The following is a 72,089-nucleotide window of genomic DNA, read 5'->3' on the forward strand; positions in this document are numbered from 1 at the left end:
GGAAATAAATAAATATCACGGCCGGGAGATGACACCGGAGATGTGTGCGTTTGTGAGAGCATGTGTGTGAATGTGGCTTTTGAAAAGGGAGTTTGCTCATGTCCTGTTCCTGCTCATGTGCCTGAGTATTTAAGCCATGTGGGTCAATATGTGTGTGTGTGTGTGTGTGTGTGTGTGTGTGTGTGTGTGTGTGTGTGCGCAGACCAGATGTTTGCTCATGATGGCGCTGCTCATTACTCGGCTGTTACGGCTATTCTGGACTCTGCAGGGTCGAAGACTTCAGAGGATTGCACAGTTGGCGAGGTACCTGTAAGACACCTGCTGTGTGTGTGCATGCATGTGTGTGTGTGTGTGTGTGTGCATGTGTGTGACAGGGCCAATACAAAAAGAGAGAGAGGCCTTATGTGGCAGCAAATCAAAGCACTCCCACACAGAAATCCCTCGTTTCATGTCGTGTGTAAAATAAATCTATGATTGAGCCTCCGTGTTTTTTGTTTTTTTTTAGGACGAGACACAAATCTGTTGAAAAGGTTTTGATTCGTCGAGTAATAATACGTCATTGTCATCCAAACAATCAGATATCCTATTCATTTTCTGACAGAGTAATTAGCAGCTGTGATCCAACGTGAATGTTCAGATTATAAAGCCCCCTGAACCTCGTAATTCTCAAAGTTCCTCATTGTTGGGGCGGAGGCATCGTTCTCTTCAAAAGTTCAAATCCAGAGAAGTACACTAAACACAGAAAGGCATTCTCTGTTTCTTTCCCTCCGCTCTTTTCTATTGAACGCCGCTCTGCTTCTCGTGTGGACTCCCCGTATCAACTTCGCTCGGTCTAATCTATTGATGCAGGGTGGCTTTTTTTTTTTTTTACATTCATCTGGCATTGACATTATGCTGGTGAAAAGCAGGGAGAGCTTTGTGGATTTATCTTCGACTCCCACGCAGTTCTTGGCTTCTAATTTTCTGATAACGGCAGAACACGAGTTCTCGGCCCCTAAAAAGACACAACTTGAAACTGGAATGTGCAATTACAGCAGAAAGAAAGTCTGCGGCTCTCCCCGTAACACAAGGACCACAATGGAAGAAGAAAAAAAGAAAAACAGAAATCACTGTTGCTGGTTTTTGTCCAACTGCATTTCTCGTGACAGGATTGTGTTCCGAGCCAATAGATGTGGAGTTGATTCTGCGAATTATTTTCCAACCCGCTGTTGATGTGTGGGACCCGTTCCCTGAACCCCGCAGTGGCTCAACGCCCAAATCCTCCGAAAGCGAGCTGCTGGAGTCACTTCCTGCCCCTGACTGGCCCCCTTATCTTGGGATACAGGCTGTTCCAACGTCTGACAAAATCCAGACAGATTAGCCCCGACTAGGAGTTAAACGAGTCACCTTCAAAGCCTCGCAGATTGGAATCTGTTACCACTGAGCGAAAGGTCCTTGAGAGCACATGATGTGCAGTCCACATTGTTGGAGGGGGAGATCACAATTTAGATGCAATATTTGTGTTTGCAATGAAAATGTGGGATAGGTTACTGATAAAGTGCAACCGACCGGGGGATTCGGAGAATGACAATGTTTAAGACGTGCAGGTGAAAAGCTGGCGGGTTTTTTATATTCCGGTCAGAATATCACTCTTCATTCTTGTTTTATATGCGCTTATCTTCACTGCAATGACAAAAGAGATTTCACGAATACCAGCAGGAGCCGGGAATCTCAGTGTGGCTGTGTCAGTGTTGTGTGCTTTTTTGCCATATGATTTGAAAACAGCATTATTTCACCTATGCATAATAATAATAATGTGTTCACAGACTACTAAACATTATTAAAATCATGTTTTAAAGGAAAAGCATTGCAGGACAGAACAAAAAATCAAATCAAATTAAATCAAACAGCCAGTCCTCTTAATATTCCTGGTGTTTTTCATCCAGATCCTACCTCCGCTTAGGCCCAACCCTCTAAATTGAATCAATATACCTGATTTGATCATTAATACCTGGGAAATTTGTTGAAAACATCAAAAAGCAACTCTCAATGCTAAAGATGCAATCAATGCTTGATCCGCCCGTGTCCCATCCTTCAACCAGATCTTATCAGACTTCCCTCCAGTAGTTTCTGTTTGTCCTCCTGCTGAGAAATGAACAAACAAATAGGGACAGACATATAACCCTCTTGGTTAAAATATTCATGTCTATTGAACTTCTGACCACATCTTTGACCTGCTTCCACGCCTGAGGCTACACCAGGCCGTACTTTCCATGATAGCAGTCTATATTATGAAGTGTATGAAAGAAGGAAAATCTATATAGCAGTGGCCCCTCGTCTTTAAAATGTTTGATTTAGACTTGTAACTTGGCTTGTGTCAGTTTTGCCTGATCCACCACCTCCATGTTTAAGATCTGAGAAGATCGTCTTAATTGGTAAAAGACACGTCGACTCCGAGTGGGAGAAACAACAGTAGGAGACTGGATGAACTGTTGAGGTCACACATTGTATATTCAACTATGTACCCAGCCAGAGGCATTGTGAGGATGTTGGAACGTCGGGGGCTCAGCTCAGCCCTGAAATCTTTAGATTTTCACCAAATGTATTTGAGTATGAGATGCGAGGCGCTGCTCTACTTAAAGGTTGTGGTCACGTGCGTAGGCTGGATTTCACAACATGGAATCAAAAGTACATCGAGAGACGTTATTCAGCAGCAGAAGTTGAACCCGAAGAACAGAGAAGAGCTCGGATGCTGATTAAACCGTCATATGCTCGACTGTTTGTTGCTAATCAACTTTTAAAACTGACTCGTTGAGCTGTGACAAATATCAGACTTTCACACAGATTGTGTGTTATCTCACTCTCGTGCTCCTCACCTCTCCAGTGGCACTTTTGGAGTGTCGTCAAACTTCCTATCTCCTCTCTCCTCTCCTGGTCACAAGAAGCCAAATCAAACTCTGACTGATTTGGGATGTTACGATAAGATCATAAACTTTTTTTATTAATATCTATTGCGCTAATCCAGCCCATGGAGGGATAATGATCACTGGAAGTCACACAACACAGCAACACTTGTCGATGTAGCAACAGGCCAATAATCAATGCAACAGCAGTTCTCTGTTGCTGTTCCTGACTTAATGCAAAGTAATCAGTAGATTCTGTACTCGGAAAACATCTCTCTTTTGAACAATATCATACGTTGAAGTAACTCTTGTGAAATACTCGTTTTCATAAATGTTGGAGATGCAATGAGCGAGAGAAGCTAGATGAGGAGACGTCTTTTTCACCAACCTGAGCTTGTTCCCATGTCCTGACTCATCTTCTGCAGCAACATCAGATAACTCTTCCTCGTCCTCCACCCGTTGCTTTCACGATTCACTAAGGATCCAAAACCTTGTGTCTTTCAATCAACACTTTAATATATGCAGGGGAGTTTATTGCGCGGCCAGAGGGAGGGATTAAATGTGTTCAGGGCTACTCGTAAACCATCGGGACGCCCCGGTCTAATGTATGCTGCCACCCTGCTCAACAGAGAGGACCTGCTGAGAGTGGGTTCAACACTATAAAATGCCAGTAGGACTATAAAGATATAGTTATAATGCAGCGTGTTGGGTCTGTGTAGGGTTCTACATAGTGTCCTAAGACATTAAAAGAAAGCCTATGTGATAATTGTCAAAATATTTTATTATGCATTGTTTTACAACATTAAATCTTCATTAGTGACCCTCCAATCCCTGAAGAGCTTCTGTTTTCATCCAAACAAAACATCGTACATCTTCTTCATGTATTTTTAAACGCAAGATGCTTAACTACATCAATTCAGATAATCTCTGTAGCTGCTTTAAGACATGCACTAATGTCTGCACATGTTTCCTGCCATCACTCTTGTAAAATGTCCAGAAAAATGTGATCCGAGTGATCTCAGGACGAGGAGGAGATCCCACACACACAACGAAGACGTCAACTTGGAACGACAATGAGATTTGAGAACTTTTGGTGACTTATTTTCAATCCCAGATTCTTCCTCAGCAGCGTTTACAGGCCTCTACACAGACATCACCCCTCCCATCGATGTTCTGGACATTTTCCTGTTGTTGTGAAAGCTTCTGACTCAAGACAATTTCCTGCTGCGTTCTTCAAAATGTGAAAGACAAACGTTCTGAGCATTTATCTAAGCGACCACGCTGTTCCATCTAAGAGCAGCTTGCTCTTAAGCCACTGATTGATGTCAACTATTTTTCTATTCCTCTTCCTACCTGCCCTCGTCTGTCTGCCTGTGCTTAGTTCTAAATGATGACCATCTCTCTAAAAAATAATCGATTGTTTCAGTAATTGTGTTGTTAATTACACCGGAGCAGAGGCGCCTCCTGCTCATTTTTACTCCATTTCCACGTAACCATGAGGAATTAGAGAATTTAGGATTTGACTGATGTCGGCTGCCATCGGCTCCTTAATCCCGGCTGGTGTTTCTCAACTGTATCACACTGAATTACAAATTGCCACCCGGCTAATGGAGACTCATGAATAATCGAAAGAGAATGAGTGCTCGTGCAAACACGAAGAAAAAACACACGAGCCAGACCTCACATTTAATTTATGAACTCGCGAAATTCACATTCGAGAAATACCACGAGAAAAGTCCCTTATGTGGAGATCACCATTACTTGAAGCCTTCCCCCTGCTCGGGAACATTTTAATCACTGGTAAACACGTTGCAAGCAATGGGAAAATAATGAAGATTAAGTCAGGGAGAAATGGAGCAGGATTTAAATTAAGCTGCTGCCATTCCTACATTATGGCGGCATAGAACATTAATTATTACAGAATAAAAATGCCCTGAAGCCTGCTAAACACTTTATCTGAGCTGCCTGCAATGTTTCCATCTCAGCATTGTTCAACGCGAATCAAGCAAGAAGCCAGAAGGCCTTCAAACACTCATTCATTAATGATTGTAAAATAATTGTCCGGTGTTCATGCTACTACCTTTTGTGTGTGTGTGTGTGTCAATTACACATTGATTAGATTCCTGGCTGTGTTATTCTTAACCGGCTCTTAACGAACACCTTTAAATACTCCATCCCGATCACCTGATGAGTGAGAGAACAGAGATTTAAGGAGTTGTCGCGGCGTGATCATTTCATTAATTGCAATCACGTGATTAACTGTGTCCCGGAGCAGCCGGGGCTTGATTTGCAAAAGCTTTTTCCACTGAAAATGAACGGGGGGGGGGCTGAAGACGTCCAAGGTCTCACATGCAAATGGGCTGGATTTAATATGTGATGGCAGCTTAAAATGTGATCCCCCGGAAATACAGTCTTACTCACAAGCACCTTTTTTGCACTTTTGCCAGTTGCTTATCTGAGCTAATGCCGTCATTAGGGGGGGGGCCCATAAAAGTACACTAAGGGGGTTAGTTCTGTCTGAGCTGAGAGAGCGTTTGCATGAAGCTCGGGAAGTCACAGGAGGAAGATTTACAACTGAATGGTCAAATCAATGTACCCAGAGCCACCCGGGCTTTTAGTCTGCACGGGTTAGGCTCTCCGAGAAACCGCTGATTCCATAATGCAACTAGAGAGCATGTCTTTCTGCAAACTCTGACCGAGGCACAGTGAATCTGTGTCCTTTTTAGGTTTCGAAGCTCAGGCTGAAATAACCTTGATGACATCATTCTCATCGGGGGAGATAATAGCTTTGAATGGTCTTACGGCAAAACTATGTCCATGAACCATTCTAGTGGAAAGTGAAATGCTGGCTGGATGTTCAGAAGAAGCCTTTTCGTTTCTTTTTGTCTGACCATTTTTCTTTGTTATTAATGAAGTGCTCCATTTATTTATGGCAGGAGGTTGTGGGGGGGGGGGCACAGTGGTCATACAAAGTACACAGCCGTCACTCCGGAGACGGTGGTCTGTGCCCACAGTCCCATCTGTGGTCTGTTCTGTTAAACTGAGGCAGCAAAGAGCACTTTGATTAGGGTTAGGGGAAGTTCATGGTTTTAGTTATGTGACGACAAATGAATATGTTATCATCCCAATTCTTTTTCTGTTTTAAACCAGACCACAAGCTTCACCTATTCTTACCAAAGACTAAGATTTAAGGATTGGGAGGAGGATGAAGAGTTTTGGTTAAGGATCAGGAGGAGGATGAAGAGTTTTGGTTAAGGAACAGGACGAGGATGAAGAGTTTTGGTTAAGGATCGAGAGGAGGATGAAGAGTTTTGGTTAAGGATCAGGAGGAAGATGAAGAGTTTTGGTTAAGGATCGAGAGGAGGATGAAGAGTTTTGGTTAAGGATCAGGAGGAAGATGAAGAGTTTTGGTTAAGGATCGGGAGGAGGATGAAGAGTTTTGGTTAAGGATCAGGAGGAGGATGAAGAGTTTTGGTTAAGGATCAGGAGGAGGATGAAGAGTTTTGGTTAAGGATCGGGAGGAGGATGAAGAGTTTTGGTTAAGGATCAGGAGGAAGATGAAGAGTTTTGGTTAAGGATCAGGAGGAGGATGAAGAGTTTTGGTTAAGGATCGGGAGGAGGATGAAGAGTTTTGGTTAAGGATCAGGAGGAGGATGAAGAGTTTTGGTTAAGGATCGGGAAGCAGATCCAGAGTGTAAAGGATAGGAAAGCGGATCAGGAGTTTTGGTCAAGGAGAGTCTGTACATGACCACAAGAATCTAAATTAGGCTTTAGTCTAAGCCACGTATAGATTTTGTTCTGTAAGATCAGATATTTTGGTGGAAAACAGTTAATTATCATATTTGCAACTTGAAAATACCTAAATTAAGAACATTTCCTCTTTACGTTGATAGAAAACAATCTGGTTCCAGTTGTCTTCCCCTCTTATTGTGTCTGTTGTTGTAAATAAATTGTACTTATTCCTCATTTCTTGGCAACAGGGTTGAGTCAAGTTTAACATTCACACCTTTTAGTTGTAGTTTGGCCTCTAGGATTGCCTGAAGACAATATGTGACTCTTTAGCTGTGAGATGTTCGACTCTTTTATCAGCTAATAGCTACGTTTACCTTGTGTTGGTCTTTCTTTCCTCCAAACAGAAAACAGAGCTGCATCTCTGAAATAATCCTGAAAGCAAAAGAAAAGGCTTAAATAAGCTAAACCTCTTTGTATCTCTGCAGGTGATAAGTGTGTGTTCTCCAGAAGGATCCCTTTCATATTGCACGTGGCTATTTGATCCACTCTCAATATGAAACATATCGATTTGTGGAGTTTTAAAATATACGTCATCTGATTTACGAGAGTGGAACACCGTTGTCATATTACTCTGAGGAGCTGATTCCTTTGAAACGAGAATCATCAGGTGCCTCCTCTGTCTCCCGCTGACAGACATCTCCGTGATTTGTTGAGATTATTCCGAAGCCACCCGGTTCACGCCCCCGAGGCATTACCTTAAAAGCAAATCCATGTTTTTTTAAAGTCAGTTTTCTAACCCGACCACATAAATTGAATAATTTGCCCTCTCCCGTTGACGTGCTTTCAGGCAGTCACGCGCGCCACGTGACCCCCGGCAATAAGTCGGAGAGGCCCGGAGAGGTGACCTCTGTGAATTACATGCACACGACGCGGCATTGTCAGCGAGAGGCGATAATCGTATGCACAGTTGAATTCTCCGTGATACCCAGAGGTGTGTGTGTGTGTGTGACAACTGGGATGTGTTTCATGGTGGGAAGGGGAAAACGACAAGAGTTCAGGGACATGGCTGCGTGCAAACACCCGACAAATCTCATGGCATTTAATTAGATGAATGTGTCACTCTCTAAACAACCACGCGAGTGACAACTTGTTGCTGATGGTCCTCGATTAAAGCAGTTTATTGTTAAATTATCGTAATTAGACCTGACACACAACATGACTGTATCTCGTTAGCGGGCTGACAGGAAATAACTGCATACTAACGCCTGCCCTTTTTTTGCATCGTGTTACACAAGTTATTTCATGAGCCCGGGACTTTTTCATTCCCTCGTTATATTTAATACATCGAAAAACGTGATTTGTTTTAGTCACAGTGCGTCTGATGCAAACTTTTTCATCCCACAAACTGTCCAGCTCCCCCCCCCCGCGGTCTTTCATTGCAGCCCAGTGACGAGCTTCCCTTGATTTAAAGTCCTTTTCAGCCACAATATGTGTTTCTCTCTTCTTCTCTGCCCTGAAATAAAAGCTGCTTTTTGTCTGGAAGTGTTTGAAGTGTGTTGAAATACGTGTTATTCACAACTCAGTGTGTATCACACGTGTCACACAACCACGGAGGTTTTTGCACTGCGACGATCCTTCAATGTGGGGGATGTGATGGTTTTTTTTACCTGAAATATCAGCTTCAAAATGAGTTTGATGGTTCACTGACTTGGAAAAGAGAGAGAGTGGTGATGCTTTCATTCCGACTCGTCACCCTTAACGTCTGTTCTTGCGTAACTTTCTCTTGTGAGAACTGTTATTGAAAGTCGTTCAAGAGTAAAGCTGAACTGCAGATGAAAGACTGAGGAGTCATTAAAAAAAAAACCTGTGTTTATCTCTGATATATATCCAGCAAGGAAACTTTTATAATATCAAGAATTTCTACAAAGTGTTTTCAGGGGCTTTCACACCCACCTTGTTTGGTCCGGATCTAAACAACAGGGGTGGAAGGTGACTCCCTGGTCTGGACCAATGGATGAGCACTCCGAGTCCGATCCGTATCAAACTGACCATGGATCAGATCATTTGAATAGTTTGGACTTGCTGACCAATTGCAGGAAGTCGAGACAGCATGTAACACCAGAAGAAGAAAAAAGAAGCAGAAGCAGCTTCAGTGTTTGTTGCGTTCGCTTCCAACAACAACGTTTGAATGACAAGGAAGTTCATTATGCTTGTAGCAACGGCGTGATGATATCACAGTGGCAACAAATGGAATAACCACTTATTTCCATGCACTACAATCATACAACTTGTCACTTGGCCTGTCGTATTTGCAATCGTGCCGACATGAGACGCTGGCTCATCTGCAAACCAATCAATGTTTATTATAGGGAGACGCAGCCCACGTAGGCGGCGGCCACAGGACGTTTATGTGTCAAACGAAAGTCTTAAAAGCGGCTGTGTGAATCAAAATGTGACATCAATACCAAACCGATGGAAGAAAGAGTCCAGCAGAACTAAATCACCACGTGTGGCTGCAGAGGACGGTTTGATTCACAAGTGACCTGCTTCTTGGCATCATACAAAAAACGTTACATCAAGACTTTGGACATTATCTCGTCCAAAAGGACAGCGTTGGAGAAACAGCACCATGAGACTTCACTTCCTCTGAAGCATTAGCTCGTGTAGTGATTCTGCTCACAGCGTGTACACAGAAAGTGGCAGCAATTTCATCCTGATCCTCCGCTGAGGTTACAGTGTCCTTGGTGCCGGTAATCCATTTAGCCATTAAAAAGTCCTTATCAGCCGTGCATACTGGAGTGGTACACGGTGTGTGGGACCGGAGTCAGAAAGCGAGAGAATAGCCCGAGTTTCAACTGGAACATTTATCAGCTGGTCGAGCTCCATAAAGAGTCGTCGGCGCCGGTGACAAACTGTGCAGCGGCCGGGCGGCGTGCTTCTCTCCGAGGCATCGGACTAACTATGCTGTGCTTGACAAACACTGGGGGATGAGTCAGTGACCGTGACACAGGCTGCATGGCTGTAAGGTATTGTTTCACAGTATCTCTGCAATTTCCTTTTGAAGCTCCTCTAGTCTGACGGACCAGTCAACGTTTATGAGCTTCAACGGCTCTCACAAACACTGAGCTAAAAAAGATAAAGTTCTCTACTCATCTCTATATGGACGGAGATTTCTGTCGTGCACCGTAATTCTGTCATATTGTTGATTTCGCCACTTTTTATTGTGCACCCCTCAGTCCATTTTGTTATTTGGAGGTGCATTTTCCCATTTCCATGCCTAAGTGTCTAAATGTAGATGTAATGCAGCTCTGAACTGTTTCTCCAGCAGGCAGAATAAAGGCTTCGACAGTCGGAGCATCCTCCCGACTGAAGTAAAACGTCCTCTCTCGACCGGCATTTTGCATGTTCAGCAGTCATTCAGGGAGAAATCCATCACGGATCAGCCCGAGAGTGAAAGTAGCCTCAACAGACCAGAAAGCGACGGCACCTTCGAGATATCTGAGTAAGATCCATGACTCATTTTGTCCCACTCTCCTGCTGATTTCAGGATTGCTATTCTTTCCACCTCAGTGAAACCTGCGGGTCAGCCCCGGCTGAGGATATATAAAAAGAAATCTGCAACTAAAGTGGAGACGAGGCGAAGAAAGTTGACACGCCTGCACTTTGGGTCGGGAAAAAATCTGCCTCCATGTAATGGTGCTGTTACGTCCAGGCCCCCTGACGACAGCTCATCCGGGGCCGGGGGAACAGCAGATATCTATAAACCACCTCAGGGCCCCTGCCTCGTACGGGGCTCCCCTCCCTCGCCGAGCACCTATCTGGCGAGAGTGACATATAATATAGAGTGAAGAAGTGAGGTTTTTTAGATGTAACGATGTGAATCTACTGTACATACCTTGGGATTCTTGAGATTCCATGGCAACCCCGTCACGTGTTCCCTGAACTCTCCGGCTGATAATCCCCAGTGAGACAGTTTCAAGCAGCATGTTCACACGGCGGAGATGTTGGCGAAGACCAGACGGAAACAGAAAGTGCATCTTTTTTAAACGATGTCCTGTTTTACACTTTGCGTACTAAACACGTGTAGATGTGTAGGTTAATTAGCCGTTAGCCTACACATCAGAGGTACAACCGCTGCCGAGTAGCGGCTGGGTGCGATGAGAGCTTTCCGTCTTCAAACCCAGCCCTTTTATTCTCCCAGTGGACACACGGCACAGTCAAAGCACAACAACAAAAGACACATTACATCTCTCCCAGATAGCTTTTATGGCGCGAAGCTTCATTACGTACAATAAGTCAACGCCGTCGCTGTCGAGAACTGTCTCAGAGAACACGCTGCCATTGTGCTTGATCTTTAAAAGTTGAGGAAAAGCCACTAAAGCACATCATGTCCTCAGCTTCACAGTCTGGTAATGTAGCACGGCCATTACTGTCTTTATGGGGGGGAGAAAAAAAGCTTTTATTGGTAACCATGGTGACCAAGTGGCTGATGCAGCAATCACTTTTGAGATGTGAGCGTTATCGCACATCTAAAGGTTTCTCGCTTCAACCTCACTCTCGCTTGTTATCTGAACATCGAGAGAACCAATAATCCACTTCCTGCTCTGGAGGCCGTGGCGTCTCTGTTGTTGTTTACCAGTAAAAGATCTGGATGGTTTTTATATCCATCAAAGTCCATCCACTGGTTATCGACACAGACAGAATTAATGTTGACGGATAACAGTTCTACCAAACAGTAGTTGGAGCGCAGCCAGTTACCTCATGGACTTCGTATCCTTGCAGAAGACGGTGAAGGACTTCAAGGACCATTTCAGAATTAATTTGTTCAAACAATTTAAGACAACCCATTTTTTAACATAAGTAGAAGGTCATTGTTATGCCGCCATAAAACGTCTCAAGACAGGGGACAGGCCGGATCTATCGTAGCACAAAGTATTCAAGGATCCCCGGTCTTTATTATTCGCCAAAGTTTTGCCAACTTTAACCCACAAAGAATTCAACAATTACAGGGACATTTCATAGGAAAACTTTGGCAAAGAAAGTAACAATATTATAACAGCCGGTATTATTAAATCTCAAAGCAGCGCACACATGTAACAGATGGCCTCTTAACCCAGTTAATAAAAAGAGCTGAGGACCAATATATTAAAATGTTCCAATCAGTGAAAGTTTCAGCTCAAGTTCAGTCAAACTTTGAAATCCGTCACAGGAAAACATGTTCTTATGATTATATATATATATATATATTATATTAACATTCCTGAAACATGAACAAAAGGCATCTTGTGCATATTCAACAGAATTTAAATAATATGTCTCTAAAATCAAAAGGCAAGAAAACATATGAAATTAAACTGAACGAAATGTTTTTACAATGTTTTGGGGGAAATTATTTTATGAGAAAGCTCGACTTCAAATTCCTAAATTCTAATTTTAATTTAAAACCGATCTTAACATTGACATTGCAGGTTGGTGCATATTGGAACACCATCAATCTTCCATTGCACTGCTCACTCCTCCACATTATTACAACACCAAATTAAAAGCATATTTAATTTTGTTGCCCTCGGCAGCGCTGGTCAGCAGGTGTGACCGACTGTTGCTAACTTTTAGCCCTAAACCACCACGTCAGTCCTTATTCCTGTCAAACTAATGGAAAAAGAAATTAGCCCTGCAACACTTGTATTAATCAGAAACACACCCACTCTTACACTGCAGGCCAGCGGAGCCGGGGTTAAAGGGCAAATGTCGACGTTATATAACCATGTAAAAGTGAAGGACTATAATTAGAGCAGAGTCAAGACTTCTACACCAATATCTTAGAATAAGCCTTCCACCAGTGTGAGCTTAATTACCACTGACATGTACAGATGGCAGATCCACTCAGCACGCTAACCTCCCTCTGCTGCCACAGAGAAGGGATAAGAGGGAGGAGGACGTACGTTAGCGCTCGACGTATGCTTTTCCTTTTTTGTGCTTCTAGAACGAATCTGTGACGTTAATCTAAACTTCTATTATCTTAGCGTGACAAACCATGAAATAGAGCATAAACAGAGCGATAGCAGCTCTAGGGATGGTTCGCTGAACACCACGAGCATCTCGATGGCTGTGTGCATCCGTAACATCTTTAAGAATGTGGGGATATTCATCTGTTTTTCTTTCCACCACTTAATACGAAAGGAAAACACTGATTACTCATCTTCATGCCGCACAATTCAGATGCCAGAGGAAAACATAATGACAATCGTGGCACCCGCCCAAACATCAATATCCTTCATAATTCACCTTGACCCGACTGTTTTGAGTGGAGAATCTGTTCCAGTCGTGAAGTTGCGGCCACCATGAAACACTTTCCTGATTAGTATTCATGGGGGAGTTCATCCATGCTTATTTTCTGTTTCTCTGCCTGGGAAGTGATATTCAGAAATTCAAGATGCATAATTCTGTGTTTGTCCCTTTTGACAGAAAACAATTGTCCTGCCGTTGGCCTCTGTGTTTGGAAAGCAGCGGTCTCGCTTTAGTCCAGGATTTGAACTCGCTCGCTTTCAGTCCCTTGTGTCAGACGCGCGCACACGTGCAGTAAACAACAGTCGCGCGGGGAGCGGTTACGATAATCTGCACGATGCATCACAACAGAAACCAAACCGCCCCCTCGCCACACACCTCGCCGGATTCAGTGTGAAGCCACGAGGAGCCGCCCCGCAGGTTGGTTATCAAAGGATGAAGATTACCAGCCGACAAAGAGGGAACAATACGAGAAAGACAAACAAACGTAACAAGAGCAAACCTTAAGTGTGTGTTTGTGTGTGTGGGAGTGTGTGTCTGTGTGTGTGTGGGGGGGTAATAAATCACACTAAAGCGGATGGTCTAGCTTCCTCTCCTCCTTTACGGGGGACTGGAGCTAAAAATGCTGGCGAGGCTATTCCCAGCTGGAGGAAACTTGTGGAGATTACTGTGTAATAAGCCTGAAAGCGAGCGCGGGTGAATTGAGACTGAGCGCTCACCCTTCTCCCAGGGTCACGGGACTCATTCTCTCTCAGGAGCAGCCACTTGTCCACCAATCTGTGCTCCGATGTGTTAGTGGTGCAGTGGAAAGCAAGGGGGGGGGGACAGAAGGTCATTTCTGGACCTTCAGGCCATTGTTTGCCCGCCTCTGCTCAATCAGTAAGTTGATGCTGATCCATATGAATCAGATCAGGAGCTCGTTTTAATTAAAAAGTATATGTTTGCTTGACCTTTTCTTATTCAGGCTAATAACGTTTTTTTTTTGGTTTTTTTAACCAAGCTGTCTGTTTATTACCAGATTTCTCAAAAAGCTCAGTTAATTTGAATCTTCTCAGAACATCAATATGGCTCCGATATATCCTTGACTATAAATAGAGTTCCTCTCTCTTTAGTGTAAATAGTGAAGTACATGTGACTTGACTGGCAAATGGAAGCTCATACAAGGATTTAATTACATTTTTCTTGAAGCAAATAATAAAAGGGTTCCAGTGAAACCATGAATCCATTGGAAGAGGATTCCAATAGAACATTACCAGCAGATACATCTTTATATTTATATGTTTACACTAACGGCATCGAAATGGTGAAAACACATTTGTAGCATTATGAGCAGATGCGGAGAACAATTTGCAAAATTACATATTTTTTCTCGCGACACAAAAGGTTTGTTTTCATTGCTGCTTCTCTTTCTGTCAACAGGATTTTTAAAAAATGCGATACATATTTGTATTTGTATGATATTTTGTGGAGAGGTGTGGCTCAACCAAAGAAACAACCCATTAAACTTTGGAATGGATTCGGACAAATGGGCGAGATAATGTTAACCTCTGGTTTGGTCGCATGCCAAAGTTATACCGAAGCTTTCATCATAAAACTGGACACAAGCATTCAACACTTGATTTGTTAAGTTTGAGTTATGCAAACATCCCCCGTGGAAATGTCCCCCCTTTGATTAGCAACATTCAGTTAGCTGCAAAGTTTTCGTTTCCCAAATCTCCACAACAGAGATGCTGAGACTCACAGTCAGACCTGGTATCAGATCATAAGACCCCGGTGGATAAAGACTTCTTCTTACTTGGTTATAAGTGTGTAGCACAAAGCAGACTGAACTTCATGAGGTAACAAGCAAACGACTGCAGTCAAAGATTGGAAAGCACTTAGCAGCAAAGTTAAGCGAGGGATGGTGTCAAAATCTCATTTCAGCTAATGCTTCTATTTCTCCTTCCCCCTGCCCGTCCCTCGCTGCCTCGTGTTTCTTCGGTCGATTGGATGTTGCTCTTCACTTCTTTCTGACTGCTCTTCATTCCCGGTGCCAGCTTCTTCGCCTCTGGAGCAACTTGATTTTGCCTCCGTCTCTCTGCCTGTCTCTGCTTGGATCTCTCGCTCCTCTGTAGCTCTCACTTTCTGCCTCCTCAGTACGTCATGTCAAACCAAACAATCCTCAGCAGGAGGCGGTGTGAGCGCGGCCCCTGACAGATGCTGCAGTCAGACGCTGGGTTTCCTGGTCACAATGGTGGATATTACACAGATTCTTTCTGCTTTAAGGAGCGAACGCTTTCTGCCTCTAACCGCCGCCGGCGTGCACCGCTGTCACGAGCGGAGCTGGGAAAAAGGAAAGTTTCTCCAGCACAGAGCAAATACAGTAGAAGTGCTCACAGACACGAGCAGTGGAATAAGTAGCTTTACCCACTCAGCTTTTCCTCCATGCAATCACGGTGCTGACTTCCATTATTGGAGAACAGTTTGAGGAACTCACTGACATTTGGGCAAAGCAAACAGGCGAAGTGTGTGGAAGTACAAATCTCATTTGAATACTTCAAAGAGAGCCAGATAATAGATTTAGAGGAAGGGATGTGATTGGTCGCAGTTTGCCACACACTAATACAGATGCATTTTGACATGTAAGGCCTCCAGTGGAGCTGATAATGGTTTCTTCCCGCCCTAGGAAACCAACATAAAACCCACTTGGTTGACATTGCTTCAAATTGTCTTTGTTCTGGAGCAGTCGGTGGTTCAGTGCAATCATTTCATTAATGGGATTTTATATCAAACATTCAGAGTCTCTTTTTTCTTCAAATATATTTGAAAAACAAGTATTTCATAGCTTGTGTCATGATTTATTTTGCATGTCTCATCTACCTCAGCCAAGGAGGTTGTGTTTCCAGTTTCTCTGCAGGTTTACGCAAGAATGTGGTGGAAGGATGTTGGACAGAAAAGAATCCAATGAATTTTTTGTTGACTTCTCAGAATAATTCATGGATCTTGATGTAAAAATAGACATGTGACAACCTGGCATGGTTTTCCTTTTGTTAGCATGAGGTTATGAATCAAATTGGTCTAGATCATCAAGAGGAAAAGTGCTGTGCTTTGTGATGAGCAAGGACATTTATGTTTTCATTCATATCCTAAGACGTCTTTACGGATCACGCTGCTGTTCCTGCGTCGTGCAGTTCACTCGTCACTTGCGTGTCACCGGTGGTTTGACGCCGTTGGATTGACAGCAGCTCCCAGAACCCACCAGACAAGCATGAATTAGCTGCTCTGCCGAGACCGGAGAGAGAGAGCAAACAACAGAAGGGACCATGAGTCAGGACCAGGAAATGAGGACGTCTGGAGAGATGCTAATGTGCACACTATCTAAATATATCAGGAAACTAACTGTGTTATCGCACATCATTTCCAATCAATACCAACAGGGAGACCTCAACCAGTGATTTCATTCAAATGAAAAAAAGGCCATAACTGCTTATTGAGACCATGTCTGCGTAGACAGCAAGTGAGTCTCCATCCAATTGTTTTTTATGGCCATGTTTAATTTGAGTGGAATTGGAAGAAGCACTGAAAATATTACAAGTTTTCTGTGCTAATGTGAAACAGTTGGTGTAATGATTAAAAAAATGGAGGTTTCTGCTCCACTGAGGAGGAAGAAAAGAGATAAAGTTATTCAGATGAATACAGGAAACAATATCTCCAACATGGTTTCCACATTGTTTCACTTGTGTGATGTTCACTGTTCTCACCCTTTGGATCGAGGTCAAATTGACCAGGAATATTATTATATTGGGTTATTTAAAACACAAAAATTACATAAACAACCTTATTATATATTGTTTTCATCTCAATTCCAAACAATGAAGACAACATGCGATTGAATTGTCCCATGTTTTTTGTGAATTTATTTAAAACAGGCACAATAATACATTTCATAAATGTCGACACAATTCAAATGTATGATGTTTATTATTTCTTTATTTTTTTATATTTATATATATTTTGATATCTTACTAGAATCAAAACTTTAAAGCTTATACAGTTGAGGACTCTCGGAATATCAGAGTTTCACTAAATGATTATCGTGGCCAAAAGAAATCACAACAACATTACTACCACGATATCTTTTCTTATTGAAAACATTATAATAAAGATTCAAGAACCTCAATTTCATCTTTAACATATTTATATTATGTACATTTTTTGGGGAAAAAGAAACTATGCTCAAAATAAGAGAACATACTTAAATGATCTATAAATAACTACTAGGATTGTACAGATGATCATCGATCATAAAAGAGCAGGATGTTTCAGAATATGAGGATAATGTATCATTAAATAATATAAATGAGGAATGAAAGTAAATTTGGAAACTAGCTCGACTCAAGAGCATGAATCAGACTTAAATACAAAAAATAAATAAAGCCAAGGCCGAGGAGTTTCAGTTTGAGATAAATTATCATTTTCCTTTGAGTGAAAGATTGAAACGGGTCAATCTGCCCTGACCATCACATTAGGGTTAATCGTTTCATCTCGTTGATACTTCAGTGGTGAATAGAAACTTTTATTTACAACTTCTTCTGCAGGTTCACTGGAAATTCAGGTTCAGTTTGTGTTAAACTAGAGTGGAAACTTGAGTTCTGTTCCCAAACCAACACTCTGACTGCACAAGAACACAACAACTCAACAACTTGCAAATTAATATCAGTACTTTCACTAAAATCAGACGCTTAATAGCAAAATAAAGAAAAACTGCCTCTTCAAATCCACATCACTCTTATTGATCCCGTCTTATCACGTAGTATTAAACCTGTGATACCTGCAAACAGATCACGTTTTAGAAAAGTTAATAGACAACAAGTCGTCCACCTTAAATGACCATGTTCATCGTCATGGTAACAATAATACAACCCACAGCATCTTACCATTGGCCGACGTTGCAGATCTTTGTCACCGTGGTAACAATAGGGAACACAAAGGACTGGATGTTGGTTTGGATCAAGATCAGAACCTGCTGATTGGTAGCGATTAGCTTTTGATAGATCGTGTTGGTTACGATCATAACGTTTAAGGTCACGGTTTGTGGAAAAGTCGTAGATTAAAGAAACCACCGTGTCCCACTGGAAGCGAACGTGCGTCTCCCGTGTGACGGTCCTGTGTCGTACGGAATGATCAACTTTATTCCTGCTGCTGAAGGTCAGCAAACAATAAAACCACGGGTCACACTCATAAAGGTCTTTTTTTCTCTGTGGGGAATCTCAATGACATTTTTCAAGATTTGAAAGTTTGAATCATCAACTGGAAATGGACAATTTATTCCCATGACGGTAGAGTTGAGTTCCCCTTTAAAAAGGTTTCCATTAGATTGAATTCATTATAAATTATTGAAATATGTAATAAAAGAAGACCTTGTGAATTGTAGTTGAAGTATTTAGACATATTTTTCTATATGGAAGCCGGATGTGGACTCACATGTTAAAGCATGGGCTCATTAAAAGTGAGCAGTAGCATTTTTAGCTTCTCCATGGAGGTTTTTTTCTGTTATTGCCCCTCTCTGTAAGCAGCGTTATACAAAACCAAGTTATTTCCACAAAACTTGAGGGAAGGAACTGACCTGAGACAAGAAAGACACCAATAAACTTTGGTGTGGATCTGCCCAGTTTGAACCGACTTCCCAAGAAATATATTTCATAAACCAGGCAGATTCAGGGGACTGGTGTGTTACCTTGTGCAGCTTGATTGGATTGGAGAGGAATGTTGGAGCCTTGTCGGAGGTATTCGCTCTACTCGGCGCGATTCTATAGTCTATTTTATTTCGTAGCCCTTCAATGATTAGAGAGTGCATCGAGTTGGAGCTAACAGTTTAATTTTTAATAGAAAACCTATTTGATGCACTTCAAGATGCATTAAACTCTTCTGCATATGACATGAACTTCCACAAAACTTCCATTACACAAAATACTTGAATACAAATCCATAGAAGTGTGTGAATGGCTAGTTTCGATAAACTGTTTTTGTAATGATTATTGTTCTGAAGTGTCCCCACTTGAAGACGACGGCCTTGTGCCCGTTACAGTTTGAAAGAGGAGCAGCTTAGGGTTAGGGTTCTATGATTTTTATTCATCGAGTACGACTCAACGTACAAGAATGCAATTTACCTGTAAATAGAACGGCGAGAGAGCGTTGGAACGTCTCTGCCGTGTAATTTCAGCCCAAAGAGGAATCTCGCGATCACAATTATCAGTTTAATTACGTGCGATAGCTATCGGGCCCTGCAGCGCTATCACACAGGATCTGCGTTTAGGGGAGTTGCGCGGGATTGGCTTAATGAATTTCACATCGGCGGCTCCAGCCTGTTATTAGCAGTGACATCCCAACATCTAATAATCCCTTTTAATACTGCCGTCAAACGGAGCTAAAGAGTTCAGCGCTACATGCTGGAATAACCCAGAACACGCAGCTGCAGTGATCAAGTCCCAGGTACGATCGTTTCTCTCCCACCCCGCGGAATGTGACGAGTGATTACAGGTTGCAGGACATTTCAGGTTTTTGCCCCCCGAAGCAAACGTGGATAATAAAATGAAATGAAAGGCAGCTTTTGCAGTATCATCATTATCCCTCACTCATCCCCGTTTCACCTCAAACAAGAAGAAATACATATTTTAAGTGAATTCCTGGCAGGGAACAACAAAATGCAAATGGAGCCAATCAGGGGACGTCCGCCAGCAGCCAGATTTATATGTGGCGATGCTGTGGGACCTTCCTTCCACCTTACAGACACCTTCAGTCTGTTGGCAGAGAGGTTTTTTTTTTGCGGCGGAGCGGCAGATTTGTTCGTGTCTCCTCCATCCCTGAGCCGTTTGTAAAGCAGAACTTTATGTTGAATGTAATTCAGGGATTAAAGCAGATAAGGCCGGATCTCTGCAGCTCGTGGCGAGTCCTGTGCGGCTGCCGGGGCAGGAGACGCGCGGCTCTCGGGCTCCCGGGTTTAATTGGAGCCCGACTGCAAGCGAGCGGAGAGCCGATGTCATTCAACACCAACTTTCATCCACTGACTGTGTTTTTTTCCCATCCTCTCCCTCCTCTCTCTTTGTTGTGTGTTTCTTTTTTGTTGTGTGTTTTTTTTCCTCGCCTCCACCACGGCGCCCGTGCTGCTCCGTTTCACATACACATCCTCCATCATCCACTCCCCGCCCATTAACCACTGCTGCGCTGCCATCTTCATTTTCCACGGGCGGTCACTCTGTCCAGAGGAACTGATGACTTCCCCTTCGCTGTCACCATAGTTACCTGCACCGGGGTATTTCTCTTTTTCAAAATGAATAAATACCCAAATAATAAAAAAAGGCAGATACCAGCCTTGAGGTAGAATACTGGTGTGTTATTAAGTCGTGGCCATTACTTAATTAAAAAGAGCTCCAAAGGGAAACATGACCGCTTCTATTTCCTTAAACCTTCTGGAGGTTGTATCATGAATAATTGAAGAGGTTCCTCCTCCACACACGTAAGAGTTTCTCTCCTTTTTTTTAGCTAATATTTGCTCTTTGAATTTTTTATGTGTGATGCCTTTCCCCCAATAAACATTTCTGACTTTGTAATTTCATGCTGATAATCAACTCACACGTTTAGTTGAAATACCAAGAAGCACCTGCTTTTCTATTGGTGGCTGCTGCAAGTCAAGGTTCAAACAGACCACCCCCCCACACACAGTAGTTATACATGTGTGCTGATGAGACCTGGTCAGTTTAACTCTACTCCTTTTATTTCCTCTCATCCGGCACAATTTCACATGATGTTATGTGTGAGTTCCTTCAAATTGCAGACGTGTTGTTAAACTGCAGGTTTTACAGAAACGCCGTCGTCACGAGATCACGCTCCTGTATTCTTAGCTGTTCCCAATTATGTTGCGATGACAACGTAACCACTGGCAGGAGACGATGGGGCGGATGGTGGGTGAAGAAAGTGCATCCCAGTGTTCAGGTTCGGGGACAGATGATTCAAACAACGGTTCAACTTTAAATATAACCAATATAACCAAGATGATATTACAGAAAACAAAGATATTGTCTGAATATTTCAATGAGGTACCAGTGTATTTGCAACTTGCCAAATACCATAATTACATATCCTGATGTAATTATGTTTCCTTCAAGATTATATTTGCCGTCGCAAATTAATCAGTACGTAAACACAATTAGTGTGAGACACGGTCGGTTTGTGGAACTTGTCGTTCACACGATAAGCTGCAGTACAAATACTCCTGGCAGCGCACCAACGACAGCCACTCAGCAGTTTACAATTAGTAATGTGCGAAATCTTCTACTAACTGTAAATGGAGATCAGTTTGAAAGCTGCATCGAGCCGTCGAAAGTCAAATGTGCCGACAGAACAGAGACAAATAAACCTCCTTTGAATGTTAAACAATTATGTTGACATCGGTGGAAAGAAGGAAAGAAAAGCTTCGTAGAGACGACACAGCTTCAAGTACACTTAAGCACTAATTAAACTAAATACTCTAAACTGAATAAACAACACATTTCCTAAAACATCTGAAAGTAACATAGGAAAGGTGTGAGACCTTAAGTCGCCATTTCAGTAGCACTTATGTATTAGTACTTTATCCTGAATATATTCAAATAATCTATTTGCTTGACACACTCGGCCTCGTTGCTTATTAAAGGTTAAGAACTTCTAAAACTACCTGTGTATTTGTCGTATTTTGACACATACACATACTTTAAAAAGTTCTCAGTATAATTCAGTTTTGTCAATTTATTAATTAATCCCATTTTAAGGATCAGAAGTCAGAGAGTTCAGCCTCAGGTCTCGTTATTTGTCACGTTCTAAATCAACATATTTATATAACTTATTATTCCACAGTGTCCCTGAAGGATCACTTCTACTCTTATTGTTGTAAATCTGCAGCGTGTTAAAGGGTGAGGGAGAGTTCACACAAAACCAAAGTATTCAGCGGGGAAAAATAAACTCAACAATTTGCATGGCTCATTTTTGTTTCTTTTCAAATGGCCTCTAACTATATAAACACTTGACGTAATTGAATATTTGTGAGTGTTCCTCCTTCTCAGGAGACATGTGAAGGACGCGTCTCGTGCTCTTCCCACGAGGTCGTGCTCGAGTGCTAACGATAGCTAACCTTAGCAAAACACATGTGTGCAGGTTACAGGGGGAAGTGAATACAATGTGTTTGAATAAGCTTATAATGACCTGAAAGGAGGAAGTTGTGTGTTTTCGTTATACTTCAGAATGAGGAGCTCATATCTACATTGAGAGTGGGTCCTCTTCTGTGGCTCGACAGATGTTTGCAGGGCCTTAAGGTCGCTGTACGTTCTAGCACAAGCTCTCAAGCGGAGGTTTAGGCAACAATGAACTTTCAAGTAGAACGCAAACGTAGACGATTAAAGGTTAACAGGGCGACGGGGGGGTCTTGAAGACCCTAAACACGGTCTCTAGAAACAGTACGAGCCGTTTATCCTCTTGTGAGAAACGAGTGTTTACAGCCGCAGAAGATTTACGATTTCACTTACATGTTAAAAATTCTCTGGACGTACTGCTCTCCCACTTTATTACATTTTTTTCCATTGCCTTTCAACGGGACATATTTAGGTAATGGAAGGTCTTATTAAAGCAGACAAGTTCATTTGTTTAAGTCATTTAGGGCACGGAGGTCCTTAATGGCTAATGATTTATTGCAGGAAGGGGGATTCAGCATTCATGCATCCTCGGACTCCGGCGGTACCGGCCCGAGCGCGGGGGACGGGGGGACGTCATGTTACACAGGAAATTAGACTCACCGGAAGTGGCTGTTTTTTGACTTGAGAATTAATCACGGCGGAGACAGTGACGGACGAGTGGAGGGGCTCTGTCACACTGCGATCTCTGCAGAGCACATCAGAGAGTGGATGAGGGGACGGTGGGGGGGGGGTAGCAGCCTGGAGAGGTGCACTGGGGATGGCAGGTCTGCTGGGTTGAAGGGTGATTAAGAAGGGCGCCGTGACACGAGAGGAGACGAGGGGAGGGAGGTGGCGGGAAAGAGACGTCCTACAGCACTCGTCTCCAACTTCTGGAGTCGTTACAGCTGCGATTCCTTTGAAATCCTGCTTTTCACACAATAAGCTGAAAGACGCCGGTGTCTCTTCAGAAGGAATCCTTGATCGTCTTCTCGTCTTCTCTACTGTATCGTTGGCCTTTTTTGCTTACGTTGGCCCCCCCGGCTCGCCGCACGTCATCGCAGCAGATGGGCCGTGCAGCTTTTACTGGTGCCCTTGTTCGGGTGCACGGCTCTGCAGTATTCATGTCTCGTCTTTTTCGCGTGTGTCCCTCAAAGTTAGTTTGGTCATTCTACTTTGACAAAGTCAAAGAGTCAAACGGTCGTTTGTTATGAGCTCGTAGGAGAGTCGCTGGCTGGGTCAGCAGATTGTGCAGAGCTCTGCGAGTCCTTCAGTCGCCTTCTGAGATGAGACCTCGAACCTTCATGAGCTGGAATTTGTGTTTTTTTGTCTTGATTCCACCACAGTTTGTTATTGAGAGCTGGATTTCAGGTCAACATTCAAAAGGTGTTTTGAATTAACTTCAGCGTTCCCGTCGAGCCGTGCAGGGGAGATGATATCTTTTTAATTAATTTTCAGATTTCCCTTCTTCTTCTCAAGAAAAATATCCCTAACTCTCTCTCTCTCTCTCTCTCTCTCTCTCTCTCTCTCTCTCTCTCTCTCTCTCTCTCTCTCTCTCTCTCTAAGAAGCGCGCTCATGCAAAATTCAATTCAACGTTTACTGGCAAAGTAAAGAGTCACAGATGTGACACCGAAAATTTGAAAATCACTCGGCAGGAAAATTCTCACACGCGGGCGCAGAGGAAAAAACACGGTGCCAGAAATCTCTCCCTTCCTAAAAGTGATGTTCTATGAAAATTTGATTTGCGGAGCAGCGGGGCTTTTTTAATGTGTAAATTATGCGGCGACGCTCGAGGCCCACTTTCCTCGTTGGAGCCACCTGACCAGGGATTTGTGCGGCAGGCGAGAGAGAAGTTTGATGGAAATTCAATAGCTCGTCAAAGGAATCGGTTAATTCAGCGGATTGGAATGAGTTTAGTGGGACATATCTGAGACTACCTCATCTCCTGCCACTCAACGAACACACGTAGTAAACTTCCACACACACACACACACACACACACACAGAGGATTCTCTTGCTCTGTCCACGAGCAGCAGTTGATTCCAGGCTCTGGTTTGCCCCCTGCTGTGTGCAGGCTCGAGCTGCTTCCACAGGCTCTTCCCCTGCCGCTGCTGCTCCGTATCTTCACGAAAATCATTCAATCATGCAATTATCCACTAGAGCGAAAGGGCTTCTCGGGAGAGGCACTTGATTCTCTCATGGCATTTTCCCCAAATCATTAAAAAGAGGACAAATAATTCCTTTGTTATGATTTTTGATAATCTTAGTTAGTTATATATATATGATTTTATTTCTACAGCTTTTTGTGATGTTAATATTTAGTTCTATGAATGTATAATATGATATTTATTCTGCATCTGGGCTCCGGGAGTGAATTATGGCTCCATTGTTCCTTCATTTATGGAACACGGCTCCGTCAGAGTCAGGGAGGAAGAGCTGGAGAAAGGAGCTGGAGCTAAATGACAAATCAACACTGCCACCCTTAGGCCGAAGGAGACAAGCACACAAACAGGGAGTCCACTGCAGAGCTGGGGATTCGAACATGCGCTGTGGAGCCCAAAGTGCTCGTTTCTGTCAAAACTGCCCTTGCAGATAAAGTGACACAGCAGTTTTTAAGGTGTGTTTAAAAAAAAAAAAAGATGATCTCAGCATCTTATGACGGAGCATCTGCCAGGAGGGTTCGGGAACCCGGCTTCAATTATTGATGCACATTAAACACAAGCACTTAACCGGGGACACTGGTGGAATTAAGCGAAGTAACAGGGTCACACCTGCTGGGTTTTAATCAGAAAATCATTATGAATGTTGCAAAATGGATCCTGTCCTCCTCCAGACTGTTAAACTGTTGTTACCTGGACGGTGTTTAAATCACAGGCTTGCTGTAGACTGACAGGAGGAGAAAATATTTATAGCACCGCTTGAATGTCAGAGCAAGTGTGAGAGAAGTGTTAGAGTCAGGACAGTGGAAGAGAGTCATGTGGTGAACCCTCATTGGATTGACAGTTTTCACTCCCCTCCCAGTCTCTCGCCCTCCCTTCATCACTCTCTCTCTCTCTCTCTCTCACTCACACACACACACACACACACACACACACACACACACACACACACCTGAGTCCAGCGACACTAAACAGATTGTTGCCGCTGACCTGAGGGCATCTTGTGACGCTGAGAGTAATGACACCAAGTGCCACACGATCAGCAAGGTGTGTGTGTGTGTGTGTGTGTGTGTGTGTGCTTTAACTCACCTGCACTGTATGTTTTTTTTATTTAGATCCTAAACTTTAAGTAATTACATCGAGACCCAGATCACATTTTCAAAATAAACCTGAAAAAAACATGCAAAATGTGCAGAATTTACTGAATAATATGAAGAAAAGAAAAAGTAAAAAACAAACTGATGCTTTTCTATTATTTCATACTTAACTCCATGAGGTAATATTAAAGATTTGTTCCTGAAATATTTAAAAGACATAAAAAATACTTTCTGTTTTGCACGTATTGTTATTTCCAAATGTTTACCTGTTGAACGAGGGTGTGCACACTGTAATATTCATGTTTCTGCACATTTTTTTACATTTAATGTAAAATTAATATGATCCAGGCTTCTACGTACACGGACATTTGAAAACATTGCACATAAATAGTGCAGTTTTGCAAAGTTAAGACCGAATCTCCAAAATAAAGTACATTTCTGAGACTCCACTGCATTGCCTGGATTAACATACTGGTTTAACTCAGGTTTTATTTATTAATCTACTGGCCTGGGTTGTTATTAAGAGGCTGAAATACCAGTTTCCGTGGCTTTTAATGCCTTCATCCTCCCGTTATGTCCCGTGTCACTTAACCTTTACCTTTTTTTAAATCCACACCAGCAGCTTTTCATGTATCTGCTCGGCTCAGTCTGATCTCACGAGGGGCAGCGGTCCTTGTGTTTGTGCAGAAGCAAACTGGGTGTTTGTAAATGTCAGCCCTGGTGCAACCTCACAGATGCTTAAGTAGATTCAGGACTTTAACCCACAGAAATTAAAGGAGGAACACGGCGGATTCCCAGTCGGCTGCGCTCTGTCAGGACTCCGCTCTCAGCACTTTCGGGCGTATCGATTTCAAAAATGTTGAAATAACAATTTGAAGGTCGCGTACGCATTTTGGTTTCACCCTCCGTTTGAGACCAAAGCAATAAAAGATATTTCAAAGTCGACTACACGAACGTTAACTTTCTCTGCTCCCTCTCTTTACTTTAAGCCCCATTTACACTTTACCTAATGACCCCACCAGGCCTGACTGGCTGTGTGTTCCTCCCACGCGCCGTCGACCGACCATCAGGGGAGTGTATCAGTCCGCGCCTTCGACCGCCCTCCATGCAACAGAGCTCTTTCACCGAGCGCGCTGGTAAAATCAATAGGCGTATATTCCCTGTAGCATACAACTCTGACAGGTATCCCTCTGCACAGGCTGGACCTTTCCCCCACTGCATCAGGAATCAGCCTGAATTTAACATTCTCCCCCTGCACAGTGCGGACAGGATAATCCACCGCCGGCACTTCTCCTGGAGGTCAAACCCGTGTGAAACTGTCCGCAGCCCAAAGCTTGACTCGGAACATCGAACCTGAACCTCGGTGGATGCCACTGAATCGCTGATTTTACTTCACATTCTGTCCACATTTCCCCTCGACCCCACCCTGCGACAAAATGTCCACAGTAAATATTGTTTTTTCCTCCGCCAGTATTTTGAGCCCTGTCCGAATTTAGCCTTTTGTTTTCGGTGCGGGTCCCATTAGTTTTATGCATGTCAGGAGAAGTCACGCCATGTGACACTGTGTAAACCTACTCCGGGATGAGCCGTCTAACTTGGGTCAGCTCCAGATCCTACAAACTCACGGGGGGCCCAGCATCTCACACCTCTGCTGCAACATGTCATCTGCTGGCTCTGACAGGCGGCTCACACACCTGAGGGAGGCTTGGCGTCTCTGGCAGCTCCGGTGTCAACAACTATAGGCGACTCTTCTAGTTGCAACCTCAGCTCTGCACAGCCGGTGAAATATATAACATGAAGGAGGCGTGCATAAAGGGAACGTGTGCTGCAGTCAGAGGTGGCGGGAGCCGGACCCTCATTACCGACGGAGCGGTTGCCAAAGTGAATGCTGTATCTCATTCGGCACGTCGAGGTCCCTCGCCAGTTGTTTTTGGCAGCGTGGAGCCCCGTGCGTGGAGAGGAGACATTGTTAGCTCTCAGCAGGTCCGTTTATTCATCATAATGAGAAGATGCAGGTGACAGCGGTGCAGGTTGCGGAGGTTGTGTTCGGAGTTTTCATCGAAAAGCCACTCTGATAATGGACTGCAGGATAAAAACGAGTTTACTTTTTTTCGAGTGGGTGGGATCTGCGTCTCCCTCTCGGGGGTCTTTCCAGGCGGTTCAACCTTCAATCAGCGGCTGAGCCCTCACGTGTCCACGCACTCTCTTTATGCTGATTGAAATGATGGAGATTGAAAGGTGGCTTTTTTTTTTTCTTTCTGTGGGTAGCAAATGTCAAAGCACTCGTAGCTTAATCACAATCTTGGTGACTTTTTCAAATCCTTGGGCCTCCTCAGATGTGATGAATTGCACGGGTCGGAATAAAGTGCTTTCTGGAATATGTGGCACCATTGTGTGCAGTTAGGTCTGAGTGAGGAGAGACAACAGAGCAGATCACTGATCATTTCAGAGATGGAGTTTGACTCGGTGCTGGTTTCCCCTCTAACAGTGAGCAGCCAGTGTCGCCCTCATTAGCAGCCGTGACTTCGAAATTTGTTTAATCTTCCATAAAAACTGTTCCCCGTCTCAGACCCCATGCAGGGAGGCTGCAACGCACTCGCCCATTAATTAGATTTCATATCAGAGATAATAATAAACACACAGCGGTGGCGCTGGACCGATTTAACCTTACGTGCTGCTCAAGGGCGACCCGACGTGAAGTCGACTTTAGACGGATGGAGATCCGCAGGCAAGACACGAGCACCAGGCCTTGGCTTCTCTTTTCTTTTTTCTAGCTGTACCACGTGTTCCTGTAACATGACGATAACAAAAACAGATGAAAGGAGGAAAAGAAAGGGAGAATGGAACTCGAGGCAAATACAGAAAGAGTCTTACATTGTTTTTTATCCACCTCCTTCGCACGTCAGGAGAAATTCGGAGCGAGCTCACAGCTAATGGCAGATTTTGCCTTTAATTAAAGCAACTGTTTGAAAACCGAAGACTGTGCCAACAAACTCCATCCTTGGTAAAAAAATAACAGAGGAGCCCAGCTCTGGTAAAAACACAAACAGGGTTTTCTGATCCGCCAGTTGGCAGATTGTGAGAAGGACGCCAAAGACACAGCATGAGGCCCGTGGCATCATTGTCTTGCTTATGACTGTGTGTTGTAAGTAGAAGCTGTGAGCAGTATGTGTGCTGTGACACTAGCATGTTACATGTCGTGTTTCTGCTGCCATAGATGCTGTGTGTGTGTGTGTGTGTGTGCACCCAGGCGTGTGTGTAAATGTGCTGTGCGTGCAGAATGTGCAGAACAGCGTGTGCACGTTTGGACGAGTGTCACCTCACCTTTTTTTTTTCTTCTATTTTGTCAACAAACACCTGTTTATTCTCCGTTAATTAATTGTCTAACATGCTTTCAATTTGTCGAGCAGTTTGCTCTCGGTGAAATTCCCCTTGCTAGCTTGCTGACGCTAGCTGTAGCCCCTGCTCCCTAATCAGTGTCCACATGAGTTATAAGTGCTGACGTGGCCAGATGTTGCTGCACCGCACATCCTGTAGAATATGAATAATAAAGCACATCTGCCTCTTAAGCGTCATAAAGGTGCAGAAAGGAGAGAAAGAGGCAAGACGAGAGAAGAAACTCATTAAACTCTACACTGATCTTTTCAGAATCAGTTTAATAACCATTAATGAATTACAGCCGCACACTTGCATGTGATCAGAGTGCTGCTGGCTTGTTTTTTTTAAAAATTATTTCTACTTTTTTTCCACATTGCTTTAAGATGATTAAAAACATTTAAATTCCCCCTGCGTTGATAAGTTGTTGTCGTATTAGCCGTGAGTACTGTGTTGTCCCAGAGAGGGGCACTGCAGCAAAGCACACCGCTCTGTCACCGCTCAACCAGCCGCTGCATCAGCTCCACACCACACAGAACCAACGGAGCAGGGACTCAGACCGGAAAACACTAACTGGAATTCTGCGTGACTGTCGACACAAAAACAAAAGCACACTCGTTTGAAAAGGGCTGCCTGTTTGTATTTGATGAGATTTAATATGTTTTTCCGCTGTGAGACGTGTGATTATTTTTTGGGGAGTAAATGGATGTTGAAACCATTTAAATGTGAAGGAGCACGTCAGGAGAGGTTATTTCAACTCCACACTTCACAGCGCTGCTCCTCCACTCCAGTCCTCTGACCACTGTCTCATTACCAGGTATCGCTGACACGTCTCCGGGCTGTGTTGACAATGAATGCCAAACCCCCGTGCGAGTCCATTTTGGAGTCCATTAGCAGCTGCATCCCTCCATCAGTCAGAGTTGGTTAGTCTTCTGTCTCGGCTGCAGCTGTTTAGGTGTCGTCCTTTAACGGCATCACCTCGGCTGTGAGCAGCATCGCTTTTTTTAAGGTTGAGGTTCTTTAAAAAAAGGAAAATAAAGGTATTCGTGTGATTCACCCTGAAGAAAAGAGCTTTTGATGACAACAGATGTGTCTGTGGATGTTTACTGTGATTCTGTTTGACTAGAAGTCGCCCTGTGCAGCTTTGAAATACAAACATGTTCTCCTTCTCCATCTCGAGGCACAACAACGCTGCACTCGAGCAGGGCGGCAGGAACTGATCTGTACCTGCGTCTCACCCAGGCAGAATTTATTTTTCATTTTCTTTATTGTTATCTTAAGTTATTCCTTCCAGATGGTTCGTGTCACGCAGATTCATCCCCATCAGTAATGAGCACTGAGCATGCTATTAAAGACGGCTTTGTCGCCCTTCGGGGAATCCTCCCCTGTGCCGTCTGCTCGGTGCTTTAAACCCAGTCGCCACATCAAGAAGGAGACAAACACCGCGTACAAGTGAGGACATGAAAACAAGTCATGGTTTGATGTGGATGTCGGGCTTTTGAAATGCGTTAATAAAGTGAAGTCACGTGTGTCGTGTGGTCCTGAACGGGTGTAGCTGCTTTCTGCTCGGTCACATGAGATCAAACGTTCCCTTTTTGTTCCCTAATTAGAAAATCTATACGATGCCTGTGCTCATTTGCTTGTTAAAAAGCATGAAACAACTTCGGTGGTGCAGATTCCCTGCAGGTTCCCCGCGGGGCCTGAAAGTTTGTAATCGCTTTACACGGAATCAAAGGACAGTTACAAGGCTGTCAGTCCAAATGAAATAATTACATCACATATTCACGATAGAGATCTGCCGGCTGTATAATTAATAATTACGAGTGAGTACGTTGAACGCTTGCACTCGACTACACGGACGGACAGGACTGTTTGCTCCGTGTGATCATCCTGCTTTCGCCTTAAATCTAATCTGAGCTTCTGTAAATGTGATGTGCATGAAGAATGAGAAGAGCGTGTGGACGAGTGTGGATAGATAGATAGATGGATAGATGGATAGATAGATAGATGGATAGATAGATAGATAGATAGATAGATAGATAGATAGATAGATAGATAGATAGATAGATAGATAGATAGATAGATAGATAGATAGATAGATAGATAGATAGATAGATAGATAGATAGATAGATGGACAGATGGATAGATGGACAGATGGACAGATGGACAGATAGATAGATAGATGGACAGATGGATAGATGGATAGATAGATAGATAGATAGATAGATAGATAGATAGATAGATGGATAGATGGATAGATGGACAGATATATATATAGATAGATAGATAGATAGATAGATAGATAGATAGATGGATACTTTATTGATCCCAAGGGGAAATTTAGGAATCATCGCCATCTTGTTTTTAGTCAACAACTATTATTTACTGTTAATTAATTATTATATTTCGCAAGCTGTTTGCTCCCAACCTCAAAACAGTAGTTTTAAGATAACTACACTTTTATTATTATTATTATACTACACTTTCCGTATGAATCACTGAATATCACAGGTGATAATACCCAGAAGGACATACCTCACTATCACCATATTGCCTTTCACATGTATTGAGATCAGATTCACGTACAACATACAAACAATGTAACCTGGTCAGAGGCACCTGTCCAAAATATGCCATAGAAAAGTGAAATATGTAAAAGAAAGTGAAGAAAAACAAATCCTGGATCCAGCCTCCTATTCAAACTCTTCTCCTAAATTTAATTGGTGCTTTTCAAGTGGCATATTTCACCTTTCGGGAAAATCTGTAGAGTAGTTTTTTTTTTGTGGGTAATTCTGCTGACAGACAGAAAAACATTGCAATTAAAACATAACAAACTTTGAAGGAGGTGATTATTACTTTTTCTTCAGAATGAAATTTGTTGCCACAGTGATCGTCCACTCACGGCTGCATCTGTAAATCATCAGGCTGGAGGAAAGTATCTTTCTTTGCATTAGAGCAGTAGAGGATATATTCACGTATGTCTTGGAATCCTAAATACCTGAGTTTTTGTTACACTGAATTCATATAAACATGCATATTAAAATATTATCTCTGAATCTTTAACCTCATAGAGTTCAGTTTGCCCTTGTTCATCCATTGTCTACCAACAGCACTTGCAGCACTAATAAAAGAGGAATTGTCATTTTACGTTTATTTATGATGCATTTAAAGTTAAGTACAGTAAACCTGAGTGTGGATGTGAACCTGCTTGACATGTAAACAGCGTCTGTATCCTCCATTAGTCTGAACCTGGCACGAGAACGGGCCGGGAGCTTTTTTTTTTGTGAAAGCCATAAATCTCCGCAGCGGGCTCAGTAACTCGTGAGTCATTGGTATTGATCAACAACCTTATGAATCTTCTGAACATATTTCATGTTCTTTCACTTGTTCAGAGACAATAGGAATTCTTATTGCTGCTTTTCAGAATATCTGTACGAGGGAATTTTAATTCCTTTCTTTCACATCACGTCTAATGATCCGACTCAGCTTGATAGTTTCTGAGAAGAAGAAGAAGAAGAAAAATTGGCATCAGATGATTCACTGACCAGCAGAGAGTCAGCACATTATTGATGCTCCTTGTGTCAAACAGTGTGTGAACTGCACATCAAGCAGAGCAGAAATCAAACTCGGTCATTATCACCTGAGTCTGTGCACATGTTCCCAGATAACACAGACTAACAAGCAGCTTAATGCATCTCACAATATGTGTTTCTATTAGTTTACCTTATTGTTGAATTCAGAAAAGACAAATCAATGGCTTCAACTGGCAATTACACCTACGTGTCCACACACATAAACACACACACACACATAAACACACATCTAATGGGGCTACATGGGACGAGCTTGCATGAATTAGCTGTTTCACCGACAGGTTGAGGAGCACGCGGATCAAATGTTAATTACAAATTGTCTCAGTTCACAGAGAATAAAGATTGTAATTAATATGACGCCGGACAAATTCATAACGATCTACCTCCCTGACGTGTGGCTCGTAAACAGCTTCTCACGCGCGTCTCAAGAGTGTAATTGAAATTCAGCCAATTATTGATATTGAAGCCAGAAGGTGTAAAAACCTGAACTTGTATCATTCCAGGTCAGAAGTCGCCTCACTCAGGTGATAACGTGTTGATTTGGGACTTTAAAGGTTAATGTTAATGTAGAATGTAAACACATGATTGATAAATAAAGATATTGATTTATAAACACCAGATAAGCTATATTTACACGACCCCTCCTGGCAAAGGACAATATATATCGTCAACTTCATCTTTCTCTTTCTCTGTTTTAACAGCCTTCACTCCACAAACCAGTGAGCCAGAGCCCTAATGCCTTGCTCTTCACCTCTGGATCCGCACCACCGACTGTGAGTGGAACATCAACGACTGTGATGGTCACAAAAGTTTGTTTCTGAGCTCTTACACTCAACTGCCCCCATTTTGCCTCCGGAGGAAACGCCCCAGAGACTCTGTCGGTGTCCACAATGTGGGTCCTCCCCTTCGAGGTCAAGGACGCTGCTGCAGAGCATGTCTCCGTTTTGTCATCTGAAGGTGGGACACAGACATGTTCACATCTAATATACTGTTTCATGACCCATTAAGAAACAGGAAATATTGAATAAACTCAGAGATCACGTGTTTTTGTTTACAGCAGATAGACAAACCGCCGTTGGCCCTTATCACCAAAAGCTTTGTTGTCTTTACATCTTCTTTGGCATCTTCTATATGTGGCAGCTCTTATTTTTCGCTCACAGTGAATCCTCTGCCTCTGGATATTCTCCTGCCGCTCTTCTCATGGGCTCATTTGGAGTTTTTACTTTGGGGGACTGGCCGGGAAATAAAACTCCAGAGAACGTCCTCGACAACTCGAAACATTTGCGTTCTCACATGCAGCCCCTGAGTGTTCAGTGCATGTGTGAAAGCAGATTTTGTAACTCTGCAGTTTCAGCATAGACTTTAAATAAGGATCGATGACATTAAAAATTAAGCCAAATCGTCTTGGTCGCCCCCTGGTGGCTGGCTGCAGCACCCAGATGTTTTTGCCTCATTTTTGTACAATGGGAGGAAGTGTAGACACCATCTTTATTCACAGTTTGGAGCAACAAAGTTGTTCTCTATACCTGTACCGTGTAGCTGGAGGTGAGCTAATTGTCATTGATCTCCGAAGTTGCAGATTCGCACTGTAAAAAGCAAAATGACTGTAATCACCACCCGGCAACCATCACAGCCAAATGGCTAATGTACCTGACAGCTACCAACGGGTGCAGCGATCCCGAAGCCGAGACAATACGCAGACCTTCAAGTCTCGCAAATGCCGCGACACCACTAATTAATAACTAGCAGCATCGACGCGTGTACACGAAGCTGCCTCGTCCCGGGGCCGGGCGGTAATTGAAAGAGTTCTCAGTCTCCGAGCCACGGCCGTCTCAAGGTGACGGAGCATGTTGTGGTTAGATTAAATATTTATTGAGGGGTGTCATTACATTGCCATTATCATTTAGATCAGTTCATTAAACAACAAGATGCACCGATGATGAGACAATTACGGCTGTTAAATAAAACAGGATGACGAGAGATAAAAAGAAGAGTTCTGTCACACACTCACACACACACACACACACACACACACTCCGAGTCCACGTGTGTAGCATGTACACAAATATAAACACACACACACGAGTTCTGCTCATGCTCAATGTCACTGAGCTGCAGGTCATTGTTGAAGAGGAGGATTCGTTCTTGGCTGTGCTTGGAAAACAGTGACTCTGATAACAAGTGGAACAGGGATAATACTGGGAATCAAAAATGTTATCCAGCATCAATTGTACGTTGTATGATGTATTTATGATATGTACTATATTTATATACTACCCTGCTTTGGTGTCAGTTTGTAGTATTCAGTGAAGTCTCCAAAGAACAGAAAGTATTCCTGCCAAAGACTGAAAACTGACTTTGGCCCAAAGGGATTCTGGGAAATATATATATATATATATACTCTATATTCACCATTGCCGAGCCAGGAGAAAAAGAGAAGTACACGTTGAGTCTGAAAAGGACGAGGTTGATTGTTATTCTGTCTTAATTAACTATTGTCAAGAATTCCCCCTGAAGAGACACAAACTAAATATAGGTTTTTAGTCTTCAAATCCATTGTGGTTAATTTAAAGCAAATGAAAGAGGCTGAAAACAAATTCTATCATTGTGACAAACACTTTCCAAAACTAGACATGAATATATTACAACCAAAATAAACTAGTGGTTGAAATCTCCTCAATGCACTTAAAAAACAGGGCTAGAATTATGTTTTCCATCTAAATACTCCTTTCTCCTTCCTGCATTTTCTTATTACATATCCGCTCTGCTGTGATGCAGCTTATTAGGTCAGTACTTGTGTACATGTGTGTACTTGTATGTGTTGTCCACCTTAATGTTTACACCATCAGAGAGAAACTGGATTTCAATCCCGTCTTTGTCCTGCACTGAGGCAGAATTGAAAAATAAGGGGTTTGAAAGATGTTTAAAACTTCAGTTGGTACCTTTCCTGCTTCTGACATCTTCAACTGATGCAAACACCAAGCGGCAGCTGGTAGAGAACTTTAACATCGCTTGTGTATTTTTAATATGGTGCAGTTGATGGTGCAAGACAAGAGAGAACGTACCTTGAAGCCAGTTTCTCACCTTTTCAAGCTGAAAACCAGATCAAGACGATGCATTTTGTGATTAAACGAGCTCCTTCTGCAGCTTTTAAGGACTCGACCATTACTACTCTGTCATATTGTCATCAGACACCAATGCTTCAGTCAACATACTTGACTTCCAGCCTGTTTTTTAAACGTTGTACCTGCCTGCTTGAACCCTGCCTCTCTGACTCACTCTCAGTTTCCCTGCCACACTCAGCAGTAAACTCAAAGGACCCTGGCACCTCTTCTACCCCTTGTTTGAAAGATCACCTGTTACCAGCACCCTCACAATATCACTCCCTCGCTCAAATACTTCTTTGTGAACTCTACACGTGTCTCGTCCTAAAGCCCAAACTCCAACAAATACCAGCTATCTGCTGCATATTGATGAGTTACAGCACTTCAGTGAAAGGTTTCTTCAGTCAGTGCCACGAGCAGTGAGGCAATGCACAAAGAAATCTAATGATACGCATGTGGCCACAAGCAAAAGAGACTGAGAGATGTCCTCTGCCGTGTGTGACAAGTGTTTAATGTGAGTGATCGCTTGGCCGCGTCCGATGGATCTCCAGCAACCGCCCTATTTTTAGAAAAGTACTTCTAAACGTCCACCGGTTTGATGTACTTCTACAGACTGTGGGGGGGCACTTTGTCATGATAAGTGCAACCGTTTGATGGAAGTTACAAAATGTGGCACATACGTGAGTTCGCTCGGAGCAGCGCGGAATATACGAGACCTTACAAGTGGAATGATGTGCGTTCTTCATGTAGTCAAAGTCAGCGAGGCGTCCTGCAGGAGACACTGTCTCATGTAAATGTCCAACTCCTCGTCCTGATGCCTCTGGGTCGTTTCTTCTCTCATCAAATTCTGGTTTTAATTGAATTCATCACGTCTTCTTTTACATTTTATGTATGTAATTTAATATTTTTGTGCATCTGTGGTGTTTGATAAACAGATAACTAATCTTGCAAAGGTCTTTTTTAGGCCTCATGAATATAATATATGCATTTGTGGAATCTAGTTAGTATATGAATAATGAACCAGCCAGATAACAACCAGCATTTCATTTAAACCTCGTGTTAATGTAGCTGCACTTTCCAGTCTGGAGTTTCAGACCTTGGGAGGGAGGACATTGTGAAATGTCAGGACATTTCAGCTGATTCTCACTTTGCAATTTCAGCTACAGACTCTGACAGAAAGGACACAGTGGATAACTGTGAGAGGATATTTTAGCCCGTCCCCACCTTCCAATTTGTGTCTTTGAGTTAAAGGGCAGCGGGGGGGGGACAGGGAGGACATTTTTGGGGGAAATGTCGACCATCCTCACTTTCCAATTTAAGTTTTGAATGTTGAGAACAAAGGAATTGATGATTATGAGGATCTTTTTTTTTTTTATCAGGTCCCCACTTTCACTTCTGTCTTAGACTTTAAAAAGCAGGGGACGGACCCAAGGTTCACCTTAAACGTTGGTCCTTGACAATGAGAACATTTTAGCCTCTAACTTCACTTCCCAGATTCAGGTTTGAAAAATGAATCCGAGTATATTTTATAGAACAAGTAAAAACAGGAGGAAAAATGACTGCTCCTCCGATTCTGAGCGGGTGTCGCACAGACCTTGAGACTTGGTGCATTGTGAAATATGAGCCTGATTTAGACGTCTGGATGTTAGACAAAGGACCATTTCCCCCCTTTCCTACTTTTTAAAATGTGACTTTTATCATTTGGAACTTGAGTGAACAAGAATTCTCTGAAAGTGAGACACATACTTTGGGTTTCAGACGAGGATAATGTGGAAGGTGGGAGGTTTTAGTTTCCAATGTGGACTGTAGACCTGGAGGGAGAGGGAAGGATGGAACGTGGGAACTTTCGGGAAAATGAGAAAACTTGGTTCTATGGTCAGAACTCGATCTGGGTTAATCTCAGAAACAATCGCCCGTGAACAATCGCCCGTGGTCTGAAGATGAATCCGCCTCCGGGGGCAACAGCCAATATTTTGGGGGTTACTGATGTCGACAGGCCGACTCTGGTGCTAACGTGTTGGACAAAGTGTGTGAGGGAAAGAAATGGGGGATTTGGACTTTGCTCATAAATATCTGGAAGACAACAAACAACAACAATTAACAGAACATTCAAGGACAGTTGAGCCAGGCCCGATGTTAAATCACTATTATTCTAATGTATGTGAAATCCGCGGCAAAAACAACTTTGCATAATCACCGCAAAATCCAGGGCCGGCGTCAGAGCAACTGCAGCAAATTACCATCAGAGATGCACGTGTTTAATTATCTCGTATCCAAAAACTTTTTTGAAAACACACGGACGCCTCCACTCAGGCTCCAAAAGGAATATTCATAAACTACACAAACCCCTAATTACTTTTATTCATAGAGGTATTAATGAGAAAAAATGCACACAGCACACATGCCGAGCGCCGAGCGGTGCTGTCATCGCCTCTTTATTCTGACAGATTGAGGAATTATGAGCATTTTCAAGGTGATATTTTAGTTTAGTGCCATTAAACCAGTTTTCCATCACACCGGACAAGATTCGCTTTCATTTTAATGACCCATCACGGCGAGTGCCAACAATAATTGCATAAATAATAGGACAATATTAACATTGTCTGCTTGAGTTACAATATTTTTGTCACGCAAAGGTCAAAACTAGCATCTTTAAGAGAAAGTAAAACATAACCGCTTCCCAAAAAAGCTTTTTTTTGAGGTCACCGTAAAGTGGCGACGGTGATCTTGACATATTTTACACATTTCTCAAAAGCTTGCGAGTGCCGAGGGACACTGGGAATCATTTGTCCGGAGTGAGAAGTGCTCAAAAGTGCTGCCGAGGAGAAAAACTGGGGGGGGGGCAGGAGTCTTTCATGCTACGGCCAGTCTCCCTTTAATTTAGATACGTGGTCATCGGAGGCTTCTCTGACCCAAATGAGCTTCCGGAGGAGTTGTCGGTGTGAAGACGAAAGCCCGACCAGGTGAAGAGGATCTGTAATTGGAGTTTTCTTTTAACAAGACTGTTACTTTGCCATAAATCATGACAAGCGAGAGTCCCGTGCCCTCTATTCAGTGTCCTGAAATAGTGCAGGAGGAGGAGGAGGAGGAAAAATTAACTGTGCTCCGCTGGAACTTTCCTCCTCCAATTCAGGTGGGGGGTTTATTGGGTTTTATTCTGCCGGGCTCTCCGGGTGTAGTTTGTGTTTTGTGTTGTAAAGCAGTGAAGTTCCCTCACTTTTAATATACATGAAAAACAAGTGGGTATAACAAGCTTATCAGGTTTGATTTATACTCATTTAAGTCAAAAATCATGTCCAGATGTGAGAGTTAGTTCCTGACGGATGTTTTAATGCAGACAGTGACAGTGTTAGAACTTCAACTGATATCTCCCGACTCGACACTTTAACATTCAAACAGTCTAGTCGATATAAAACAGTTATGGTCTCCCAGTATTGACTGATTGTTATAACTGGTCCAGTCAGGGCTGTCTCTGATTTGGCAGAATCCCTGAAGTGTCTCCACTCGGCTGCTGTTATCCCACTTCACGGATCCAGCATGTTGACGTGTACATTAGAGGTTTTAGGCCTTTTTCTGATTTGATAATGTTACCTGCTGCATTAAAAACCTATTTATCACTTATCATTTTCATTCTATGGCTACGACTGCGATCCAAACCAAGGCCGACAACATTAACTACAGGTACTGATGTGGTTAGCAGGAGTTCAACACCACAGTTATAACAGTTTGATGAAAATTATCCTAGTGATGTTTCGCTGTGTTTCACCTAAATTGTACAAATTGTTGTTTTCTTTCTCCTAGAATAACTAACCTTTATAACTAAATGCATTATATAATTAAATGTGTGATGGAAACACAACCTCACCTGCCTGAGATGTTAGAAAAACAAAGCAAGTCCCTACAAACATCACCCAGAAGTTCAATCTTTACTCGATACTCACTTCTGGCACAGAAAAAACAAAGATAATTGAACTGTACAATCGTTATTTGCACCGTTTTTCTGAGAATGATATATCGTGAGCTATATTAAAATAGTAATATGATAAGAAAGTGCGATGCTGTAATTGACAAGTGTGGGTGAGACATCCAGAACAAAGTGAGTCACAGCGCTGAAGCCCCTGGCACACTCACCATTTCCCCTTGACTTTAATAAATACCCTTTTTCACTATTTGCATCTTTGAGAGCATCCTCCTCATTCCGGGAATCTGGAAAAAATAAACTTTGAATGCCGGATAATTAAAAGACCTTTAAGGACAGACTGGAGATGATTACCGGGCCCCGGGAGCCTCGTTTGTTCCAAACACTTCAGATTTATATAAAAGTACAATGCTGCATATATGCAGACATTTATATGCAAACCTAATTACTGGTGAGCCGGTCTCCGGCTTGATGCAGGAACCTCTGTGGTGCCAGAGCTCAGGTTTGTTTATCACCTCCATCCAATCCGCACCACACGCACCTACTGTTACTGCACATATATCTGCACAGGGGCGGCTTGTATTACTCATTATGGGATGGCTCCCGTGCACATGTGTATCTGCTCGACAGCTGAGAAAGGGCGTCCTCCTGCAGCTCTGTGAGAAGGAACACCGGGTGTTTATTCTCTCTTCACACTCCGTCGGTCTGATTATGTAATTTAATAGCGCTGATGATGAAATTAGTTCTATGAAGACATAGTGATTGTAATCAGATCGGCTTATTAATTCGTCAGTTTGAACAATTAGAAGGATGCTGCTCGAAAACTGCTCAGTCCCGATGTGTCACACGCTCCAGTGTTTATGTTTTCATGACAGGAAGTGACAATGAATGACTGATGAATAACGTGTACTCATCAGAAGAGTAAAGAGGGAGGGGCCCCTCTTATCCATAAAACCCAAAATCATATGTTTTATGTCAAAGCCTTCAGTTTAAATTAATGAAACACCGAGAGACTATATTTATTTTTTTTGCCCAGTTGGCATGGCAACAAGATCACTACCCATGAGCCTTTGCCACTGCTGCTATAGAAAAGCCAATCAAAGGTGTAAATTGGTGCTGTTGCAGATTCAGAACTGTCTTTAGTTGGGCGAGAGAGAGGAGCTGGATTTATTTAAAGCACAGGAGTGGATTTATAGATTTTAATTGAATCACTTCATTAGTCTTCACTGTCTGTGAGTCCAGAGCCCAGTGTTGTCTCCCTGAGTCACGGTTGAGTGACGCGTCTTGTTAGTCGACCCGTAAAACAAAGCAACGTGAGACTGTGGCGATGACATATTTACGCTCCTTTGGTGTTGCACTGGTGTCTTTAATGGCCAGTCAGTGGTGGAGAAGCCAGCAGGAGCCGACATGCATCACGTGGCCTGAGCTGAACCGGGGTCCTGGTGGTTATGTGGCGTGGAGAATTAGTTATTTACTCAGAGCAAAGACCGGGCTTTTGTTCTCCATCTCTAACGATGTCGTTGAGTTGTAAATTATGTTCCTCACCTTAGTCACGCGTGTTGCATGTTGTGCAGATTGTTAAATGGTGATTTGCGAATATAGGCGAGGCATTAACATTTGATTGATTGATAGAAAGAAAATCGATTCAGTAGTGTTTGCGCGACAATGAAACAAACACTTGCCTCACTGAGGTTAGCCTCAGTGGAGGGATGAGCTCTGTATATTTACCTCGGTTTATGAAATTGAATAAACAAATTCCTGGATCAACTCACTTGGACAAATCCGCTCCCTTTAAGTTTCAGTGTCAAGGAAATCGTTTGAGTAGCATTTCTGTTTTCCTGCTCAAAGACAAACCACATTGAAAAAACAAGTGACTATTGTACTATGGTGGACTTGAAGAGGTTTGACACTTGAATCCATTCACCGTTTATGAACTGGTTATAAGAATCTGTGTGCATGTCTTGTTGCTTTTTGCTGTGCAGCAGTAAAATGTCACGTTCCTCAGCGCTGCTTGACATTTGCGACCGACTTCTCTCTCACTATCACACAACCAGATACTTTCTAAACACAACAGCTCATCTGTTGTGCTGATGTCTCCAAGGAGGATTGTTTCTGCAGAACAGATTTCATATCTGGAGATGGTTTGCATCCTTCCGGTCCAGCTACACAACCTGACTGGATCGGTTTTTTTAAAATTTAGTATCAAATATTTCAACGCACAGTATCCGTGTGGAGAGAAAGGCAGTGAAGCCCTCACGTCACGGACTCTGCCCACAGGCCATAATGCTGCATCTGTAGCCTGGTTTAATGAGCCGTCGTGTGTGGGGAGAGAAAGGCCTTATTCCAGGAGCAATCAAATAAAAAGACTTCTCACATCGCACCGCAGTTTCAAGCTGAACCTTTGAAATGCTAAGACCTTTCCACGCCTCGTCTTTTTATTTCCTCTGGAGGTCACAGAGGATGTGGACCTCGCTGGAAAGAATGCTCTTGTAATTGCAATCATGATTTCACCACAGTTTACCCTGTAATTTCTGACCTTATACGAGTCAGATTATACCTGATTCCCAGTGTTAAGGTTCATCTGCTCCCAAGCCGGATAAATAATTAGCAACGCAGTGGGAAGTAGCAACTAATACAGCAATTACCTTATCCAACACCTTGATTATCACTGAAAGGTTCCTGCGGGTTCAGAGGGAGCGACGCTGCTGAGAACTGCTCCAGTTTGCTCTTCGTTGACTTCTCTGGTCCCCAGCTCGTTAATATAAACCACTACATACTGAAGAAGAGACGTTAGCAGCCATACAGGACTTTTCCACTGGTTTCAATCCTCAAGTCCTCGTGTACCTTCAGACACGATGTGCTTCTGATGAGGTTAATGCAAAAGTAATGACACTGAAGAGTTGTGGAATCTGTGTTTTCTTCCAGAAAGAAAAAGGGAATCTGCAAAAAATGATGCAGAGACGTCGCTTCATTAGAACTTCAAACTCAATTACAGCGGCAGACACCATGCAGGCGTGCAGGGACAAATCTGCACGGGTACACGGGCGCCGACCCAGAACCTGCCACACACCGTCTGAAGACTAAATGTATTTCACATACTCCTGGATGCAGAGAGTATAGATGTAGAACGTGAGGAAACCACTGTAACAGCTGTTCACTATTCATCTGTTGAAGTTCATAGAAATCCTAAAAACATTATTGCAGCAGCGCCAGTTTAGCCAAAAAACGTAAAACAAACAAGGAGCAACATTTAAATAAATCATCAATATATGATGTGACTATATAACGATTCACACACTGCAAGCAGGGACACTGCAGACTGAAGGAGCGTGGGATCGAACCGCCGACTTCCTGATTAGTGGACGATCCTCTCGACAGACTTTTCTGTGTAAAAACATAACCTTTGTTGATTGACATAAACTCGTTAGCAGGTCAACACCTACATGTGTGGTTTTACTCCACCAGGTCACGGGCAGATGTTTCACCCACCAAACTCGATGATATAGTTTTTACGTGTCTCCTGCAATTAACCACCGTTCACTGCACAACATTAGTAATTTAATTTGTTTGTGTTAATGCCCCTAAAAGCTGTTTTTACGACCAACATGAATAAACAGACATAAAGTTAATGTTTGTGGCACGGTGAAGGTTCAGGATCAATCATTACACGATTATGGCCGAACTTCCACAGCTGAGTGTTACTTAATAATGAAATATCACATCTTTTTCCACAATTTTATTCCTTACACCGAAAAGAAATGTATCAGACGAGCCTTTTCACAATAAAATATACAGTAATATAGCGTTATGCCTCTAGATAATTCTATTTCATCTTACTGTCATCTGATATTAACTGTGAAGGAGGTGAATCCGACTTTAATGAGGGTTTAAACCAACAAGCACTGGGATCAGTTGATCAATGTATTTACCCGACTGATGGGATCCGACCATTATGAACCCCTGTGCTCTGGATGACATGCTCCTGCAGTCTCAACAGGTTCCTGGCGGTGACTGGATATGTCACACATGGAAGCACTTTGCAAACACAGTGAGTGTGTGCATTGGGACGGAGCCACCCGATCTCCCATTGGCCCCCAGGCTCATCTCCTGTGCCACACATCCGAGGACACAGGCGGCGAGGGAGGACACTGGGGAATAAATATCACTTATGTAAAGTAAACAGAAATAAACAGGCTTGCAGATTGACTGGTAAACAGGCAGGCGGGGACAGAATCAGGTTACAGCAGGCGCATGGTGAATGGTCTGTTTTTATGAACACTCAAAGACACGGAATCGAACCACCAACCGTCTGCTTAGAGGACGACCCACTCCTGCTCTTTGGCAAGATGTGCTATCAGCTGCCCAGTCTCACTGAGAATCCTCTGTTCTACCCCAAGCAGATTGGATTCATATCAGACGGCCGGAGAGGCCACTGGAGCACATGGGGCAGTTTGCCTTGTGTGATGTTGGAGCACCGAGGTGCTGGAAGAAGCCGTCACCACAACAGGGCCACACCGCGGCCGTGGAGCGAGGCACATGGTCGTCAACAATGGGCTGTGGTGAACACAACGGGACTCAAAGAGTGCAAACACCAACCGGCAGCCTCAGCTGTTGACAGAAGGCCGGCTGGGCCCGTAGCTTCATGCTGTTGATGCCAAATCCTGAGGCCGCCATCTGTGTGCCTCGGCAGAAATGATTATTTATCAGAACCGGTCCTCGCCTGTCCAGAGTTGGTGAGTGTGTGTCCGCCGCAGCCTCAGGTTGCTGCCGCTCGCCGACAGACTGGAACCTCACGTGCTCCTGCGCCGCTGCAGCCCATCTGCCTCAAAAGCCGGACGTGTGGTGCATCCTGAGACGCTGCCCTGCTCGCCACAGCTCTTTGAGTTGTTCCATAGTGTTTCTGTCAGTTTCACCCAGTGTGGCCAGTCCCTTCTGACCTCTCTTATCAACCAGCCATTACCGTCCACGGCCCCGCAGCTCAATGGATGTTTTCCTCATCGTCCTGAGTAAACTGGAGAGGCTGCTGTGGTTTAAAAATCAGAGTTTCAGAGATACTCACTACCAGCCGGTGTGAAAGTAACAAGGTCAGTTCTAATCACACTTCTGGTCTGATTACACATTCTTAACTGAAGCTCCTGGCCTGAATCTGCATGATTTACACAGGAGTACGTGGTGTTCACTTCCTTCTTTTAAAATGCTCTGTGAGTGTTCGTCACCTAAGCTTTGATCGTGTGGGACAAATCACAATTGTACAAATATTTTCGGGCATTTCCTGGAGTGTGTTGTTGTCTAGTGTTTTTTGTTTGTGCATGTAAAAGTTCTGCAAAGTTAAAAAACCCTAAAGTTCACCTGAAACACCAGGTAAAGAAAGAGGAAGCCATCATTTCCTTCATGGGCAGGAAGTGGTTAACCAATCACAACAAACGTGTCCAACGAGAAAAGAGGAACCTTGCAATAAAATAAGAATATGTCTCCTTTACGTATACAAATCTCTTTGTGATGTTTTCAGTAATGACATGAACTTGTTACCAACACATCAGGTGAATAGACCGATGGCACTTTGTCCACTTTGTCCTCTCCCTCTTTAAAGCAGCAGCAGAACAACACACGTACATATCTCAGGTCTCATCGTGCACTAATGAGGGTTAGTGTCATTCTGCTTGACCCACTGATGTTGTATTCTAGACTCTTTGCAATTACGTTCATCATTAGATTTATTTTTTCCCTACTGCACAAAAGCATTATATCCACATTCGACCGAGGTGACCTTGAAACGACGTTAATGCAAACACCATCACATACTTGACTTCCTGAGTTACAATGTGACTGTGTAAGAGTTTCCTCACCTTCAGTGCTTGAGGGAAATAAAGCGTCGGCCTCCAACCCAGCGATCAGGTGTAATATAGCTCCATTAATTAGTCTGCCTTTGCGCACTTTGTCACAAATCCTTGTCGGAGTTACGTGGCGTTCTGCGTTGCACCTGAACCGCGTGTTTGGGGGCGCCGTTTGAGCTCCGGCAGCGAAAAATCAAAGAGCTTTAAAAGTGAAGGGGTGAGATGGTTAACTTGAGCAACTGGGGGGCTCACACCTCCCACCACTTATTCACCCCATGGGGACCCTGTGACAGAGGAGAAGTGTTTATGTTTCACACGGTCCAAGAATAGAGCAGACACGGAACATGTGTTCATTATAGAACGTGTGACATTCGATAGTGGTGGCACTTTCAGTTCAACACCTCACATTGTGTGTGTGTGTGTGTGTGTGTGTGTGTGTGTGTGTGTGTGTGTGTGTGTGTGTGTGGCCTATATGAGACCAAACACATTTTCTGCCCCTGATGGGAAACGAACCCGTCTTTAAGTTCAACAAGCTCTTTTGAACTTTTTTGTGTTTTTTTTTTTCGTCCTGTGAAACACATCAAATTACAAGAAGTCTCTGGGGCGGGAGCGGTACAACTACGAGGCCCGGCACGTCGCAGCCTCACCTTGGTGGGATTCATCAAAGAGAGCAGCGAGCAGCAGCTTCCCCCGCCGCACCATCAGGAGACATGCCTTGCGGGACACTTCCGCTCGCTCCGGCAGACCTGAATGCGATGCGACAGCCTGTAGGATCAAAGACGGGGCGCAGCTTGACGTCTTGCACAAGTTACACAACGTGGGGTAACAACAGAACCCCCGACAAGCGTTTGACGGAGGAGTTGGTAAAGAGATCAGCACCAAATGTATGCAGATCTTTCCCTGTGAGTTATAAATAGGGCCCCACCCTGTGGAGCAAATTGGACGGGCCGCGGGAATCTCTCTGCGATATACTCAGTCGATGCATTCACGCCGTCAAGCAACACACTTGTGCGTTTGTGTTGTGTGGCGTTGACGTGGTTGTAAACAACGGACCATTAAAGTCCGTTTTTAAACGCTGCGTTTTGTTCAGTATTTATTTGTATTCCTCTCACAGTAAACAAGTGCTTTACAACGCCTCCGTAATGAGCTCCTCTTTTTTTTTGTTCTTTTCAAATTCCGCTTGCTGCCACAATTAATTCATCCCACCACCGGTGTTTATGAGGCTTTGACAACAGATTCAAGTATTTGACACATGTGCTTTTCCCTCAGTGCCCCCAGTTGTGGGTCTCTGTTAGATTTATAGACTCTGATCTCTCTACAGTCACAGTCCCTGGGGTCCGGCGGTTTTCTGTGCCGATGACAGATCAGCCATTTGTGTGTGTGACCAGATACCTTCTTGATACGTCCGTTCAGATGTGGCTCAGGTTCCTGCACAGATATTCAGGCTCGTTCTGCAATTAGCTTGGAAAATACAAGCTCCACATATCTCCAGCCTCTTTATCTCAGCAATGCTGCTGAGTACATAAGAGAAAAGGGATTTAACTCTATTTAAAGTGAATTGAATAATCCTTTTACGAAGCATATCTGTTACAATATTAAACTTGATAATTCTAATACCTCCCGATGCAACACTGAGTTTTAATGGCTTTCTGCAAACTTTACGGGGAAAAAATAAATCCTTAGGGAGGAGCGCAGATCACATGGATGAGTGAATGATGCATTTTTGACTTGTGTGTTCGGTTGTCGGCAGAGTTTGCTTTGCCGCAGGTTCACGAAGGTCCCGTCTCTCTGCTGTAAACAAGACGACAGAGCAAACACACGGGTTCGTTTGTACGAATCGAGGGACCAGAGTGCGATTGCAAGTAAACAATACCAATTATCCTTTAAATAGCAATGCTAAAGGCCACGAAGTCAATGATTAAATCAAGACGGACTGCATTGTATTAAAAAATGAAACCTGCCTGACCTTTAATTTCCTATCTATTGTATATTAAATTACCTCTCCAATGCATGAGAGCCCCCAGTCTGCAGCGACCGTCCAGGGTTGTTATTACTGAGTAATTAGTTCTGTCTCAGCGGGACATGCATTACTGAGCAGAAGGTGAAATGTTCCTGGAAGTGCTCTCTCCGCCCCGGTCGCTCAGCGGGCTACCACTCAAGAGCTGAAGATACACGATACATTCAACTTCTGCATCATCCACAGGAATCAGGAGGGAGTTCAATGACAAGTTTGTCATTTGTAAGCAAAGCAACTGCAGTTTAGGAGCTCGCAGATATTTCCAGCACTTCCTCTGGTGGGTGTCACATCGAGTCGCTTTCTTCAGAAGTGGAAAAACATGATCATTAGCTGAGATCATTCAACTTTTTAGCTAAACAGACTCACCAGGCACAATAAGTCCTGCAGCTGCAGAAGGGTCAGAGGTTTCAGTTCGTGTTCTCTACATCTGAATGGGACATGAGTGACTTTGATCATGATTGTTGGTTTGAGTATTTGTGAAGCTGCTCGTCTCTTGGGATTTTAACAACTCTACTTTTTGTATTTGTCTCACCATGGGGCCAAAACCAACAGCAGTTGAACAGCAGTTCTTCTGACGGGAAACGTCTTTATGGAAAAGAAAAAAGAAAAGACAGTAACTCAGATAACTACTCTTTACAACTGTGGAGACAGAACAGAATAAACACGTGGACACAGACGTTTCGGAGTTGGACAATCGAAGAATCGAAGATGAATCTTGATTTCTACTGAGGCTGCAGGTGATGGAGTTGGAGTTGAGCATCTGTAGAAAGAATCCATGGACCCAGGTTGTCTTGTTCCAACAGCTCCACCTGGTGGGAGTGATTTAATGGGCTGGAAGAAGTTTTGTTTTAAGAAGCAGTTATTGTTTGAATTATATATTTTGCTGACTACCAAGATAATGCACCGTGTCTCAAAGCAAAACTCGTTGGCTCAGTGAACTTCAGTCTCTGGATGTGAATCCAGTCCAGCACCTCTGGGACGAGGTGGAACAGGAGAGTTGCAGCATCAATGTGCATCTGACAGATCTGCAGAAACGATGTGATGCCCTCGTGTCAACATGGAGCAGAATCTCTGAGGAAGGATCCAACATCTCGTGGAATCAGAGCAGACGTTGTTTTCGGGAGCAAAGCGACGCTCTACCCACTTTTAGATTTGCTCTGTGAATCCGTGTGGATGTAAAACGATGCAGAGTCACGTGCAGAGGTTTTATTCAGTCAACTTTATGTACATTCACTTCATATGTTAACGAGTCTTTCTGTTGTAGATTCAATTAAACACGAGTAGAAATTTGTCTCGTGAGTCCTACTTACTGCTGATTGATTCGTGCCCTTTAGAAGTATCTATATGAACATCATCAAAGTGTAAAACACAACTTTTATTCAATTTGCAATGTTCAAAGGTTAACGCGATTAAGAAAATCCCACAAAGCATAAATTCAAAGTATGGATCGGGCTGAATTTCCGTCTGATACCCGAGGATATCTTCTTCCTCTGCCCCCCCCCCCTAAACAAGTTGTTGCTGCAGGCCACGGTGATGGGGAGCTTACTGGGGTCCAGGCCAGAGCTGCCTCCACTCCACTCTAATCAGACCTGCACCACACAGGAAATCTGGGAGGATGAGACGGCTCCGACGTTAACTACGCTGCAACAACCGTCTGGAGCTGCTCTGAATTAACTGGGAAACCGTATTGGAAAGGGACCGAGGGCAGCTGAGGCCACGTTCTGATCAGTGTGTGTGTTCACGGTTCAGGAATTAGTCACAAGGCAAACATGTTCATCTACGTGACAGAAAAATAAAGGTTTTATTCATCAAGATCTGCAAAGAAACTTGTGTTTTACAAGATGCAGTGGTCGATCTTTACAGAGAAACTTTTCAGGGAGCTTTTCCTTGCTCACTTCAGTCACAAGGTTTTTAACGTCGTCGCCCCGCTGGTCTCGCTGAGCATCATTTAGGGAAACATCACTGCAGCGAGGATCGAGTCAGAACTCAAACCCCTCGTGGTCAGCGAGAAGGACATCTTCAATTATTGATAAATTGTTTTAGAGCCACAAAATCTGAAAAAAGTTTGTCGAACTAGCGCAGAGAGCAAAGAAACTTTACATTATGCAGGTGACACGCAAGGAGAAGATAACATGTCAGTATTACTTTATATTTGAAACAGTGGTTAGATGTGTGTAAAAGTATAATTCATGAGCTCTGCTACAAATACTTGGGAAAACATTTGAGTTTCACGTCTGAAATATGATTTGAAGGAGTCCTGTTGGGATCCAGATGTTGATTGGGCTTTTGGACGAGCATTAGAGAACCAACACTTTTCATATTTGCTCTGCAACATACTTACAACTGAATTCTGCAAGGAAAGTGGCAAAATTGCATATTTTCCTTCCCAAACGAGAGAAAGGGTGCTGGATGGATGCTCACCCCCCCCCCCCCTTCCTGCTGTCTGCAGCACAAACCAGCTCAGCTCAGTCTGAGAGCTGCTGGGTACGAGTTCAGCCTTTTCCTCTCCCTTTAAAATCCTCTGGTGAGCCATCACAGCCACAGTGCAGATGTGGAGACGGCACAAAGGGTCAGTCGCAGGGTGGGGTGGGGGGGTGGGGGGGCGAGGCGAGCATTACTCATTACTGCAGCTCCGCTCTCTCATTTTCTAACTTTCTCTTGGATTTGTTTTATTCTTTTAAATGTGGCTTTTCAAAGCTTTTATGATATACTTTTATTTGATATTATTTATTTCTCCCATAAAGCACTTGACTCTGCAGGTATGGGCTCAATAAATAAACTCCCCTTGCCGTTCCGTTTGAAGCCGTGCCATAAATCTTTGTGGCATAAACTCCTGGCGCGCTAGATTTGACTGGTGGGGTTTTTGGAGGAAGATTGTGTAAAGTCATTATCTGGTATTTTTAGGTCGAAAACTCAAGGATTGAGTATTTTCCATATCAGAGTTTTGGTCCAGGCAGGATGGAGGAGGCTCGGTGCGGAGGCATCGTGCTGCTAAAGCAAATATAACAGGGTGAAGATGCATGAACAACATTATTTAAAAGGTCTAGTTAATCCTTTAGTGTATGAGATATTTTGAATATCGTCGATATCGTCCCACGTGAGTGTGAAAATGTCCTAGATGCCGTATATGATCAACATTTCCTTCCATAGAGCAACTCTTAATTAAATCAAATAAACTGTATCTTAGCCGTTTTCTTTGTATTTGACATTTGCATCTGGAAATATTCTAACAAAAATGTAATAAAAGTATAAAACCCACATTTATCTGGTTGGTTTAAAGCAGAATTAATACTTTCCTCATTGAAGCTGCTGGTTTACAGAACTAGCATCTTTTTATTCCGAGCACTTTCCTCATTTCTTTAAGACGTGTGCCCTGAATACAGAGGGAGGTATTAGTGGTTTTAACAATTACATGGATGTAAAAAAGAAAAAAAACTAATTAGAAAATAGTAAAAAACCCTGAAATTATATTGATCCATAACTTCTTTGTTCAAGCACAAAACGTTTCCCTGTGTGTGTTTCTGAAGACGGCTCCTTTACTCCAGGTTTCAGGTGCATTTCTCTTCAGTTTGATATCTCCATCTCTCTGACACATCACATGCTGATCAGCAAACTGGGCCTAATTAGCCTCATTTGTATTATTTTCTTATTTATTTAATTTTCCCAGGTATCGATGCAATTTTTAAACATCTTTATCGCTTTGTCATTTTCTGCTTAGACCAAGAACTCGTCCCAAATTGAAAAAAAGAAAATGCTACAAGTGTTTTTTATATTATTCAGAAGCAAACGAAGACCCAAACCACCAAACTATAAAAGTCTCTCGGTGTAGGTTGAGTTAACCTCGTTGTTATACTTTCATTTAGTCCAGATGTGGATGCGTATTAAACTTGATTGACAGAAGAGCTCATACCTTAAACCAACAGCCTCAATCTAGCTGCACCAAGTTGGACACAATCCTAAATATCAGTCGCCTCAATACATTCAGGTTGTTGATGATGATCCAGACTCAGTTACCGTCACTGAAGGAAACTTACAGAATACATAAACTCATCAGCTTTAATAACCTACATGTATTTTCTTTATATTCATGTATTAGACTGTCCTGCGTCTACTTGTCTTTGAGTTGTCTGTTACTATTTGTATCGCGGGGACACTTTAATTTAATCGTACGCTTTGCAGTGACTAGAAAGCCATTGAATTGAATTGAATGAATTATTCCCTGGGGAAACTGAAATGTAGAAAACCCCTCCAATGCATTTCACAATATTAATGAAAAAGAGATAAAATTATTCCTGGATTTGTCCCTTTGTGCAGATTCACACCAACATTTAATGGGTTTTTTTTCTTGGCCCATCAAGATTTGTTGGAGGTCCGTTCATTCCAGTTTCTGCTTGAATCCTGCTGCACGCAGAGCAACAGGCAGGGATGAAGGTAAATCCAGCTTTTCACGTGATTATGGGTTGATACATTAAATGGTTGATTTTACTCGTGATCACAAATCTGAGTAACAGTAACTAGATTTATTCATTTCATCTTTTCCACATCAGCAACAGGCACAAAACCTCAGCTGCCTCTTCACAGCGAAAACAGACAAATTCCTCCTCGCAGAAATGAAGTAGATCCTTGAGCTCGGAACATTTTGTTCTCATGTCGTCAACCAGGCAAACTTTGACTCAATCAAAAGAAACTTCACGCTCAGTGATTGTAAATGAACAAATTCAAAATACTAATGGACACGACCACAGGGCTGACGACGCCGTGTCCAGGCTGCTGAATCAGGAGCTGTGATTTGCACCGGCAGCCTCCGAGGGACTGGGGACAGAGTTAATGTACAGTGATGTGCTTCTCAACACTTGTACTCGGCTACATTACCGATATATTGTCTTCCAAATAACTTTGTGCACATCATTAGTCACTGACCCAATTCGTGGGCAGCATCAGGCTGCTGTGTATTAACATTGATGGGAGGGGGGAGGGTGCTGCTGTATATTTGTGCCTCCCAGAAACAGGACTATCCCCCTGGCTCATTAGCAAACTGTCTGCTGCTTTTAAAAGGAGATGAGAGGATCTGCTGTGATTGCTCATTAGTGATCGCGGGGGGAAACTGTGTCGTGCTGCAAGTTGAAAATTCAACCTTGTTCATATCAGTTGTTTCCTCCCCCCCCCCCCCCCGAAGCCTGGGTCGATTTTCTCATGTGGAAATATATTCCCCCCCAAATTTATCCACACAACTGCAGGGGTTTCAACTCAAGTCTCTGCCCAAAGGCTTTTAATGACTAGAATCAAACGGCCCGAACCGTGATTTGACACAGTTTTACTTAAAATATGTCTCCAGAAAACTGAATTCGACTTCGGAAGAACGTGCACGATCCAAAAGAGAAATGCAGGTTGGATTCATTAGAAACTGTAAAAGTGCAGGTTTGTGACCCGTACGAATATATTCAGTGGAATAAACAACCAGGATTAACGATATAAGAGGATTAGAAAGTGAATGGATGAGGTTACACCTGCTGCACAATGAATGTTGAGAGGCTCCTAAAGGCTCAAAGCTGCTGCCGAATAACTTTCTACGAACTGCGAGAACTTTCGAGAGATGTGGGACTTGCATTGATTTCCCAAAATGTTTCTCACAGTTGTCAGTTTGCAGCCTGCAGATGTGGAGCATTGAATTGGTTCTTCTCGCAGGTGCAGAGGTACAACTTGTGCAGTATACTTTAAAACCTGCGCGGTTTGATTCAGACGAGGAGAGAAAATAGAGGAGAGCAAAACAAATGATCAGTGTTCCCAGTTTTTAACGAGATTTTTCATTACTCAGACAATTTATATCCTGAATTTATTTGAACATCTGCGTCCATTATCACTTTTGTTTCTTCGTCTGAGCCATAACTTGAAATCAGACCTCGGCGTAAAACTGGCAGGACTTGAAATACAACTCGCTGCTGCTGCTGCTTCGGCCTCCGAGGCGCTGACGGGTGGAAGGAGAACAGAAAACACCCGAGCTGCACCGCTGCGATGATCTCGTCTGCAGAGGCCTTCAGGAGAAGAAATTGTTTTTATTTGATAAACCGTATTGGAGCCGCTTTATCCATGCGTGATACCGTATATATATTTCTATGATGAATTACCCAAAGTCATATCATGCCTCACGGAGTACACACAGCCCCGGACAAACATTAGTTAAGCACTGCGGTTAAATCACACACGGTCAATGAAGCAGCCAAATACATGGGGAAATAATCAGAAGTGTATTTTATAATTACTTCTGAGCGGAGAGTCAGAGCTGCCTGCGACCGCCGGCGGCGGCGGCAGCATTATTGCAGTTGTGTGTCTCTTCAATCCTCCAACGACCTTGGGACGCCGTTCAATCTGCAAGTCAATCTCCTCCTTTTGTTTTCCAGCTTCCAATCTAAAACGGTTCCCTGCGCTCCGCCAGCATCTGACATGTCCTCTCTCCGCTCCCCTCTCACTCGCACCGAACTCGACCAGTTCATAAATTATATCTTAAGAGGCACTAACAGGGAAATGTTTCCCAGCGCGTAAATAACAGGTGAGAAGTTGCTCTTTTGAGGGAGAAAAGGCCTCCATCCACTTGCTCCGGTGATGTATTGTTTGCTATAAAACAATAAAGGAGTCGTCTGGGTCGTGTTCACTGCAGCCAAACAAGATTCGTCTTCCAGAAACGAGGCGAGCATGTGACTGTGGTTTCCAAACGGAGGCACATTAGGGATTAACTGTGTGAATAATACATTCGTGTATAGATTAAGATTATTTCCATATTGGGTTATATACATTCCATACATACGTTCCTCCGGGAATCCCCTGATTAAGCACGAGGAAAACCAATTTCATATAAGTAATGAATTCACAGTTAGAGGAGGCTCCTGATTACAGCCAAACACAGCAATGTCATAAAAGTGAATATTATTAAAAACCTCTGACTTTCATTACGGCTGCGACTCTGCAGTTGTGGACAGAGACTGTTTTGCAAGTTGCTTTTTTCCCCGGTGGGATTACTTACTAAAGTATTATCCATCATATCATTGCACTAATATACACACATTCTTGTATAATTCACTTTTAAGCTTGTAAGGTGTTATTTTGTTTTCCAGAAGTGCACAAAAGAAACGACTTGAAAACCAAATCCAAGTCAAATTTGATTCTGAAAATGTGTTTTTACCTCAGAAAAGAAAATAGTATTAATAACGCTCATCTCAGATCGTATTATTTCACATATATGGTCATAAGCATTCAAATATATTGATGAATGCATCAATAAGTAGTTATTCTTTGATATAATAATAAAACAATAGTTTTCTTGCATCATTTTCTTGTTCTAATAACAGTTTTTGAGTGTTTAAAGGAGCTTTCTGTACAAACACCACCTCTCCGACACAATCCCAGCAAAACACATCATCCTCATCACTTCTTCACAACTGCAAAGAAGTAAATAAAGAAGTTATGATAATGTTACTGTCTCTTTACTGGGCTCCGTCACATGACCGTGTGGTTATGGGTTCTCTATATAATCCAGTCTCCGGACATGGGCTCCTTTTACACCCGGTTTATACGCGACATGTCTCAGCTGCATGTTTCTAACGGTTTTGTCTTCTGTGCAAGCGGCTCAACAGATCCACTCAGAGTTTAATGCAGCTGTTACAAGCCGCAGTGTTTGTGTTTCCCTGATGCATCGAGTCTGTAGCTGTGGCCTGAAGCATCTTCTTTAGGATTTAAGTCCAACTTTTCTCTGGTTTTACGGTGAAAGTGAGTATTGGGCTCAGAAAGCTGCCAAAATATGGGTGAATACAGGAAAACAGAGCCTGAACACATTGGAAACAACAGTGGGTGTGAAAGTGCTGCAGGCGCTGCTGCATTTCCTGTGCAGCCTGTGTGAGAATATCATTACACCGTGTTCAGGCAGCAGGTAAATCCACTTCGTCTAAATTGGAAATTTACAAGCCACCGAGTCTGTTTTCCTGTGATTGCGTACATTTAAATTTAAGCGTCACTTATATTGACTGATTGCAGATAAACTTTTTATTCCTGTTTTTTTGTTTTTGCAGATGATGTTGCCAACTTAAATCAAAGACTATAATAATACAACACAATAAAACCTATATCATCCATTAAATCTGTTCAAGGATGAGTAGGAACCCACAGGAGGGAAGTCAGTCTCCTTATTGACTTTTATGGGAGGAAAATCAAATAGTAGGTGGGTGTTAAAAAACATTTTTTAATGCTGATTTTAAGTAGTTGTTAACAATCTTTAATTTACTGACTTAAGTTGTAAAGGAAACAAACTCAGTGTGGTTCCTCACCTGAAGGAGACCCGACCCTGCTCCAGTGCTGCTCCACTGAAACCTACATAGAGATAACCAGCAGAACCACACAGAGCCCTCTTTAGAACTGTTTCTCTTCCAGATCGAGCGTCCTCGTATCAGTGAGTAGTTTAAAATGAGAAAGTGAAAAATATGCTGCAAATTAATTATTAAACGGAAAATACTAATCAGACAAAGACGGGAGGGAAAAGTCATCAGTGTTTATCTCTTTCCCTGGGATTGTTTCCTGCCCTGAAAGAAACAAAAGGTGCAACACATCTCACCAGCAATAAATATCAATTTAGTGGCCGATGAGGACAAATCACAATGATTATGTGCACTAGTGCAGTTCACATCCTGAACATGGCTCTTTGCTCGGCCTGTGGCTGCAGCTTTCTTTGTGTAAACTGTGGAGCTGCAGTTACTGAAAGACTGGGACTGGTCTGCAGAACCCTGAAGCTGCAGCACTTGGTCTGCAGAACCCTGAAGCTGCACCACTCGGTCTGTAGAACCCTGAAGCTGCTGCACTCGGTCTGCAGAACCCTGAAGCTGCACCACTCGGTCTGAAGAACCCTGAAGCTGCAACACCCGGTCTGCAGAACCCTGAAGCTGCACCACTCGGTCTGTAGAACCCTGAAGCTGCTCCACTCGGTCTGTAGAACCCTGAAGCTGCAGCACTCGGTCTGTAGAACCCTGAAGCTGCACCACTTGGTCTGTAGAACCCTGAAGCTGCAGCACTCGGTCTGCAGAACCCTGAAGCTGCACCACTCGGTCTGCAGAACCCTGAAGCTGCAACACCCGGTCTGCAGAACCCTGAAGCTGCAGCACTCTGTCTGTAGAACCCTGAATCTGCTCCACTCGGTCTGTAGAACCCTGAAGCTGCAGCACTCTGTCTGTAGAACCCTGAAGCTGCAGCACTCTGTCTGTAGAACCCTGAATCTGCTCCACTCGGTCTGTAGAACCCTGAAGCTGCAGCACTCTGTCTGTAGAACCCTGAATCTGCTCCACTCGGTCTGTAGAACCCTGAAGCTGCACCACTCGGTCTGTAGAACCCTGAAGCTGCTCCACTTGGTCTGTAGAACCCTGAAGCTGCTCCACTCGGTCTGCAGAACCTTGAAGCTTTTGTTGTAATCGACAGCTTTACTTACGTTTATTCAAATCGTATTATCTTGTGTCCAACTTGCACCATTTCTGGAATCATTAGATGCATTTCCTTGTTTCTGACGTGCTGGTCGTGGAAAAACACAGATGTAATTTGAATCGTGTCAAGTTTTTAGGCTGCAGCGACACTGGGAAGCAGTTTTACTCTGTGGCCCATCCACAGCTTCCCTCTTGTGCACGGCTGAAAGGACACTTCTGTATGAATGTGCTGCACAGTGCGGATCCAGGCCCATGCAGTCAGGAGTCCGCTTCACTATCTCCTCCATGATGAAGATTAAGATGAGCGGGAAATGAACCTCATCTCTCAGTGTGATTAATGTCCACCAAGTGCAATTAAGGACTTTTAGTTAATTCCCCTGTCTCTGCTCCTTAGTCACCATTTTTAATCATTTCCTGTGGTTGGCTCTGTGTAATTGAACGTCTTCATTATATGGACGACGGCGGCTGGAATTGTGCGCAGAGCTGTGCAAGATGTTTTATTCATACCTGCTTACATTTGTGTTTCTCAAGTTCAGCAGAAAACCCCAGTGCTGATATATTTATGGATTAAGTTACTCTCTGAATTCCGTGCTGATGTTTGCGTCTTCACAGGAAGTTTGTTTACAGATAAATCAGGTCTTGTGTTTTGGTTCTGGTCGAGTTGAATTTGGTCTTGAAAATATTGTTGCTATATGGCCACTTGTTTCTTTGGTCAATCTTTCCAATACTGCATCTGCAAAAACTAAAAACATGCTCATAGTTATTTGTGTTTGGTGCTAAAGAGCAAATGTTTGCATTCCCAACACAAGAAGTTGCTTCTGTGCCTTTTGTGCTTTTTAGTAAATAACACGCTAAACTGGGAAACTAGTTTTGTGTGAATTAGCAAATGTTAGCATCCCCAACCTATTAAAATAAGTTGAAGACCTGTGTTAGCATTGTCGTTTTTCAGCATGTAAGTACAGGGAAGTTAGCATTTAGCTCAAACTACTCATGTGTCTATGAGCGCAGCCTCAGAGCTGCAGCACGACTGTCGACTCTTTTGTTAACATTCAGCAAATTTGAAAGTTTATGAACTTTTTGAATATTCCTGAATTTATATTGATGGTTTTGTCCTCATAAAACTGTTGTGACCATATTGTGGGTCGTTCATATTCATCTGTGTTGTCGGGCCACTGAGTTTGAGAATCTAAATCTCTCTTAGGCCCATTTGTTCTTACCCAGTAAATCTTATTTGATTTGATCTCAGATGATTGTTAACAACAACCAACACACAAGATTAAGTCATTAAAACTCAAATCTACGAGCTGCAACAACCAATCATAAGAATCAGAGGATAAACAAGTGCAGGGTGGACTCAAGTTTTCTTCGGTTATTCAAAAGGTTTTAAATAAGTTTAAATACCTCATAGTCCGATATTAATTACGAGTCTGCAGCATGAAGTCAGATACCATCTGTTGCAGGAGCAATTTAACTTTACTTGAGTTGCTGCTGACAGAATTTTCCAGTTCAACTTTCTCTGTAGATTTCAGGGAACTTGTCTGAATGCATTCTATCGGCCATCCCCTGCTATCAAGGCCGGTTCTATCCAGTGTCGGAGAAGGCTACTTGGAAAGTGCAGTGGACTAAGCTGCCAGTTACTTTCACGATAAGTGAAGCCTCCCCCAGAGAAACGCAGCTGAGCTGCAGCAACAAGGCAGAGCTACTTCCCTACTTCACAAACTACTACTACTACAAGCCAAGTCAATGCTTTCTTAGTGATTGAACTCTCAGGCAAACAGATACGCAGGTAAAACAAACCTTAACAAAAACTCTGCTCAGTCATTTTTCAATGTTTAAACAATGACCTCAAATCAAATAGACTTTATTGTCGCCAGCTGCAGAACATTGTGCAACTAACAACAACAATAAAAACAGAAGACCCAGAATAATAATGAAGAATAAAAGTGAGTTGAATATTGCACCTGGCCTAAAAACACTTCAAGATATAAAACATTAAAATGAAAAACAAAAACTGGCATTAAAACCTAAGAACCAGTGTAAAATGTACCAGACGAAGGTTATTAAGATACATGGTGAACAACATGTTTCCTTATTGAGTCGTGTGATGGACGTTGGGATGGATGAGAGCTGGAGGTTGTTGGTTTAACTCTCATAGGCTCAGTAACGTCTACCTGAGGGTAACCGGTCAAATCCAGAGAAATGTGTGACATCTGTACATTTTATACTCTCACTGCAGCAAAAGAAAAAAAGGAGCGTGACTCACAACAAAATGCAGATGTTGAGAGAGTGAGGAGAAGAAATCCTGAGCCACAGCACAGATGTTTTCGTCTCTGTCACGTGCAGATGTTCAGAAGCTTCTCCATTATTCTGCGTACGTTTGGACTTGGACTCTCCGGCCCGGTTCTGTACCTGCACCGGCCGCTCGGCCTCGGCTCCCTCAAAGTGAATTTAATATTTCATGATTGAAACTTCACGGCCCTGCAGCTCCCTCATTAGGACGACTGTTCCCGAGCCCCGGTGAGACGCAGGATGGCCAATCAGCTTTGGCTACCTCTTCTCCAACTGGGCAAATTACCACATGAAATAGTATTAGGCCCAACTTAATTACATTCGGCTCACAGCTGCATCTGAGTGGCCAGGAGGACATTTTTTTATTTATTTTTTTTAACTCTGGAGAATCCTACCGGCTGTTTAAATAGACTTTGAGTCATTTAATTCAACCATCAGTGCATTTGACATGCATCCGCCTGCAGTCTCTCTGTGATAAACCTTTGCTAATTCAGTAGGTTTATTATATTTAATTTCTTCTGAGTTTCCGAGACAAATCAAGGTTGTGTGTAATTACGCAGCTCCTCTTCACGTCGACTCGAGCCCGTGGAAATCGGCTGTGACAAACCCCCAGCGCGTCGAACCTCGCCGGGAACATCATCACAGGCTCGATCCGTCGCATCTCTCCGCCTCCACGCGTCTTCCTCTAAGGATGACTGACTCCCTTGTTTACTTCAGCCGTCAAACCACCGGCGTCACCATTACGGTGGATTAGTTTCATTCAGCGTTCTGTTGTCGTCTGACAAAAAAAAGTAAACGCTATGTAAGCCGTGCATGCAGGTCTGGGAGACAGTTGGCTAATTAAAGTGAAATGGGGCAGATAATAGCTTTTAAAAACATTTCAGCCATTTAATGAGCTTATTATTTACTGTGAAAAGGAACGTGTCACCAGCAGCGCGCCACCTCCACCGCCAGCGAGAGCTGCCACCCACTCCAACACCATCCCGCTGTGGGGGAAACTTGGGAGTCCATAAATTTCAATGACTAAAAGAAATATTATCACAACTAATGAAATGATGCTTAGCCCGCTCTCACACTCAGAGGTCCCCTCCGGGCAAATTGTCTCAAGTCATTCTTGGAAGATGGTAATTAAAAGACAAACTGCAGCTCGAATAAAACCATCATTTGCAGAGGCGGGTCCTCCGCAGAATGCAAATTGAATTAAATAAAAGTAAGTTATTATAGTTTTATGGTGGTGTCAGTCTTTTTCACTTGGCATTGATGTTTTTTCCCATTAGGAGCTTGAAATGATGTTCCAGTGTCAGAGTTAAAATGGGGCCACTCATGCGTTGGCTTATTGGTTCTAAAGGCTGCAGCCCTTCAGTGCCGAGGCCCCTCATTTACATTCACAGGCTGAGAGGACGTCAATGATGTTGACTTAATGAACGATGTGCTCTGCAGCAGCGCGGCAATAAATTAACCCCTTTATCTTTCCCCTCTTTCTTTGGCTTTTGATTTTTTTTTCCCTGTGTGGGATCTAACTCATCTTGGAGCACAGGTGACAACAGAAAGTGAAACCCCCCCCTCTGCAGCAGCTTTAATGGCCTGGACCCTGCGCCTCCTGAAGTCCGACAGTGTACTCAGCACAGATAACTGAAGGAGAATGCTGCATGTCCTCCCTAATGAGAAGCTGCGGGTCATTTTGGATGCAGCTGGCTGAACCTCTGAGAACGCGGCAACTTGGGGATCTTTTTTTTTTTTTTTAAAGGTGATTTATGGAGAGAAAAGTGCCAATTAGCACAGAACAAACCGGCAACTTTATAGACGGCAGGAGCAAGAGGCTGCACCAGTGAACTTGACCGTTGATGGCTCCATCGATCAAGAAAGGATTTTAGCCTCAGAATGAATTATGCCGTCGGTGTGTTTGCCACCAGAGCGTAGAGGAACTGGGTCAGCCGGATGACAGCGCGTGTGGCACCGGGCCTCTTCGGAGACGGCGTTTGAAGCTCCCTGATAGGTCGAAGCAGATCACTGTCATTGTGTGCCATGTCGGTTTTGCTTCAGAAGCGACGCGAGAGCCCCGGGAAGAATCAAAAAGGTAATTCGCAATCAATCTGTTCCCCTGCGACTGAGGGAAACAAAGAGGCTGTACACAGGATTTCAATAAGCTGCTTCATCTGCACAGAGACTCAAGAGAAGGAACAGAACAACCTCAGGAATCTGTGTCTTCGGGAGTGAGCGGCGAAAGAACCTGACCTTGTCACTTCGAGAGCAAGCCATCAATCAAGTGTGGAGCTGTTCCCCGGCGACAGCTGCATCACAGATTAAAATCCCTCCACTTTCTTCCTCCCGCCGCCTTTCAGCCCCCCCCCCCCGCCACAACCTCCAAATGCCCACACCTGCTCATTTATATTTATCGTCCGCGACTTATTTCAGATTTTCTCCCGTTTTCACTGACGCGTACAGAAAACATCGTCTCCTTTGGAGCAATTAATGTTGACACGTTGTGCCCCTGCTCTGCTATGCACATTGTGTATGAACACCTAAAGGTCAGTGGATGCGTTTACAGGCCCGTTCCTCCATTATTCATTGTAAGTGTGTTCTTTGACACTCGTGTCCCTCCTGGTCCCCCCCCACCCCACCCGGGACTCATTCCTCTCCCCAAAGAGATGCATGGATGCAAACCCGCAGCAGGGCAGGACTTTCACTGCAATCCAGGAGCTTCCCATTACCCCGAGTTTGCTGTGTTTGCTTTTGTGCGTATTGATGCAATTCGTCACGAAGGCAGGTGGCGTTGATCAAGTTGGCATTTAAGATCCGGGTGAGCTCGTTTCTGTCTGGTTCACAAGTGGGTGGCCGCCGACACACTTTGCAACGCACAGAGAGAAAAGGCACCTGGACGTTTATTTAGAAATGAATTCATTAAAGTAGGAGGCTCTTTATGTTGTTATTGTCAGCAAATCCCATAAAACTAATATATTTGGACTTTCACTGTCTCGGCTTCAGAGCTGTGATTCCTTCTGAAGATTTAAATTCTAAAAATTGGTCTCAAATCTTTAAAAGCAGCCTCAGTAATCTGCAATGTAGTTTTTTGTAAATCTTACAAAACACATTTCTTCCCTTTTCCCTCATCATTCTGATAGAAACACGTCCTGCAGAGTAGTATCGTCCAAATAGTACTTCAGAGGGTGAAGTTAGTTTGTCTCGACATAAACTGCCTTTTTACAAAATATATAGTTTATGAAAACACAGATTTAAATCCATTAAAACGTCTGCGCATTATGTTTTTCACTTTTTTTTTTTTACATTCCTGTCAAAGTTCCATCATATACCTTTAATAAAACAATGTTATTATCCACAGAATCCACTTCTGTTACTTTGACAACCCTTCTATATAGAAACTCTCCCGCTTGGCCATTACCCCCCCCTGTACAAACCTCTCACCCGACGCTCGGCGTGCGCTCACTCACTTCCTGATCTGAAGCCCTGTGGTTGCACGTCGTCATTAGAAATGATCATTATAATCAGAGTAAAGTGCACTATTGTCCTCGGCCTTTTCCAGTCGGAAGTGCTTGAGCATGGCAGGACCACCGTTTAAAAATACTAAGTACCTCATACTATCTTGGTTTATACAACTCCAATCCTTTGGATTCTGAATGTCCGAGTGAATCATAAACTTCCGTCACTCAATGAACTTGTTGATTGGATTTAAATGGCGAAGCTATAATGGAGAACCCCAGGATCCAAACTATGCAAATATTATATGAATTCACCACACAACCCAGCAATCAATTCTTTTGGGTAAATGGTCGTACGTATCTTAGAAATCATGAAGTAAATTGCTTGACATTTCTTTCATAATGCTGGTTGTCAGAATCCATCTCGCCGATGTTTCCTCCCTCCACCGTCTCTCCCAGTCTGCTGCAACTGGAAAGAATCTGACGTTGGCTGGTTATTTATGAAACTGCAGCAGCTCAGATCAGCCAAAGAGGGAAAATGATTTGTTTCTCTGGGCAACTTCAAACCTGACTTTGTGCCCCTCGTAGTTTGTTACAGGAAACCTGAAGGACTCTAGTGCATCAGATGTTGGGGCTTCATTTAATTCCATTCCTGCAGAAGAGCCTTTTGAATATAAACCTTACTTTATTTTTAAGTTGCGTTGACCTCAACCTTTCTTAAGACCAATTTTCTCATGACCAAAACAATTGTTTCAAACCTTTCCTGCACTGATCTCGTTACAAAAACAAAGGAAACCTGTTTCAATCTGGAATCAGTCCCTCAGACACCTCATTGGACGTGATGACACTTTCACACCATCCTTGACATCTCCTGAATAAATGCTGCCTGATTCTCGAATCAAACGTTTGGATGCAAACGCACATTCAAAATGAAACAAAGAAACCCACTCTGTGTTGCCTGGAATCAGAGGGAGTTCGCTGTGAGCACAACATGTTCCGCGGGGCGGGCTGTTGGAATCATGGCATGGTAATTCCTCTTCATTTGCACTACATAAATTACATTTTCAGTGTGACAGCGGAGCTCGCCCCGCACGGCGGCCCATCGCCAGTCTAACAATTAATTAAATATCTGAGAACGCAGTTCATTTGTTTGGCTGTGAGGGAATTGAAATCCTAATGAAATGGCTCCTCTCGAAAAAGCACTCTCTCCGAATTATGCCACGGCGAATTTGTGCGTTCATGCTGGTTCCTCCAGTCGTAATGGGCTCACCTGATTGAGCAGGTGATGCTAATGTGTGCTGAACATGATGCAGAGTTATAATAACACAGCCTAGGAGATGTCTCTTTATTGCAATTAGCCGACGATGATGACAAACAAGAGACATTCATTCGCGGGAGCTGCTCACACAGTGATTAATGTCGCCAGGCGGAGTCACAACAATGCAAATGAGCAATTGCAAAGGGATTACATGCATCCATCATTCCTAATGCAAGAAATCCTTACATTGTCAACACAATAGATAGCAAATCCATGAAGAGGGAACAAAGGACAAGAGGTAGCGGCTCCCTTGTTTGTGGTTCAGCTGAAGTGGGATCAGCGACGTCGACCACACAGAGAAGCTTCCCAGCATCACACGCTGGAGAAGCAACGAGGTAAAACCCAGCTCCCTGTCGCCGCGATGCAGCACAGCCACAAACTTTTCTATATCTGGGACGTACTTTAATTAGCCTCACTTAAAAAGAAATCACCCAATTAAAAGAGATATGTAAAGGAGAGTCATTCTCTGAAGCTTTATTGCTTCCCCCGCTGTGCGTCGAGTCCTGATTAAGAATAAAAAACATAGGTAAACAGCTACTGGCCCTCAAAAATAACTAATAAGGTTTGGTTACAACTATTCAGCTAATTAATTGTTGGGAAGGATAAGCTTCATGCGAAATGCCAAACGACTGTTGGCAGGACAGATAAACACTCATGGCTCACAACAGATATTCTTTTCTACTGCATTACCTCTCAGGGTTTGTAGTCACGCTCTTGTTTTGTCTTTCGTGCTACAGTGTGTGTTTGTGTGTTTGTGTGTATGGGGGGGGGGTTGTTAGTTAGAAGTATTACACAAAGACTAGTGGACACATCGTCATGAAACCTGGAAGGATGGAGTAGGCTGCGTTAAATTTAGGTTCAGATCTGGATCAGAGGCGGATCCAGACATGTTTCCCACGATCTTTAAAATTTGCAAGATGGATTTTTGATATTATCATTTATTCCCCTGGACGGAATAATTCTTGGATCTTGATAAAAAAAAAGAAACAGGCATATTTAGACGACTGATATCCATGAGTGTGTTAAACTTGGTGTTTTAATGTCGACTGAAGGTTTCCACAGGTTCTCTGTCATGTTTGATTGTTGCTGAATATTCTGATGTCACATGGACGGGGACCTCGATGCTTCGCTTTCCACTGATCCTCTGGGACATGAGTAGGATCTTCTCTTGCTTGTTGTCGGTGCCATTTGTGAGGTGACGATTCAGTTTCCACCTCGAGGGGTTTATTAAGTATTTATCGTTTTAACAGCAGACCACCTCTGCACCTCTCTAACCTCTGTTGTAAGTAACAACCCTTGTTACTCACTCGTCTCGTGGTAAAATAATATGAACCTGTACGAGGCGCTGGTCTCGTTTTATGGAAGCTGGATTCAAAGGTTTGATTTATTATCTTTGTTATTGTCATATTTCCTTTTCTTGCACCACATGACGTTTTAATCGTGTAGACACACCGGGTTTATGGGTGGTAATCATAAGAAAAGTGTGAAGAGAGTGTTTTTCTTATTCTTTAAATGTTGATGGAGAGTCAGTGACCCGTTATGTATTGAAAACATCTTGGTTTACTATGCTTTAAATGGTTTTCCATGGGAAAATTACAGATTTGGGTTTGTTAAAATGAAATTAACTTGACATGGATGTAAACAAACACATTTGCTGCAAATTGAGCCAATGAAGTGTCTAAGTCATTCAAATTAGAAAATCTAAATGCTCTTTAAACCAAAATGCTCACAAACATAAATTATGCTACAGTTCCTAGTTAAAGTCACTGTCAGTTTGCTTTAATGTTCAATAGAAAAAAGTTACCAGACAAAATATCTTAATGGTCCTTTCACCTACGAACAGTGAACTGAAAACATCAGCCCCATCTCTCCTTGTGCCTCTCCAGGGTCTCGAGCACTTGACGTGAGCCGTTTGTCACCTTTGTGTTTAAGCATCACTACATTAACCTTTTGATTAAAACAAACAGTCAAACAAAATGCCCGGCGGGGGCCCCTGGGGTTCCCCGCTGCAGACGCCGGACCCGCTGGGCGAGAGCCGCCGGAGCCATTAACCTCCCAGTCAGATCCATCTTCGGCCATCAAGGGACCGGCAGACACTCGCCCGTCAGAGGCCACAGTGAAATTGATCCATTGTAATTGCATCCTGTGTGAAGTTAATGACTTTTCGGGGTAAAGTGGCCGTCGTTGTTTGGTATTCTGACAGATATGTAAAGGACCTTGACACGCTCGCATGCTAATTGCCGGGGCGAGACGGGCGTCTTTATGGATGAGGTTGTCTTCCTTAACTGTCTTTGGGACTGGGGGCAGGCCGAGCTTGTAGAGGTGAGCGGCGCCGTGCTGCTCCGCTGTGAATGGGTCCATTATCTCATGTCGGGTCTGTGCTGGAGGACGTGGCAGCGTGCACTCTGATTTCACTCCTCCTGTTTATTAAATGGATCGATGTATGTTTGCTTTTCTAAAACAAAAGTTCACTGGATGTAACTGAAGTATTCATCATGTTCAGTTACATTGGATATGTGAGGATACGGCAGCAGTTTCATACTGAGCAACGTGATCAATTGGTAAACAGCCGACAGTCAATGCAGCGTGATACATTATTTAGGTGTTGTAGGTTCAAAAGAAATACAGATATTATACATTTGAATAAAAGCTGTAAACTGAATTCATTGTTTCATGTTTTCTTACTTTAGATTGGGGCTAATAACATTTTATTTAGTTAATTGAAAAATCCATATAATACGATCTGAGGCAGATCATTTGAGACAAACTTTTTAAAGGTCAAGGAACAATGATGGTATTGAAATAAAAAGGTCTTTTAAATCTGGGTCAGTGTCACTTTTAAACTCAATAAAAAAAGTATTGTAGTATTGTTTTAAAACCATAAATACTCCAACTAGTAGCCATGTTGCTTATTGAACTATAAAGATTATATTAGATCCATTAATCGATTCATTGAGATACAGAAATAACAAGAAATCACGATGTCAGTCATTTCCTACAGTAATAATTCCTGTTTTATAATAGCATTTCCTCCGTGTCCTGTATTTTGCTAGAGGTCGTCTTCGGAGACGTCTGAGTAAATGTCATCAGTCATTAGGACACAGCCCATGAAACACAATGCTCAATTTCAGCTGGAGTGTTTCCTTCGGGGGAATCACAAGGAGCGTTCGAGTCGACTGGACGCGGCAGACAACAGTAAATTGTTTGCTCTGAGAAATGAATCGGCTTCAGCCTGTGAGAGAAATGTCACTGAAACTCTGCATCCTGGGCTCTGGTGTGGTTTTTTTGGGGGGGGGGAAGGAGAAATTGGACAGACTCGGCTGCTGAAGGCCCCTCGAGTTTCCAAAGTTCACGGTTGTAGGTTGAAGCCGTCGACTGTTTACTGAGGAAAACAGCGTGCAGCACATGGAAGGCCAGACGCCAGCCTTGGATTCACTCATTTCATAACTGATAGGGGAAAGAAAGAAATCGCCCGATGTTCAGCTCTTTAAAATAATCCCATTCTCATCATCACCCCGGCCTTGACCCCCCCCCCCCCACTATGAAGTCTTTTTGAAGACACGGGGGCTTTGATTTTCATAAATCTCATTTAGAGCAGAGGAAGCCTTTGTGAATTTAATCATAAAGCTCATAACAACGTTGTATAAATATACAATAGGCTGATTTGTGTGTGTGTGTGTGTGTGTGTGTGTGTGTGTGTGTGTGTGTGTGTGTGTGTGTGTGTGTGCTGTCTTGTTAAATACACACTGGCTTTGAAGATGGACTCCAATTATACCTGAAAACATCATATTTCCTGCAACCAAATTTGCTTCTTACCCATTGTGTCTTTCTTGGGAGATTTTGTGTAATTGCACCGGCGCTCGTCCCTGGAACGTGGTTTTTTCATCCTGGTTCAGAGAGAGTGCCGGCCCGTGTTACTGGTCCCCGGGGTACGGGTGTTTTATTAGTGCCACCTCGGCTCTTCCAGGTCCAGTATCTGCCAAGGTCACTTGGCCTGAGCTGCAGCTGATGGCTCCCAGTCAGCGCAGGCCAGATGGTCCCCTCCGTGCACGGGGCCGTCTGCTGACACCACTCTGAAGGTGAGGACATCACAAGTGACACTCCGTGGCCAAGCGACCGGAGTTACAGTGGTCATCGGTAGTAAATCTGGGTAAATGTCCACTGACGCTTCAATAAATGAGCATTTAGGGGAATTCTCCACGTGATCCTCACTTGGAGCTGCTGGAAGTTGAAGGCTAATTGTGCCTCTTTGTGTTTTGCCGCCATAACGATTGATTTTACTGGTAAGAAGTGGTCCAGGAAATCATTTTCAGTCGGAAGGTGCAAAGTGTTCTTCAATAAATATTATCGTCTTTTCTTAAAAAAGCAAAAAAAACCTTTATGACGAGTGTTGTACCGGAGTCAAAGACGCTAATTCGTCTCAAGCGAATCGTTCCTGCTTTGGAATCATCACCTTTCTTCTCTGAGGTCTGAATGAAAGTTGCACACGTGCAGATCGTGACACCCACAATGGAACAGTTGTGACAATGTGCAAAGCAGCAACTTAGCGACTGTAACTTTCTACAGCTGCATGATATGTATCTCGGGCATTTGGCTGAATCACAAGCTCTCAGCCTTGTTTTCAGCCTTTGACAGAGATGCCAACGTCTCAGCTGCTGCTCCACAAACTGAGGCTGTGCACCGACAGACGAGGACTGGAAACGTGTATTCATTCAAAATAACAGACAAAAGCTAATGATGAAAATTGTTTATTGTGTTGCAGCTGTTATTTGATGACTTGTTTTTACTGATAGTTTAATTTCACTGCTCTCAAGTGGAAAATAAGAGTTTTGTGATACAAAGTCATTTATGCCTGATCCAGATAAATGTCTTATTTTAATGTTACTTAATACACATGGTTCCATATGTGTGTATTATTTTAACCAGACCCAAATATGCTCTGTTAAATGTTTGCAAATCTATAACAATCCATAATTTGTGGCCCGTCATTGGTGTCGCACCATTTTTATCACAACCAAAGTTAATATCAACAATATCTTTTTATGACAATTGTCTAAGTTTTTCATTTTTACGTCATTTTAAATCTTTTATATTGATCATCTTTTATGTTCATCCAGAGATTTGCTGGGTTTTGTGTGGATGCTGTTGTCTGGACTACAAATTGCCAAATTGAAACAATAAAAGATTGTCTTTCCTTTTCATATATCTTCATTTCCTGCTAGAAATTTCAGTTTTTAAGGCGTGAAGGTTTTGCAATATACTTTTTTGATTGCGTGAAGGATTTTGTTGATCAGACATCTTGATATTAGGTTTTTAGAGAAAGAAGTTATGTAAACGTAAGCTGCTGCTCAGCTCGCAGATCGTTTGGGAATCACTAAACTTATTGTTTTGACTTAGTGTGTTAAAGTTAAATTGTCACACAACCCATTCTTTCTCTTAATATTGTTTCCTTTGAATATGTCACACTGCACCTTTTAAAACTACCTGTTACGTTGACCACTTCTCACACTCATACATTTTCAAGTAGGACACATTCAACTTTAATTGAGTCTGTAAACATTTAAAGTTTTGAAAGAAAATCATATTGAAGTCTCCTCATTAGGTCTTAATCTCTAAAAGCTATATTCTTTAGCTGCTAAGTGCTCTCCCTCTGTTAAATGACCACATTCTCAAAGTCCCTCCACTGTGTCGGTCAAGAAAAGGAACAGATGAGATGTGCTTTTGAAAATGCTATAATTACCACACGGTAATCAGCCCGCTTAACATTAGTCCTTCCCTTTGTCCGACATGTTCCAAGGCTTAAGGACGGCTAATTGTCCTGCAGGGCTCAAGCCCGACGCTACCGGCTCGGGGAGAAAAGTGGCTTTCAACACGGCGAGATACGGGGGGAAGGTTTTTTACCTCCTGTATTGAATAATTATCTGATAACATTGAAACCACTCTTAGTTTTTTGGGTAGAAAGGCGACAGAAAGGAAAAAAGCTGCCTGAGCAGCGGCGTGCAGTCAGGAAGAGGCAGCCTGCAGCGCCAGATAAAGTGACAGCAGGTGACAAATTCATAACGGCTTTGTGTTCGTACAACTCGGGGGGATTGTGCGGTTGGCTGGGAATAAGGTGACACGGCTGACAGGGATTTCATCTGGGCTGAACTCGCCCCCCCCGCACGCCGCGGCGGCGAGACAATCTTCAACGAGATGCCGTCTTGGAGAGTCAAACAGTGGGAGGTTGTTGGTTGGGGTTTTTTTTTGTCCAGCCGACTCAAAGATATGTCGTTAGAAGAATTGTTTCAAACAAAAAGAAACAGGAGTACATGACGATCTCAATGTGTCAGCGGCGCGACCGTCATGTTCACTGAGCGCGAGGAACAAAGACGGGAGAAAACTCTGTTTGCCGGAGTTCAGTGGTGAATTTAACAGATGACATTCTTACAGTGACGTACGGGAGCTCGACAACAGGAGGGTTGTTGCTCTTTAGGAATTGATGAGGTGTGTGTTTTCTTTTTCAGTCTGAACCAGGAAGTTCAGCTTTGAGCCGACACGTCAGTCAATGTCCAAACTTTTGACAAGTTTTAAAAAATGTACTTCAAATTCTATTTATTGTGTCCTGACAGCTTTTTGGTGAAGTGGATTCCAGAGCAGGACTTATGTTGAAAAGCAGCTCAGGTTTCATACAAAAAACAAAACAGTACAGTATAATACGATATTCTGCAAATTATGTTTAAAGCTCATAAGGAAACTTTGACTCCCAACATCCAGAGAAGATTTAAATAAAAGAGAAAGTCATTATAACTTAAAAAGGAACAAAGATCTTTAAAGAAATTGAGACTCAGAACCAAATTGATGGAACGTTTAATTGCAGTGAAATTAATCAGTTTATTGGAAGAATCTCCAAAAAAGAAACCAGGGAATCTAAAGAAAACATGTATTTAAAGAAAAACAAATTAAAGCCAGTTTGTTGAGGAAATACAGTGAAATGTGTTGATTAAATTTTGTGTAGTAGAATGAATTGTAACGTAGGAACGAACAGAGGGTTGTGTTGGCCTGCAGCTATTTACATTTGCTTTGTTAATTAACGTCTCGTGAAAGATTTGCAGGTTTTATCAGATCATTCTTCTTCCTGCTGCTTTTCATTCAAGACTTGAGATTTTGTGTTTCCATTTGAAATGTTTATCTTGGTCGATTCATAAAATAAACTGTTATATATATATATATAATATCGCAGTGATACCTAACTTGTCTTTATCAAACCTTAATGACAAAGACATATAATAGATAAGTTTGATATTTTACAGTTTAACAAAATATATGAATTCTGCGTTGTTCATTCTTTAAAATAAAAGTTTTCACATCAACGAACAAAACTGCAGAAACATGAAACAGATACAGTGGTCAAGCTGTCATGTTAATAGATGATATTTCTATTTAACCATAAACATAAACATCATTAACATCATGAAATCTGACTGTCAGGTGGATGGAGTAATAAACACGTGTTAGAATCCTCCCTCAACAAAAGAACCGTTGTGTTCAGGCATTGATTCTGTTCTTCTGAGGTTTCATCCCTGACTTTGTGCATCATGGACTCAGAGCGTCGAGCTTCGTTCACTTCCCTGCCTCTCACGCTGCTCGCACCCCCCCACACCCCCCCACACTTTCTTTAAAGCCCTTCCCTCATCAGTCACTGTACCTGCCAGCATCACTTTTGATGAGATCCAACAGAAAGAACCAAACTCCACCTGCCAGCACTTGTGCAGCTTCGTGGAATTTGTGCTTTGAAGACTTGACGTAAAAAAAAAATGAACAAGAGAGAGAGACACAAAGGAATCTACTTTCCCCAAACCTGCAGCGCCTCAAACCCTCGGCAGCAGCCTTCTGTCAGCATTTCAGATTCTGGCTTCATCCCCACTTATGGTTCTTAAAACACATCACAGCTGCTGCGTTCACACCTGTCGTCAACACCAGAGTTCACGAGAGGCTGGTAACGCTGCCGGCTGCATTTCAGTCGCTGGTTGCATATATATACGTGTGTGTGTGTGTTTAACGGATGTTTATGTGTGGATATTTACTAGTTGTGTTGTAACAGGACGTGAGAATTTTACTGCCCGAGAACAGAAACCCCTGCTTTTGACTTTCCACCATAGTTCTTCGTGGTTCGCAGTATTTTCTGCAAGTATGAGACCAAGAGCAAATACACAATCTGCTGCCCAGCGTTGGAAAATATCCACATTATCCACATTTAGCTTGAGCCAGATTAAACAGCCGTTTTTCAAACCAGGCGTGTGCACGTATGTAGCCTTTTTTCACGTGTTCGCACGGTGATTCATTTCTGAGGTGATTTGTGGAGCAACTGATGTCGACGGGGTGAACGCTGAGCATCCATCAACCAACTGGGAATCACCTGCTTCCAGGAGATC

This window comes from Hippoglossus stenolepis, chromosome 14 (genome assembly GCF_022539355.2).
Source record: "Hippoglossus stenolepis isolate QCI-W04-F060 chromosome 14, HSTE1.2, whole genome shotgun sequence".
Classification (NCBI taxonomy): Eukaryota; Metazoa; Chordata; class Actinopteri; order Pleuronectiformes; family Pleuronectidae; genus Hippoglossus; species Hippoglossus stenolepis.